Consider the following 72,089-nt stretch of genomic DNA (forward strand, 5'->3'; position numbering starts at 1 on the left):
ACTGGGGAAGGAACTGAGAAGAAAGTGTGATGGATGGTGATGTACACACCAAGAACCTGCCATGTTTAAAATGGCACTGTTGGAAAGCAATGAAATAAATAAATTAAATAAACATGTAATCATGTCAAACAATTATGCAGTGTGACTCTAGTTTATAATTTCTACCATAATTCTTGGAATATTTTTTTTTTACATTTTTTTGTTTAAGGTATAATGATGAACATAGTACAATATTAATAAAAAAGATAAAAATATATCCAAATATAAAAATAGTCACCTAAAACAACATATTTACTGTGCATGAAATAACTGCTGTTTTTTTAATATAAATATATGATTTGCAATTTTAAAGCAGCAGTTTTGTATGTTATTAATGCATATTCATGCATTATTATAATCTTAAATAGAGTAACAGTAAGAGTAAGTCTAAGCAGAATAAGTGTCAATTAGGTTGTAGAAGCTCTCAGTATTAAAGTAGGGTGGTGGGTGCCTTGGCTTCTCCAAAGGGAGGCGGAGTGATCTTAGCCAGCCACCCCGCTTAAATAAAAGGCTCTCTTTGCAACCAAGGAGGACCCCAAACATTTCAGTAGCACCAAAACTGACAGCTGCCTACACGTCCACACAGACAGCAAAAGAACCAACACCCCACTTTTGTTTTGCTTCTTTATTGCGCAGGCCCAAAGGCAAAGAAAGAAGAAAGAAGATGATAACCATAATTGCTTCGGCGTTAGTCTGCCTGAGCCTTTTCAACAATGTACATACAGCAGGTATGGGAAATCTGTGTTTTTCTGTGACTTAATGAGTGTGCATGTGTCATTGTGTGTATTTGTGTGTGCAATGTGTGTAATAAAACTAAACAGTGGAAAATTGCTTGTGACACAAAGCAGCACTGTGTAAAACTGACTGGACTAAGAATTTAGAATATTAATGAGTCATTCTTAGGACCACCAATGAATGAATGAACGTCAACTAAAACAATGTAAATGGTTTTTTTTTTTCTATTTGGATTCAAATTTACTATGTTTCTTTCATTCTGGAGCATCTAATAACACTAACAAAGACACAGTGGTTCAAAGAAGGGGTGTGGGGGATGGTGGCAAGCCAAAAAGAAAAATAATGTGACCCTCATATGAATATACATAAATGACAATGAATAAATAACAATATTGTGAATACTGTGATGAGACCAATAAAATCATTGCAAAGTATAAATGTATAATATTTAAATATATAATACTTAATTTTATAAAAGCATAAATTGTTGCCAGATTAAGTATGAGATATTTTCAAGGGTCAACTATATCCAAAATATTAGATATAAATGATTAGAAATAGAATATTTATGCATGATCATTATGCTCTATTTGCTGGCATTGTAATTTCAACAGTATTGTGTGTGGTTCATTGGCACAAGCAGTTATTAATATTTCCCACAATATCCCGCTGTAGGAAATGATTTTTCAATAGTTCTGCTGTAACTAATTGGTTCTTCTATATATACTAATGCTCACTCAGCATTCAACTCCTTACATCAGAGATTTGTGCATGCCATATATCCTTCTGTACAGTCTCAGTGCAGAGACATAAGGCCAGATGCTGAATTTTCACCCACACCCTTTTGTACAACTGCTGTGTGTGTGTGTGTGTGTGTGTGTGTGTGGGGGGTTGGGGGTTGACAGGCTGGAAGAGCCTGCATTTCAAGCCCCTTACTGAACTCTGTCCAAATGCCTCTCCCTTTCCTTCTGAGGTAATGGTGTGTTAAGTAAGCAGTCTGAATGGGCTCAGATTTGGTCTGGACTGTGGCCTGGTGAGCAAAGAAAAAGAGAAAAGAAGAGATGAGAGGAGGGAGGGAGGGAGGGAGGGAGGGAGGGAGGGAATAGAGCTATTATTGCCTTAATGGACAGTGTGGGACAGGCATGATTTATATAGGAGAAAGTCATTAGACAGTCATGGGTCAATAGGAGCATGTGAATGTATCTATGAGAGAAAGAAAGTGAGCAAATATAAAACATTTGAAATCATTTATTAAGAGAATATAACCCTGAAAACTTACAGAAACTGTTGACAGGTTCATTCTTTTATTCCTTACTACTGTAACTGTCATTTTTTTGCATTAGAGACCTTGTATCGACTAAATAATAAATAATACTTACTGAATTCTTTTTTTTTTTTATGTAAACCAAAAGGGTTTATTTTGTTTAGGTTGTAGCACATTGCTAATTTACTGTTAATGTGATATATCAGTGGTCCCCAATCTCCGAAAGAATACATAACTTACATTATTTCTGTTTTATTTATTATCTGATTCTGAACAATGTCTTTTTTTTAATTACCGGATTCTTTCCACATCTGTCTATGAATCACTCTTGATGCATGTCATGATGCCTCAGTCACATTTCTTACCTACATCCGCTACCTTCTTGAAGGGGCTGCTCCGGCCGCTAACACATAATACATAACCGCTAAATTGAAACCCCCAAGCAAACAAAATAAACAACAAACAACAACACAGTGGATTCACGTTTATTATTAAATTTAGAAAATACCAGTTTTTATGCCGGTCGTGTCATTTTATTTTGTTGTATTTATCCGTCACACCTTAAAGGCCGGTCCGTGAAAATATTGTCCGACATTAATCTGGTTCATGGCGCAAAAAAATGCTGGAGCCCACTGTAATATATAATAATATAAGTTATAGGAGTTAATGTATAAATGTTTATGATTATCTCTCCAAAGATATGCAAAATTATAACTGAAATTATTATAATAATTTTTGAGGGATTGTTAATATGAACATGTGCAAATATGCATCCACAACTGCATGCTATAACTGTAGTTCCTATGAATCCATAAAAAAACCTTTATTTTAAAGATCCTCCTCTGAGTGTCCTGATTATATCCAATCTGCAAAAATTCTGCAGACAGATGCAGAACAAATTGCCATACTGAATCCATCACTTCCTCTTTCATAACTCAAAGAGACAGCTGGTTCTAGTCCTTCTGTTGTGTAATTTTGTTTGGCAAATGTTTTGTGTTGTAAATGTCTTAGCAGCCCTGTATTTGATCACTATCAATGCCTTGCCTTTTTAATTTGGTTTTAATTTACTTTGATTTTGCTTGAAAATTACTCATCAGACCTTAAGCCAACAAACACCCCTGTATAAATAAACTACTCTGGGATACATGAGAACTATACACTAGAGGAATACACACACATACATATACACACACGCAGTGCCAAACAATTAATTACCATCACTTGCGGATATTAAGTGCTTTATTGTAGCTGTGAGAGGAGGCCATGTCAGAACACACTGAATGTCTGCATTCTTACAGCTTCCAAACTGTAGTCAAGGAATGACCAGAGTCTATATATAAGTCAGAAATGGGCAACTGTCCAGCACTGAACTAAAATAAAACTAACAAAATGATTATTAGAAGGTTAAATATCTATTTAAAAACTGATCATAATGGTTTAACTTCAGTACTAAGTCTCCTTAGCCAGCGTTAGGGTCTTTTTGGCTGTTTTTAATAGGATTTCTATTGTGTAAGCCAGGGCCTGTAAATTATCCCTACATCATCTATTCTGACAGACAATTGTAAATCGGAATATATAGGTTGAAATTTCGCTGTCATGCTCAACAGAGATTGTGCCTAGCCATTAGACTTAATTTATGTCAGATCCCTAACTTCTGAATGGACCGGCTTCACCCCACTGTACTCTGAATTCCAGTTTATTAGGCTTTTGACAAAGTACAGTAACTGCCTCATTAGTTTGCCAGGCACAGAAGTGTTGCTACTCATTATTTGCTAATTGCTTGTGTGTCCAACCTGTTGAACTAATGAATCGCTAAGGGTATAGGATCCTGCTTTATCAAAAAAAGATGTTTTGTTGAAAAGGACAAAAGCAAGCACTGATTTTTGATATTCACTGTAGCACATGTGGACAAGATTTTACCTTAATATCTAATGTTTTATTGTGGAATAGAAAGTCTGTAGATAATAATTTATCATATGTGAAAGTTCAAATAAATAGAAAAATAGCAAAAGCTGTCAAACATGCCATAAGTCATTATTGGGTGAAGAAAGATATGATATAAATATTAAAATCATTTAAAACATTATTTGGTTTAAATGATGTAAGACGGTCATGAGGTATTGCACACACATTCAACACAGCTCTCATCCGGATCACTTTTGCACTACACTCTAGTAATATCAATTCCTTAATAGAAATTTGGTGCATTTTTAATTGGAAAATATCAACTTGATCATTACGAAGTCATATGTAGATATTTAGTTGTCTTTGTTAAACATGGTGGGAATAATTTATTTGTCTCTTTTCAGAGGGTCGCACTATAATCCTTGCCAGACCAGGTGATGATGTTAACCTGCCCTGCCGACTGAAACCTTCCGATGATGCTGTTTTTGGTGGGCTTGGAAACAGGATCAGCTGGACCAAGGTGGAGAATGATGTGGAAGTAGATGTACTGCTTTCTATGGGTGTTCACCAGGTCGAATATGAACGATTTGAAAAACATGTTAAGCTCCTGAAGGCTGATGAAAATGATGCGACTCTGGTTATTAGAAACCTCAGACTGGATGACTTTGGCATATACAAGTGTGAAGTCGTGGAAGGCATGGATGACATTGTTAATGAAGTGGAGATTAAAATGCATGGTAATTATATTGATCAATTATTAAGTATGAATAAATAAATGAATATTTATGAATATTACAAATAATTTTACCAATGGTCATCCATCTATCTATCTATCTATCTATCTATCTATCTATCTATCTATCTATCTATCTATCTATCTATCTATCTATCTATCTTTCATCCCTTTCTCTTCATCACTCTCTTTATCTCTCCAGCTGTAGGTTAAGTAATGTTTAACTTTAAGCTTCTTTAGTATCATGAATATTTCACATTAACACTACACATGGTAAATTAATGGGGAGAAAATGATGTTAAACATTGAAGATTTAAATATGATAAATGCAAACACATCTGATTTAAATCGAGTTGAACCTTTCATTAGGGGAAGCATGACTCTCTTTTTCAGGGGTTGTTTTTCCATACCAACCAAACTTGCGCCGTTACATCCTGAACTTCCATGATGCTGAGGTGGCCTGTTCAGAGCAGGATGCTGTGTTGGCATCATTCGAACAGCTCTACCAGGCCTGGAAAGGTGGGCTGGACTGGTGCAATGCTGGCTGGCTGAGTGACGGAACTGTACAGTACCCCATCAACAAACCCAGGGTGCCATGCGGGGGCAAAGTACCTCCTGGAGTCAGGAGTTATGGCCGGCGCAACAAAACCAGCCGCTTTGATGCTTTCTGCTACACTGCTGGATACAATGGTGCCTTCATAAAACTTTATTTATACCGAATATGATTTATATTAGACAATTGAATATTCACATTTACCATGTAAATAATTCATGTTTATGTTTATTCTTTTTTTGTGCCAGTTAAGTACAAATATTGCAATAATCACTATTTATTCGTGAAGTAAAACAAAATTCATGATATGAATAATATTAACTAATTTCTAAAATAAAATGTAAAAAAATTCTGCATATTATAAATATGTATATCATTTATGAAGAAAATAATGCTATTTATGGGAACTTTGCTAAAGTATATGTTTTGTTTACTGTTTTTTTTTTTTCTATTTGCCTTCAAATTCATTCTTACTTCCGTGGTATTATTTCTAACCACTATAAAATTGTTATTTTCTGAAAGTATCATTATTACTAGTGTATATGTAATCTATAATTATATACCATTTTCTGGTCTTTAGGAGAAGTGTTCTTCGTGGATCAGAAACTGAACTTCACCGAGGCTGTGCAGGTCTGTGAGAATAAGGGAGCAGAGTTGGCAAAGGTAGGGCACATGTTTGCTGCCTGGAAGCTGAATGGTTACGACCGTTGTGATGCTGGATGGCTGGCTGATGGTAGTGTGAGGTACCCCATCTCCAGGCCCAGGATGAAGTGCAGCCCCACAGAAGCAGCCGTCCGTCATGTTGGATTCCCTGACAAAAAGCATAAGCTCTGTGGTGCCTACTGTTACATGGTTCACCAGTAATTTGCTGCAAATGACTTAAGCTCACACACCAACCAAAGAGCTGTAACACACAAGCATTAAAATATAAAACCTGCAGAGTCAGTTATCATGAGCGAGCATTAAATCTGCAAGCTTGTTTTTTTACATACAGAAATTTTCGTGCTATACATTTCCAAACATATACTGCAATTAGTAAACCAATTATTCATTATAAACTTTTAAAACTTTTTTTTTTATTAATTTTGCATATTTTTCAGTCATGCCATTTACATCATTGTTTTCAAGCAACACCCTATTTTATAATACCTAATTCATTAATGAATTAATTAATTATGGAATATTATGGAATTCCAAATAAAAAAAATACAACTTTGACACATCTGAAGTATCTTGTCCGAGCACTGACCACTGTTTTATGTTTTTTTTTAAACCTAAAAGTTTACTTTTAAAAAAAACATTTGTATTTATTTCTATTCGCATTAGTTGTGGAAAGGCAAGGATTTTCTTAAATTGCATCAAAATCTTTTCTGGAGATGAAATGCATTTTTGGTCTTTACAGAAAGCTGCAAATTCAATTACACTGGACCCAGACGCAATGAAATCTTTAAAAGGACCCAGTTGCTTACTAGCAACTGCACTTTCAATGTCTGAGCCTTTGCATTACTGTAAGTGCCAACAAAACATTGTAACATGGATTAGGTAAATTTTTATCACCAATTTCTATGGACTACAATGAGAATTAATTTACAATGATGTGCCACCAAATACATAGTCCATATTTGGTATTTCTACAGACATGGATTTGTTTATGTGATTGTGAAGAAAACTCCACCTATTTTCCTTTCTGTACTATAAATCCACAGTATAGATTCACAAACCTTTTTTTCTATATGTATACAATATATATTTTTTTCTTTACTAAAATGCAGTTTGTTGTTTTTAAGTTTTCAAATGGAAAATAAAACCTTTAAAAAATTGTATTGGCTTTTGAATTTTTATTTCAAATAGATTTATTTGAGTATTATTTAGCTATAATTAGTTTTATAGTTTTATTTTCTCCATTAGTAATTTTGCATGTATCTATATGCGTTGTGCAGCACAGCATTTATTAAGTATTGCCATTAATAAGTATGGCAGAGGTGTTCAGGAGTACTACATACTTGATACAATTGACTTCATTCTGTCTAACACAATGTAGTTCCTGTTTAATTCCAATTTCCATTTTGTTTTAATTAAATGTTTCACATATTTTAATTCCATGCAAGTGTAATGTAAATGCATGTATGGGTTTAAAGGTTTAGATTCAATGACCCACCAAACCGGGAGCACAGTAAAACAGTCACTAGTCTTTTTCATTTAACAAATTCACCATGTTTTATAAGCAAGGCATAAATCCACAACATGGCCCTCTGTGGTTTCAGTATTAAAATGAACTCTGGAACAAAAACAAGCCTATAAGTTACACCAGGCAGAGACTTCATGCTTTTACTTTCTTGTGTTAAAAATTAAATGATGAAAGCTTTCTTCGGACTCATAAATGGAGCTGAGGTTCCATGGCTTTTTCATCTGATCCCTTAATGCACCAATTTTCCAAAAGTAATTGAAAACTGGATTATAACCTTTTTTTAATAGGGTTTATATTTTTCAACAGACCAACAGATCAGGGCTGTTAAAGTTATGTTCTATGGTCTTGGAGGAAATACAGTTTTAACATCCAAATATTTACTTGTTTAATTGCAACAATTTTACAACTGTTAATGGCATGGTTAAAAAAATCATCATTGTTAAATTAGAGAATAAATTCACAGACCAACCACAACATAAAAACCACTGAGAGGTGAAGTATAATAGTATCAATAATATTGATTACCTTGTTACATTGACATTTGTCAAGTGGTGGGATATACTGTATAAGGCAGCATGTTTAGCATGGAGCAAAGCAAGCCAAGTAAAGTGACTAATACAGTTTGTACAATACACAGTGAAATGAAACAATGTTCTTCCAGGACTAATTTGCTTCATAAGATCACATAATTACACAAGACAACACAGAACTTAGACTACACAGATCTACAAACCGGAAAAAATAAAGTGTGCATGTGCAAATGTGTTTAAACAATTTAACAGAGTTCAATACATGCAAAAATAAACACAAGTGTCTTACAGAGCAGTGCTGACCAGTACACAAATCTAATGTAGAGTTATGTGCAAAAGCATTGTCAATATAAAATCAAATACTGTATATGTAAACATTTTAATATCTTTAAAAACAGTTGTTTTGGAATCTGCAAAAGGTGGGATGAAATACAGTTATACAGTTTGGTCATGAAGGCAGGAGAGTGTAAAGTTCAATTATAGGGTGCATGGGGTCATCCACAATCTGTTGGCTTTGCAGATGCAGCATGTGCTGTAATTGTCTGTGATGGACAGAAGAGAGACCTTGAAGATTTTCTTAGCTGTCTTCAAAATCCACTGCAGGGTCTTGCGATTCAAAAACGGTACAATTCCAAAATTAGGCAGTGATTCAGCTGCTCAGGATATTCTCAATAATCTTTCTGTAGAACATGGTGAGCTTTCCACAGCCTTTTTCAGAATATACAAACACTGCTGACATTTCCTACTCATTGAGCTGGAGTTGATTGACCAAATGAGGTTCTGCAACAGTTAAACACCAAGAAATTGATGATCTCCATTGAGAAGCCATATTCATTGAAGAGTGGTCCAGTGAAATGGACCAAGCAAGTTGGCTGGTTACTGAACTGAATTACATTTCCTTTTACACAATGTGTAGGATCTGTTTATCCTTACACAATGTCTAAAAGGCACCAGAATACACAATGTCAAAAAAAGGAAAGGTGGCAGGGTCAATGTGATGTTCTGGGCAATGTTTCGCCTGGAAACCTGTGGATGTTACTTTGAGACATCCATAAAGCATTGTTGCAGGCTAAGTACATTCCTAAGAATTCTATTCTCTAATAGAAGACCCTCTTCCAAGAGGATAATGCACCCTGACACACTGAAAAAATTGTTCAATAATGGTTTGAGGAGCATTAAAAAAGAGTTTTGGTGAAAGATATCACAGAAGATTAAGAGGTCGTGTAGATGGATCAGAGCATGGTTAAACAACAGAGACCTTAAAATATAAGGCTGGTGGTTTTAATGCTATGGCTGATATATGCATATACTTTATTGTCCATATATAAGTAAAATAATGTACAAGCAGAATGTAGAATATCAAAACACAATCTCTCCTGATCTATACTCCCAAGAATAGATGACTTTGAATCTGCAGAAAGACTCTTTACAGCTGAAATGATCAATATCAAAGGTATCAATTTGGGATCAATAGCATTGCTATTCATGAAGGAACCCTGAGAGCAGGACACTACTATCCCATTGTTAAAAAAAGTATAAAGCGGTGAAAACTTTTCAATGATTCTGCATCACCTTTTTTGTTTCAACAAAGAGAGTCCATAGCCAGCACATTTGCTTTCTATTCTATACTAAGAACTTTACTTCTGGCTATTGTTTTTTTCCCCTATCTTTATAGAGAATACAAAGGAGTTCCCAGCTTGAGGTGTTCTGTCAGGAAAGTAGGAACTGAAAATAAGGGGGGACTTCTATAAGATATTGAAGATAGACATCAAGCTAGAAGAATTAAAGAGGCAGGATGAAACTGGAAGGAAGTATAAGTGTTTGATGTGAATGAAAGCTATGGCAATGAAAATGGAAAAGCAAGAAAAAAGAAAGCTCAAAGATATCAGAAGACAGGAAAGCACTCTAAAGCAAGAAATGATAGGGCAAAATAAGGCAATGAGGATGGTTATATGTCAAGAGAGACGGGAACTTTTCAGAGGGAAAAGGCTTGATCTAATAGGGAGAACGGGAAACAAAATGGGACAACAAATGGAACAGAAAATCGGAAAAAACATAACCTTTTCTCAAGGTACAAAAGTACAAAAAGGACTATTCCATCTAAGATTACAAAAAAGAAAAACTAAAAGCAGCATATTGCCAGGAACAACTTTCGCAAATATTATTCCTAGTTCTTGCAAAGTTACATAGAACATAGACAAGCTTGTCGAGTTTTGTGAGGAATGTACAAAAGGTTTGAAATTTTATTAAAAGTTGCTAAAAAAACAGCTGGCTAAAGGCAGCCTTGTTAACTCAATAGACATTAAGATTCAATTGCTAGAATAATTCAGCACACCAAATTTCAGCTTAATCATCCCTTTGCTCCTGAAGATGCCTTTCAAGTGATGTGGAACCATACAGGTAGTCCTCAGTTATAGGTGTTTTAGTAAATCAGGTTCTGCTTCTTTACACTGATTATCATATTGAGGCTAATTCCAAGAATTCCAAGAGTAGTTTGTACAAAGACTACTGATTTGTATTCATACATATACTTCATGCATTAGACTCCATAATTACCATTAATAAAAAATAACTGAAAATAAAAACTATTGTGACCAGTCTGTAACCTTAACACATTTAACAATTTCAACAAAATTCGCCTACATTTGATTTAATTTACTTATTGGTAATTCTCTATACAGGGAGTGCAGAATTATTAGGCAAGTTGTATTTTTGAGGATTAATTTTATTTGAGGATTTAATTTGAACAACAACCATGTTCTCAATGAACACAAAAAACTCATTAATATCAAAGCTGAATATTTTTGGAAGTAGTTTTTAGTTTTAGCTATTTTAGGGGGATATCTGTGTGTGCAGGTGACTATTACTGTGCATAATTATTAGGCAACAACAAAAACAAATTTATACCCATTTCAATTATTTATTTTTACCAGTGAAACCAATATAACATCTCAACATTCACAAATATACATTTCTGACATTCAAAACCAAACAAAAACAAATCAGTGACCAATATAGCCACCTTTCTTTGCAAGGACACTCAAAAGCCTGCCATCCATGGATTCTGTCAGTGTTTTGATCTGTTCACCATCAACATTGCGTGCAGCAGCAACCACAGCCTCCCAGACACTGTTCAGAGAGGTGTACTGTTTTCCTCCTTGTAAATCGCACATTTGATGATGGACCACAGGTTCTCAATGGGGTTCAGATCAGGTGAACAAGGAGGCCATATCATTAGATTTTCTTCTTTTATACCCTTTCTTGCCAGCCACGCTGTGGAGTACTTGGGCGTGTGTGATGGAGCATTGTCCTGCATGAAAATCATGTTTTTCTTGAAGGATGCAGACTTCTTCCTGTACCACTGCTTGAAGAAGGTGTCTTCCAGAAACTGGCAGTAGGACTGGGAGTTCAGCTTGACTCCATCCTCAACCCGAAAAGGCCCCACAAGCTCATCTTTGATGATACCAGCCCAAACCAGTACTCCACCTCCACCTTGCTGGCGTCTGAGTCGGACTGGAGCTCTCTGCCCTTTACCAATCCAGCCACGGGCCCATCCATCTGGCCCATCAAGACTCACTCTCATTTCATCAGTCCATAAAACCTTAGAAAAATCAGTCTTGAGATATTTCTTGGCCCAGTCTTGACGTTTCAGCTTGTGTGTCTTGTTCAGTGGTGGTCGACTTTCTGCCTTTCTTACCTTGGCCATGTCTCTGAGTATTGCACACCTTGTGCTTTTGGGCACTCAGTGATGTTGCAGCTCTGAAATATGGCCAAACTGGTGGCAAGTGGCATCTTGGCAGCTGCACGCTTGACTTTTCTCAGTTCACGGGCAGTTATTTTGCGCCTTGGTTTTTCCACACGCTTCTTGCGACCCTGTCGACTATTTTGAATGAAACGCTTGATTGTTCGATGATCACGCTTCAGAAGCTTGGCTATTTTAAGACTGCTGCATCCCTCTGCAATATATCTCACTATTTTTGACTTTTCTGAGCCTGTCAAGTCCTTCTTTTGACCCATTTTGCCAAAGGAAAGGAAGTTGCCTAATAATTATGCACACCTGATATAGGGTGTTGATGTCATTAGACCACACCCCTTCTCATTACAGAGATGCACATCACCTAATATGCTTAATTGGTAGTAGGCTTTCCAGCCTATACAGCTTGGAGTAAGACAACATGCATAACGAGGATGATGTGGTCAAAATACTCATTTGCCTAATAATTCTGCACTCCCTGTATTGTATAGTGCTTTATAAGTCAAAGCCTGGCCAACTTAAGGTGGGAAAGAATCACAAAAAAAAAATTCTCTCAGAAAACATTTCTATCCCGATCAGAAAATCTCTTCCAGTAGATGACTCTTTGCTACGATGACTCCACCCCCACCCACTGCAGTTTTGAATGGTTGGTAATGAAAATTATGCAAATCGTAAGCTATGGCCCTCGCAGTCAACAGATCTCGAACCAACCGAACATCTTTATTAGATTTGAAATTGACGTCAGATCTCTCCAACTTTTTTGAGGAAAAATCTTTTGCCAAAATAGTGTTCAGCCCTCCAGTCTAGTTCTAGAGCTTAGTACACTTTATGCTAATGTGCTTGGAAGATTTTTGGTTGCTTATATATATATATATGTGTATATATATATATATATATATATATATATATATATATATATACATATATATATATATATATGTATATATATATATATATATATATATATATATATATATATATATATATATATATATATATATATATATATAAATTATATATATTATTTATAGTGTGTGTAGGGTCAATTCAGTTTCAGTGTTTTGCCAAGCATGGTAAAGAATATTTCGGAATAAAATTACAGTGCAAACACAATATGGTGAAACCTAGATGATATTGTGGTTTTAGTATATTCTTGCATATATCAGCATAAGTGACTGCATTTGTATGGACTTTTAAAATGAAACAAATAAATAAATCCTTTAAGGCTGCATTTTCTTCGTCCTACTATTACCTATTCTTGCAGTGGTTGCTTGCTTGCCTGTTTCACAATCCCAACAGACTTTGCTGCTGCATATTTGTTGACTGGGCATATTTCATAGTAGCCCTTACCTTCTGATTTTAGCCTGCACCCTAGGAAAGTGGACAAAAGAAATAGCCACACAGTTCCTTCTGGGGCTTGTGTTCTGGTTCTTGCAGCCATTAAACAGAAGATAAACTGTCTTTCAGTCCACAGTTTATCATCTTTGGTGTTTATATTTATGGTTCGTCAGGGACATCACGTATCTCAGGTTTGTGCCCTTTTCGACCTAGGTCCATGTGGAGGTCCAGTGGGGAAACGTGTCTACAAAATCAGTCCATCTTTACAGACCTTGTTTGGACAGCTGACAAAGCAATTTGTCTGTGATAGAGAGCTAGGCTTCTGCAAACCTTATTTGACAGAACTAATAATTCCTAATTCTTGGACTTGAATCAACCTTTTATTGTCAGTTACTAAATGCTAATTTTATACTCATTTATGTCCTTGACTTGCTTGCTTATTTACTGTTTATCATTCATATTAAAACCATGTTTTAATTCAAATGAAATAGAAATTGTGAAATCGTTCCTTATTTAAGAATTGAGCTAATTTAAACATGCATGCCTTTGACACTTCATTGCCAAAAGTATCTGGACTGAAAAAACACCTAAATGTATTCCTTGAACTTCAAATTACAGCTGTATTTTCCCTTATGCTGTTATATAAACTCCAGACTTCTAGGAAGGCGTTCCACTACATTTTGTAGTATGACTATGGGGAAATGCTTCCATTTAGCTCATGTTGAGTGAAGAGGCCTGGGGTGCAGTCAATGTTCTTTCCCATCGCGCAAGGTGTTTAGTGGGATTGAACACATTCTACACCACTGTGTGATTTCAAGTTTGCAGAGACAAGTTTTGGAAAAGCCCACATATGCATGTGGTGGTCATGTGTCCACAATTTTGGTCATATATTGTATCTTCAGAAATGGAAAAAGTATAAAAATATTAATATTATTTAAAAAATGGATATGAAAAGAAGTAGGTTGAAGGGTTTAGTGTTAAGGATTATTATTTACGTGCTGTTTGTTGTTTAATAATGGAGCGTAATATGAAAAATATAAAACCGTGCATAATATGTTAAATAAGTATACAAGCTTAGTATTTGTGTGCTTGTAGCATAAATTTATCACTCCATCTTCTGGTCAAAATGTATTACTACTTTTTTGCATTATAACATTGAAATCAGCCATTATTTTCCTATAATTATAGTATCTTAATAATTATATTTATATTACAACTTATATTAAAAATTACTTTTATACCACTTCAATGTTATGACACAAGAAGACCAAACTAGGAAGGAATAAACTTTGTCTCTTTGGTGACACATTGCAAGTATAAAAAGTAACTTTTCTTGCAAGTCTTTTTTTTTTCCACACACAACCCAGACATTCACATTATACAATAAAAATGTTATACTTTAAATATAAAAAATGATATGTGCACTTTTGGATACAACACAACTGACAAAACAACAAAAATGCATTAAAAAATAAAAATAAAAACAATGCTTGGGATGAACAAATGGATGGATTGTTGAGTTGTATTGAGACATTCCATGTAGAAAGGTTTGATTTTGATAGATACTGGTCTTTGTTGACCCATTGAAACACCCCAAATGTCATATTATTTTGTTTCTCTTTGTTTAAATAGAAAATATCCTTAACAATTATAAGTGACACCTCATGGATCTGGTGGGCTCTAAAACAATGCATCTGTGCATGCAGGTCATATTACATCCAGTGTGTTGTATATTAGCTACAACCAGGAGAAGATTAGGAGCAGCTTGGAAAATAAATGACCTGCACGCTGTTAAATAAGCATGTGGTTCAAGTCATGTTGAGCAATTCACAAAGTACATTCTCTTAAAAGTAGTTTGACATTTTACCAAAGACAACATGAAAAGTTACAGATGAAAATTTAGGAATTTGAAAATTTAGGGATTAAACGAGATGTAGATACAGGAAGACCAAATACACAATATGGTTTCAGATTTCTCGCTTGTTTTTCAAACTAGGCACCTAATTGTTCTTTGGGATGCATTATTATAACAAATTCTTTTTTGGACAAATTATCGAAGCTCGCGCCACCTTTCCCTGTAGTTTCTGCACTATTATGTACAGAATACTCATCAATTATTGGATTGTCGTTGTTTCTTTTCCTCCTTCACTCTTTTGGATTTGTCTCAACTCCCATATGTTGTGCTTATTAGTAGCTCTTGTTCTTCAGAATTTCTGGAATCCCATGTAGAAATAGCTTCGACATACAGCATCCATATAAAAATGTCCAATAACATGTGCTGGAATATTTTGTGGCTCAAAGTCCATTAAATCCTACTGACTTTCTACCATCTTCTCAAGTTCTTTGTGTTGCAAAGTTACATTAGTATATACTGCTCAAAGAAGGCATTTTGTGATCTGAAAAAAGAAAACACAGATTTACTAACATATAATTGACTAGCAAAGATCAGTCAGTCATCCAGCAAAAACAGTAACAGTCCTTTTTTTCAGTGGCCAACTGAAAAGCACTTGAGAACACTCTTCGTTTAGTCGTGAAATACTGGAAAGGCACTGTGTTGATTCCAATATCTACTCAAGCTGCTTGTCTTTTATCCATTTTTGTCCATTTTCTATTTCCACACGTTTCTTAGTTTAAATCAGATGTCCTTTGCATGTTGTTAAAAAAGAAATCACAGTCAGTGAGACAGTATGATTGTAGGAAGGCCTATTGTTTGGTTTTGTTGTCCTTGAAGGCATGGTGATGGTGTTTCTGGGGGGAACTGGCAGGCTCCTCGGCAGACCTTTTCCGATGACTGCCATAATTTCTAAAGGGGCGGTACCTCTGGCTGTATTGTCTCTGGAAATTGGAGGCTAGAAAATAAATTGGGGAACATTTTAGTTCACAGTTTGTAAGAAAACGTTTGTAAGGTCATTAATAACATCATTGTGTGGAACTCTAAACTGAAACCTTTTTATAATCCAAACTAAATCAACTGCCTTATTACGTTTAGCTTGAAATGTGAGAAAAACATTAAAATAAATTGAAATGTAACAGATTCATACTGTGTATTGACAATAAATCATGCTAACTAACTAGTCCCTCTGGGGTCTATTCAAAACTGCAAAATTTAGCTTGGGAAGGTCGAGACATGAATGTCTGCCTATTATCAGGAGATCGCTAGTCCGAATACTGAAAATGTCACAGCTATTCACAGCTGTCTTTGGGGAGACATGAAAGTAGAAGGTATGTATCATCTGATATAAGGTATGGCTCGGTTTGGCAGTTGAAAAAAATAGTCAAGAAATGAAAAGATGCTGGCTTTTTGGATTATTTCTATTTTTCTGATAATCCTTTACTTTTCAGATGTATTGTCTTCAATATGTTGTACTTTATATTCTTCATCTTTTCAGCATTTTAATGAGACTTTTTAAAAGGTTTAGTACACAAGAAGACTTACGATTCATGCAAGAAATTTTGGGCAGATCCCAGGAGCCATCTCTTTTGCAGCGAATGGTGGGAAGGTGCCTCTGGATGAAGCCGTCCATACACTGGTATCTCACTAGTGAGTTGATTTCATAGTGAAGACGCATCTGCCCAAAGGTGCGAGCATTTGGCACCACAGGTGGCTGCCTGCATGACACTATTAGCAGGAAAAAGAGAAGGGAGAGAAACACCATTAACAGTGTTGCTGGTGGAATATTTTCGCCTGCTGTACTGTATTGTACTGGCCGGTGCTGCAGTGTGTTTACTGTCTCAGTGTCTCATGTTGTTCTTTGCAGAAAATGTCACACACGTGCACTTTATATAGTGTCCTAGTTTGTTTTCTGTAATTCTGTAAATCATGTTTTTGTTTTTTTCATTTATGTTGTCTTACATAGTACCTTGGTCCTGGTGGAGTGCTGTTTCATTTCACTGTGCACTGTACTGTATATGGTTGAAATAATAATAAAAGCTTACTTGACTTGCAAAAGAACATGTAGGACTAATCTGATGTTCCAAAATGAACCAAAACTGTAAGCTTCTTGTTAAAGTGTCAATATGTTGTTGTTTAGTATCCTGTCATAAGATGCTAAAAAATGCAAGCACCATGGAAACAGTGATTATTTATAAATCCAAAATCATTTTAGCATGACATTGGAAAAAATATTGCGAAATGAAAAAAGAGTACATGCATTTTTAGCACTCTCTCGTATATCAATGGATAAACAATTTGTCTATTTTGCAATCAAATGTAAAATGCCATGTGATAGGGATACTACCCATAACATGATACCATGAAAGCAAAATCCTTACCTGTGCCTTTCTTGCAGCTATAGGTGAGGTGGTAGTTACAAGGGACATCATTCCACTGTCCATCCTCATGCCAAATCATTACCACACAGTCCTCTCCATTAGAGAAGAAGCTATCTGGCTGGTTGGGTCTCCAGTTCTCATATTGCTACAGGAAAAGTAAAAGAGTACTGTGATTCTAAATATTATAATTGGTGAGTTCTTGCGAATATTTACATGTATTTATTACATATATTGCCCAAATAGAATGCTGACATTGTGCCCTCGTGTTAAAAAGGAAAAAAAATGAAGCAACTAGGTTTTATTATTATGCTTATACGGCAACAATAACTGCCTCAATACACATAGTGCTACTTGAGCCTGGTAAAGCAGTGAAAATACATTTATCATGTTAAAAAGCGTCAATTACGTCCCATTATCTCATATAAGTGAACAAGCCAAGTGTACTGTTCTGAAAACACCACTGAGAGTAAAACGATTATCATTACAGCAGTCGAGGACCGTTTCATTCTTGCATCATTTGAATTATATAGTGATACACTTAGTAATAGACTGCATGCTGACGTATTCATCTCTCTTATGGTTCATTAGCTGACACAGAGTATTAGGAAGGTTATGAATGACTAAAACTATAAACCGGGTATGGCACAAACAATAAGGCACAAAAACCCTGTAGTAGTATTACACAACAGAGACCACATGGTGGCGCTGTCTATCTCGCACTGTAACAAAACACAGACAAGGACTTTGAAAAAAAAGTAAAAAGCAATGTGCATTTGCAGACACAGACCTTATTTTAAAAGCATAAAACTATGCACAGTTCGAATTTTTAGAAATATGCGATATTTCAGAGACAATACTGGCAAAGAGTAAAGTGTGCTGGCAGCATAAATAAGCCAAATGCAAATTATAGGGCGCATGCAAAGGTTATTTAAGGTCCTGTACAGCACATGGATTTTAATAGGGACGAAAATATCATCAGAATATCCGTGAGATTGATTGAACTAATGTTAAAATGAGGGGAAAAAGAACAACAATTCTTAGCAAAGTCTATATACCATATGTAAAAGTACAGATCAAAGTCCTTATGGGGGCGCTGTGTACCTTCTTACTGCATAATTAATGCAATTTCTTTAAGAAAAAGAACAAGAAAGGGGTTTATTCAGATCCAGCTGAGGCGGTCTGGATTCAAAACTCATCACTGATCAACTGCTCTCTGTGTTCTTTCACAACCAGGTGGCCACAGTTAGCAGACGACAAACCACACACACAGCAACAGATACAAGATTATGAGTAGGATCAGGCAGTATTGCCTTGGACAGCTTTGAACTCTGCAAGCTTTAATCAGTTTCCTTGCTGTCATTGTTTCCCACAAATAGCTCACTGTCTAAAAATGATGGCACTGACTATGGTTCTCTAAAGACTGGAATAATTTAAACCAGCTAGAGAAGAAACAGGCAAAAAAGGACCGTATTATAATTTGATGTTCACCTCTTCCATAATAACTATGCAACTGTGCAATTCATGTCTATAAGTTATGGTGTCATAAATGTTTCTGGGAAAATATTTCAAATGGTTACTTACAGCTTATGCTAGTCAGTCAACAGAAACATACAAACTTTATGCACTTGGAAGTTCTCTGTCCACTTATCCAACAATAATAAACACTACGTAACCACTATGAGCCACTTGGCCTGAGCAGCTGAGCTGTGCTTTTCGTCAGTGTGTTTCAGCTAAACCATATGGAACGAGCCCCATCTGTGTGTGCTCTGCTCACGCCTGCCATCGTTCAGCAACATTCTGGATTACAACTAGCATTTCAAAGCAGCATGGACCAATTTTCCATGTGTCCTGTTATTAGCTTCGTCCAATTCCACAGGCTACCCACTGCTTCCTGCAGACATTTAGTAATGCAACAATCAAACCCTTAGGACAAGTTTAATGGCATCCTAATTCACACAATCAAATTGCCTATTCACTTCCCTTTCTCTTCTCATGTATATACAAGCACACCATACATGAGGACTACTTACAAACACATGCATGTTAGAGTACACCACTAACAGCATACAACCCCCATTACAACATATATTTACAGCACCCCTGGGCGGTGTCCTTCACTTATCTAGTCCCAGGTGCTACCCATCTGTATGGCTGGTTCCTCTCTATTTCCTGAGGAGAGTTGTTACCTGTCCACACCTGTCAGCATATGCCTCCCTGCTTCATTCACAGGTTTATTTTAATCTCTCAGCTGGGAGGGAATCTTTCTAGCGACGAGCAGACCACTTATCTCCAGCCCCCCAAGGCTTTCTCTCTTTTCTTCAGCTTCAGAATACATGCTGTATCTTTGAAGTGATTGTCCAATCAGCACTAAACAACCCTAACCAGCAATTAGCCACTTTCCTGTCTGCTGCACGAATACCACTGAAAGCAACAGAAGAGCTTTTTGCATCTCTGTATAAAAAAAGTCAAACTAAAATATATAGTTTTATTTGTGTTACAATTTTCAAGTTAAACTCCAGTTATCTGCAGTTATCATAACTCATTTTAGAACCAGATATCGATATCTCAAGGAAACTATCTAAATTCTCGAAGTGTATTTATTTATTTATATCATGGGATTGTTTGTAGACTTTATACTGCATGCCATCTGACAAGAAGAATGTATAAATTATTGCTGAAACACTTACCAAAAATCTGCCATCTGACCAACGGAAATCGTTTTCAAACATCTTATCGTTCAGTCCAATCCACTGGTAGTCATGGCCAAGGCCTGCAAGAAAAGAAAATACACATGCAGCTTTATTATTTTGGCCTGTTAGGCGTGCTTGGACAGTCTTTAAAAGTAAGGGCAATTTTTATTAGCCTAGACATCTAACTTCCTGTTTCTCAGGCCTAAGATTTCTATTCCTCACATATCCTGTTTACTAAAAAAGCGTGTGCTTTTTCTTGTTTATATAATCAAAAAATACCGTCTTAACTATGTAGTTGTAGATGATCACATTATTCACACTGCCTGGGCATTTATTTGCCACTTTGGATAAATGCTACAATTGAAATAGTAAAATGTAAATTGCCATTTAAAATGTATGATTGTATGTGCATTCCTTATTAGCTATTCTTTATTGACTGTGTAGAATCAATAATACTAATTTAGTAGTAATATTACATATGAACAATGCTAACAAGTTAGACCCTTCAAACTTACCATTTACAAACTGTTGTTCTTCATGGGACAGAATACTGGTAAGGTGACCACCCACAAGACGACATTCGCGCTCTGCCACATCCCACGTGCGTCTGTGAGGGAAATACTTGTAGCAATGGCCTTGAAACTTATGCCACCCATAACTGCATATTTCTGTGTCTGCGAAGACAAAATACAAATAATATACACAAACGTTTGGCTTAAGCAGTTAATTGTCCCTAACTTAAATGTATTTAAAAGAGAGTAGTAGTGAATGCTTACTATGTGAACCTGGCTATGTTTCATCTGCTAACATTTGGATCTTTATTGCTTTTCCTAAGGCCTTGTGATTTTATCTCTCTGTCATCCCAGTAGTACCCTCTACCCCACTACATTAAATGAGATCTGTAAAAGCAAGCTTAGCACTTGCACTTTAACTGTAGCTGGAAGAGATTTCTGTTCCAAATAAGTCTGTTCACACAGAATTGTTTTGCTAAAAATATGACTAGACACTGGAAAACAACTTATTGAACATTTCAAATGCCCGTGAGGCTATTTTGCTATCTTTGTATACAGAGTTTCTACAGAAACAGATGTTCAAAACATTGCACCAAGTGAGTCATGAATATAAACTGTGAACATGTCACTTTTTTCACATTTGCAAATGGGCCATAGGCAATAAATCACTGTGGATGTTTCTTGACCAGCCCTGTGCTGCACTGTTTCCTAACTTATTTGAAATGGCATGAATTTACCCTGGCAGAAACACTAATTACCTGCAGTTAATCATTGAAATGGCCTTTTAAGGAAAGACATTGAGGGAGAACCCATGAATTTTAATTGGGCAATGCTTGCAATAATATACAAGTATAATTATAACAAAATTAGTTTTAAAGGCATATTTAAGTTCTAATTAAAAAGAAAAACAATGTCGTTACAAAGGGCATTCTAATTATTTGCATTTATCTAATAATAATTATTTCTAGCCACACTGATTAGTCCACCTTGGCTTAAATTCTGTTTCATTTCTGGATAGGAAGAAGTCATAGAATCATGAGCAGCTGTATGTAAGCATTTAGACACCCAGAATGAATCACCTCTGTACAATTTCAGCACCCAGGGTGTGTTACATGGACTGTTAATATAACATTGTCTGAACCTAGACATTAGCATCTGCCTTATAACATTAGCATCTGCCTTATTAGGAATAATTGAATAAACTCTATGGAAAATAGATGGCCATCAACTGCATGTTATTAGTCACGTTTTCCTAAGTATGAATCATCCCCAAAAAAGTATATCTTTACCTTCCTCGCAGACAGATCCTCTGTAGCTTGGTAGGCATACACAAGAAAAACAGTTGATCCCATCCACACAGGTACCACCATTATGACAAGGGTTGGAATGGCACTCATCAATATCTAAATAATGAAAGGGCAAAAATGTACACTACTGTCATTCAGGAAAAATCCTTAAATAAGCCATTCTTATTAATGGTTTAAGTTAAAAAGAAAATCATTGTCTGTTTGTGGATACCTATTTCACATTGGTCACCAGTGTATCCGGGTAGGCAGCTGCAAATCTGGACATTACCCCTTTGTAAACATGATCCACCATTCTTACATTCATTATCAGAGCATGACTGGTTACCTGTCATTTAAAAAAGAGAAAATGCATATGATTAGGTTGTGAAATAGCAGCACATAAGCATGTGATCTGAGAACTACTGATAATTTGGGATTCAAATTAATGTCATACCTCCAATATCCAAAGACTCTTCCAAAATTGTGTATCCTGGATCGAGTCTAGGTGTATCTGGCATATCTGTAAGAGAAGCTGTTTTTGCAGTATGTGTTTGAATTTCGTCAGGTGATGATGTGTAGTCTGTACTCTGGGGAATTTCATTTGAAGATTCCCCAACTTGACCAACTGTGTCTTGTTCTTTTGACACCTCCTTATCTACAGATGCAACGACAGCAGCTACATCTTCTTTGCTGGTAAAGCTCTCTGTAGTGGACACAGTCTTACTCTCATATACTGGAGTGCTTTCAAGGGGAGTCTCGTTTTCAGCCTCATAATTAGTCCAATCTGGTTTGGATTCTACAAAAGGAGTTTCAGATGTATCATCTTCAATATACTTGTCGTTTTCTGATGTGGACATAGACATGATGGAAATAGTTGTTGTTAACAAATTTTCTGCTGCTGGGGTATCTTTAGTAGGCTGGGATGTAAGTGCCACTTCAAACACGGCTTCAGGTTGGAAACTTGCTGTTTTGAGTATCTGGGGTGCGTAGGTTGTACTATCAGGTTCTTTAGATCGTGCTTGAGTGGTGGAAAAATCTGTGTGATCTGTCAACATTATAAAAGTGGTAGCTGTAGAATCTTCAATCAGGATTTCAGAAATCACATCACCTGAGCTTTCCTCTGGTAATAATGGACTTGATATCTTTGTCTCTGGTGTTGTGTTATCTTTTACTTCATCTGTTTGTGTTTGAACTATTTCATATGCCCCAAATTTAGTGGATGGTTGTACTGTGCTGTCAAATTGTGTAGTAGTTCTAGCACTCGTATTACTCTCAAGATCCTTGTTTGTAGGTTCGGTAACCTCTATTTCAGGGGCAACAGTATAAACCAAATCTGGTTTGCTTTCTACAAGAGGATTGGTGCTGCTCTCATAATCTGACACTGCATCAATGGCTGAATGGGTAATAATGCCTGGAATCTTTGTGGTATCTGCTACTGATTCCAAGACAAGTGTGTCTGCTAGCTGTGGGCTTTGGGTTGTTGGAGATGACATCTTTGAAGAAATTACAGTTGAGACTTGCTCCTTTGCTGGAAGGTCTACAAGAGGTGCTATGGATGACTGGAGGAACTGTACAGTACTAGTAATTAATGAATCGGTAGTTGCTGCGGTAGTTACACTATGCTCTTCAAACCTATCACGTGCAATTATTGTTGTTGTTTCCTCATCAGTTGTTGTCTCAGTGAAATCTGATCCACTTGACACTATATGTTCTGATGTGAGACCTGAGCCTTCCTCTGTGCCACTTTCTCGGGTAAAAGAAATGAATCCTGATTGTTTAGAGTCTGTGCTCTTATCTGCATTATATCCAGGGGTTGCAAATACAGCTTCGCGTAAAGCAGAATCAACATCTACTGTTACAGTTTTCGTTACTGAGTCCTCTACAGAAACACTGTCACCTGAAAAATCATCAGTTGAAACAGCTGTCAAAATAGAATCTGATGATTGGGGCAGTGTATGTGTATGTGATGGGATAGAGGTCACATGTAAGCTAGTTTTAGGTTGACTTGTGGTTGTATGGATGGGTTTAGTGATGATGTGACTTTGCTGACTTGTGTAGACAGAACCAGTGGTGGTAAATGTAGGCTGATTTGTGCTATAGGTAATATGTGCGGTTGTGTCACTAGGATGAGATGTTCCAGTGTTGGTATACTGGGTTGTTTGAGCAGGTGTGGATGGGGTTTGAGCCGTAAATCTTTCATCAGGAATTTTTACAGACAATGTTGTTTTTGTTTCTGTTTCCTCTTCCTTTACTGAGCCACTTAAATCTATGTCTTTAGCTGTTGTCTCTTCCAAGAATGATTTAGTAGGCAGGTTTAGATCTAAAGATGGTAACACAGGAGTGTCTGTCCCAGAGCCTTCTGATTCTTCTGTTAGTATGCTGGAGGATTGTGGTGTCATGGTGACAGCTGTTATGCCAGCTGCTTCTTCTGTGATGATTGTGGAAGAAAATGGTGATGATGGTTCCAACTCTGGAACAGTATCTGCATCAATGATTATATTATCTTTAGTAATAAATTCTGTTTTGGTGCTATGGTCTCCCATGCTGTCTGTAACTGCTGAGAAAAGATCATCATCTTTTATTTCATCTATGAATGTGATAACAGGGCTTGTGATTGATTGGGTATCATAAAGCTTTGTGGCAATTTTGCTAGATATGATCTCACTGCCAGATGTTGTGACTTCTTTATCTTTACCATCTTGGTATATGACAGAGAGAACTGGAGTCTGTATATCTGTTCCTGTCACTGCTGACTCAGGTGAGGTTTGGACACTGACCTCATTCACAAGTGTAGTATATGAACTCTCTGTAGGCAAACTAGTGTTTGGGGAATCTTGTGTAGAAGTTTCTACATTGTGAGGCAATTGAACATTTGCTGCACTTTGGGTGGATGTTTGTATAGTTGTTTCTATAGTAACACTTTGCAATTCGTTACTGGTAGTAACTTGCATTTCATCCCCTGATCCTCCATCTTCTGTAAAAGATTTCAATGTCCCTGTTCCCAGCATCACTGGAAGAGTCGTTACAGTTGGCTGTTTGCCTAAACTATCTTCATTTGTTAAGGCAACTGAATCTTTGAAAGTTGAAGTGGTAACAACCAATGGTAGGTCTTTAATACCAAAGTCTATTAGAGTTTCTGGTTTTTCTGTTGTAATATCAGTTGATGGACCTTGTGAAGGAGCAGCAGATTCAATAAAAGCACCAGAACCCTCATCTTCAGTGCTTCCCTCTTCAGTGCCTTCCAATGTAGAATCCTCCATGTCGCCACTACCAGCATACAAAGATATAGAAATAGCTTCTTTTTGAATTGTGCTAGACATTGTTGAAGTTAATTCAGGGTTATATGATGCATACTGAGTAGATGTCTGAACACTTTGCTGATCTAGTGTGGTCTTATTCTCACTGGTTTCAGCCTCCTCTGTCTTCACAGAAAATTCAGTATTTACTTCAGTTGTTGCCGTATCTGATCCTTCAACATAACCTAGTGTCCCCTCAAATGGCATCCCTGCCACAGAAGTCGTCAGTACATGTTCTAGTGTAGGAGTGACAGAAGGTGGAAATGACTCAAGAAAAGTGGATACTAGATCACCAGACCCATCATCATCAACTCCTTCAGATTCAATAGTAGTGTCCTCTGTGTCACCACTACCAGACTCCAAAAAAGAAGACATTGTTTCTGTTTGTGCTGGGCTTGAAGAAATTTGTGAAGCAGATGCGGTTAACTTTGTGGAAAGTGTAGATGTTTCGACATCTGAGTAATCTAATGTGCTCTTTGCGTAGCTAATTTCTGCTTCCTCAGTTCTTATAGAATATTCTTTACTTGCTTCAGTTGTTTTTGATATATTGTCAGCAGATTCTTCAATTATGGACGGCTCTGTGCTTGAGGTTAAATATGTGGCATTGCGTGTACTCTCAACGTGAGATGGACTTGACGAGAAATGGTCAGCAATTACAGAACTGCTAGTTATGGTGTAGCTCTCACTAACTGCAGATGTTGTAACAGATGTTGGTGAGGTGACAGATACAGTGTAAAGGTGGTCTTCAATCTGGTCCCCAGAACCTTCACCAACAGTAAAGGCACTTGTCATTGTTGAGTGGGCAAGATCTGATGATACTTCCATAACAGTTGTGTGTTTTGGTATATCTGTTGTAAATACATCATTTGTAGATGATAGCTGTGAAGGTGGCATAGACTCAACAGCTGTATTAAAGAAATCACCAGAAACGCCATCTTCAAACTCTCCACTTTCTTCGCCAGAACCCTCTGACTGTGGTATTTTTTGGGTTGGAGCTAAACCAGTATGTGATTCTTTAGAATCTGTACTGAAAGGTGACTCTGTTTTATAATAACTAGTTTCAGCCATTGTGTCAGTTGTGCTTTGGTTGAATTTAACACTCTCTGGTGTCGTGCCTATATCAGCTGAGCTAGACTCTATTGAGATGGATTGGTCAACTGTAAAAGTTCTTGTGGTAGTAGTAAAAAAACTCTGTTTTGCTTCACTCTGCATTGTTGAACTCTCTGTTGAGGAGACTTTTTCAGAGGCAATACTGGTTGTAGTATGCAAAGGGGAAAATGTTGAAAATTCTGTAGTCGACAGCAAATTCGGCTGATCTCCAGAGCCATCAGCTTCAGAAAATTCAAAAGTTACAGATTGTGTACCAGATTGCACATCTTTAATTGTTTTCTCCTCAGTAGATACAGACATCTCGCCTGAACCTTCTTCTTCTTGTCTGGGAAATATTATTTCTGAGGAAGCATGCGATGGCGTTGCTAATATTGTTTCTTCTGTTTGGATCACCACGTTTTCTGGCATTGGTGCACTGTGTGGTGTTGTGGCATCAGCATCATTTGTCGAAGTAAGTTGTAATGTAGGTATTGTAATAATAAAATCATGGGTTTCAATACCTGATCCCTCTTCAACTGTAATTGAGGATTTTGTTGAAGTAATGCTTTTTGAGGCTGGGGAAGATGTAACCATAATTGGGCTTTTTGAAACAGATTGATTTTCAGTGGTGTCACTGGTCAACATATTATCTGTCTGGTGTGTGGCAGAAATAGGAGACTTTGTAGTAAAAGCATACACATTGATTCCAGAGAGTATACTTTTTGTTGGTTGCAAGGTTGTACTTTTCTGTGTCACTTGTACTACTTCAATGGTAGCCTTTTCCTGCCCAGACCCTTCTTCCAATGGAGGGGAGGTTTCCTCAGTTGTTTCTTCTGGCTTAGAAGGTAGAACATCTGAAATAGTTGCTGCAGTTGCATTTCCTGGAAGTTCAGATGGCTGAGGTGGTTTTGGTGAGAAGCTTCTTTCATCTGTAAAGCCTGTATATGGTATTATTCCCTCCTCCATGAGAACCTCTTCTTCAGGATCTTGGATTAGAGATGTCGGAGGAATGGACTCTACAAGGTTTTGATCTTTGTCTTGAAGATAAGTTGGCTCCATTGTGCTGAGGAAAATGGGCATTGGCTGGGTAATATCTTGGTTTGACTCAAGTGGCACATGTTGTGTTGCACCATTGTCTACTAATGAGTAATCAAAACTGGACACTGTCTCTATTTTTTCTTCTGTTTGTGTGAGGTTTTGAAGTGTAGAGGACACACTTTCAAACACATCTCCTCTTGCCTCTTTCTCTGCATAAGACTTCTCAGGCTCAATGCTCACCTCTTGTTTGCCATTTACGAAACTGAGTTCTACACTGCTGGTAGTCACAGGAGGGAAGTCAGAGGTAGATTCTTTGCTATCCCATATAGGCTCACCATCCACAGGGGAGGGAATTCGCTCATCGGGAACCTCAGGAATAATAGGAGACTGGGGTATCAGAGGGGCCAGCTCAGCTATAGAAAAAGAAATGTATATATTAAATCTTTAAATATCACTTATTTCCAGTATTTTGTAAACCAGCTAAGGAATATATAATCAAACACAATGATTCAACATAATCTGGTTTTTACACATTTTATGACAGATTTTATGAAATGACAAAAAAATGAACATCACTAATTATGGGTCTATCTTGGCTGTACAAATTCAATACTGATAAAAGTGTGATGCCTCCTTCTATACAGTAACACTGAGAATCTGCTGTTTCTGTGTGAAAATAATATATTAAATCTGCTTTTGTCTTTCTAAATAACCTAATCAAACACATTTCAAATATAAATATAATAAAATTACTTTTTACAGATGGTTTTTAGGCATTGTTTGCACAGTCACACTGTGTTTGTGTCACATATCCCTGTCCATGAAAGTTTAGCTTTCAGTGGTAGTAATTTATTCACATGGTGCCAATGAATATTTTAAGAATTTTGCTTTTTACTGAAAAAGCTCTCAAAAAAATACCAGCTATGTAGTTTACTTTAATTAAAAAATGTCTCTTCTGGTTATCTCCAACACAGCAAGCATCAGCATACTGGTTGGAAGGTTGTGACTTAAAATCCCAGAGTCACTAGTCAGGTACTGAGCAGGATTATCCCTTATGATTATCCGCATAGCTGTATCCTGTTTAAGTTTTACTCACTTTATACAAAGTCTGATGAGTAATATAAAAAAAATCGGTAATTAAAATTTTTCTTTCATTAATAATCTAAACTATAATTAAAACCAGAGCAAAAGTTACAGATATACAAATAGTTCAAAATTCTGTCTTCTTATCTAAACTATGACAGAAACAGCAATGATGTTTCTGTTGTTATCCAATCTGTATAGTAATTAATGTTATATTAAAAACTGGTGAAGCAATTGTGCAGTCACCTTTTAGGACCTAAATTAATTTTCTACCTCTTATGTTTAGAAATATTTATGCTTCTAACTAAGCAATAATCATATATATCGGAAAGAGCTATTTTGTTCAGTCAGCTGATGTGAAACCAGAAGCTTGAATAATATAAAGAGAAAATCCTCAGAGAAAAGTTTCAGAGTTACTGGCACCAACCCATTTATAACCACAACACTAAAATGGATTTAAGCATGTAATAAAATGATGCGCAGGATGTGACAACATTTTCCCCTGGTGTTTATACAACAAAAAATCTTGTGAACTGATTACAATGTCACAGGCACACCCAGCCATCACCAATAAATAGCATTAAACACATTTCCTCACAAGCTTACTGTTCATCTGACTGCGACTTAGTGACATCAGCCTTGTTGTGGCGGCCAGTCTTCACTTTTCTAATAGACATATGTGCTTATGCAGATAGTGTGGCAAGTTTTTTTTTCTCTGCCAAGTCTCTACAAACCAGCAAGAACCTGTTGTGTGCTGTCTCTTCCAATCTTGGTCAGCATGAGCTTTGCAAAATCTGGCAATTCACAGCTGGCAACTAGAGGTGTTAGGTTTTCTAAAACTATTAGTGTAGCTATATAGACGTAAAACCTGTCTAAATGATCAGTAACCTAAAAATATTTTTCATATCATATGACGTTTTAATAACCATCTCAGGCATTGGTCTTACATCTGAGTGGAAAAAACAACACTGTCTTCTTTTAAGTTTAAAAGTTTCTTATTTTTTGCTATAGTTCATCACACTGATAGCATTTGCCTCTCTGTACAAAAAGGTACATTTATAATACAAAATTGAAGTTATTATTCAAAGAATATAAAAACTATTTACATAGAAACCATTTATAGGCTGTAAAAATTAAGCTCCCTAATCATTACTAAAAAATCAGATGTACGTACACATTAACCAAAGGCTCATACATCCAAGCAAACCAACTTTGTGGCAGGGTTTAAAAGTAGCTGAATGTGGTTTCACACTAAGTGTGAACAGACGGGTGCCATGTCTAAAGAACACTTTGATTTATCTTAGAATAGCTGGAACGAAGCACACTTATAAAATAATCCTGTGGCAAAACCTCATCAAATCCTCACATAAAATCCAATGAGGCCTCATTAAATCAGCGTGTTTACATGGCAGTGAATTTTAAAATACCTGCCCCCATTTTACCAGCCCTCATTACAGGATTGATGAGTACAATAAATGCCTTCCTAAATTTATTTTCTTATTTCCTAGATATTTGATTTAATATTAGTTCATTAAGGTGAATGAGCATGGCTCTGTAAAATGTAAGTGAAATACAGTTGAGGTGTCATATTACTGCAGTACATTGAAGTAGAAGACAGAAAAACTTCTAAACTCTGTTATATATTTAAGCATATTTAGAGATAGAGTTTAATTGAAAGTTTTACATCAATTTTTACAAAAAAGGAAGATTATGACTATTTTCTGGGCTCCACATTCAGATTATTGAAATCACCTACTGGTGCTTTTTTACACAGAGTTTTTTTCTTTCTTTTTCTTTTTTATTATTTTTTTGCATTGAAGCCAAACACTTTTTTGTTGCTTTTGACAGAAAAGCAACAAAAAAGTGTTTGGCCTAAAATGCAAAAAAACGATTAAAATATACAAATTGTCCTTACATGATATTTGAACAAGAATTTGGCAAAACACGCACCTAAATAACCATCACTCTTAGAGAGATGATTATTTCAGTGCTTTGTCAATTTCTTGTTCAAATATCATGTAAGGACAATTTGTATAGTTGAATCTTTTGGTGTATAGTCTAGTACATTGCTGAATGAACAGATAACTGAAATTATGCTGCAACAGTATGACTTCCACACTTTATTATAATTACACACGTTATTCAGCAGCTTATAAAAAATAGCACTTAGTATTTTGCTGTAATGTTGCATTTTATTTTTATATCACATAACAGCTAATCGTAATCACAACATAATGAATCCACTTGATTTAAAATTAATGTCATGAAATCATAATGTGTGAGAGCGTTAGAATCTGTTTTATCATGCGGTTAATTTTGTATTTAATTTGTTAAATTAATGAAACAATGGCAGTATTTTGGTTAAAATGATGTGCTTTTTGTTAAAAGAAAAGAAAAGAAAAGATAAGAAAAGAAAAGAAAATGCCCATCGTTTATAGGATATGAATGAGGACTCAGGAGCTACATGTCATTTAAAAATAATTCAGAACTATATGCATTTTTTTTTTTTTAAATCAGGCCGCAAATAATAAGCAATGTATCAGTTTCCTTCAATGTCCTCTGTAAAAAAAAACATAATAAAAAATAATATTAATAATTATTTTATAAAATCATTATTTTTGATATATGCAAAGTCAGAATCGGGTAAAACTGAGACAAGCCTTTTTAAGTCACCTTATGACTCGAATACTTAAATAGCACCTCTGTAAGTCAATTTCACTTAAATTCGTTTTGGAAGAAAATTCCGATATTCAGTGCCTTATCATAATATGCAGATCAACTGTTCGGCTTTTTTCAGCAGTTTCTGAATCTCTAATTTGTGTGATTAAAACATACTAACCACTGAAAGCAAACTAGACACTAATTTAAAACTGTGTAGAGTTGATTGGAAAAAAGCATAATATCAGTTTTCCTGGCAACAAATTAAATGTAAATACATATATTGGTAACAAAGAAAAAATAGGAAGAGACATACCTGATTCATTTTGCTGAACGGTAATGATGATCACATGGACAGACGACAGATCAGTACAATTTTTGGTGCTTCTTTCAGGAGAATGTGTCGATGAGATGTGTTCTGTGTCCTTGATGTTTGTCACACCTTCAACTGTGGGTTTTGGGGTACCCGAAACTGATTTGGTTGATATAACTGAATCAGTTAGGATTTCATTGAGCACAGTAGTTGCTAGCTTCATCGGTATGGATGATTTGGATGACTCCGGTGTGGTATCATCAAAATGTGTTGTAGATTGTTGTACTGTATAAGTCGTGAATGTTAAACTTGCATCAGTACTAACTGCCATGGAAAGTCCATCTGTGGCAGTTGTTTGTATGGATGGAGGTTCAGCCATGACAAATTCAGAGCCTTGAGTTGATTGAGTTTCCTCTGTAGGGCTCGTCTCAGTTACGGTAGTGATGCTAGGCATAATTGAGTCATCTTTTGTGGTACTAGACTGTTTAACGGGAATGCTGATTAAGGTTGCGGGTTCCACTATTAGTATAGAAGGTGTATCTATTTTATCCTTTTCCAGAATAGATTCCTCTGTTTTCCCCAGTGCAAACATTGGCTCTGTGCTGCGAGCGGCTGAGAATAAAACATCAGGTGGATTTGTACCTATTTCAATTACTTCATTAACTTCTAATTTGTCCAATGGAATTTTAGGGACAGAAGGACCAGCTGTTGTTGATATTTCAAAATCTTGAGTTTGTAACATATTCTTGTCTACAGGAGAGGTTACTGAGTCATCGACTTCTAAATCCTCTGTTAAATGTTGGCTACTTGTTGAGTCAGAGCTGCTTGATGGGGCCATGCTGGTGGAAAACATGAAAGGAGAATCTGTTGGGGGCTGGTTCTCAGAGTCATCTATGGTGGTCTGTGAGTAAATGGATTTCTTTGGCTCCAGGAAGGACTCAGAGAAAGCAGTCTGGGCTGTGGTTGAAGAGGCTAGAGAGGGTGATGTTGTGCTGACGACATCAAATTTAACATCCACCCAAGTTGTGTGTTCATAACCTAAAGTTAAACACATAAAAATATTTTCTGATATGCTGTAAATGTCACAAAAACTTAGAACTGTTAATAGATTTGTTCCTCTGTTATATAATTGTTATGAAATTTTACTGTGCATTTTTATTATTCATCACTGTATGTGCCCCAGGACTGATGACTAATGAGTAAGGAAGACAACAACATGGGATGTTCTAATCTAAAACAGGGTTGTATGTTACCACCCCAAAGTGGATAATTTTTTTCCTATAACAGCATATCCTCTGTCATAAGGACCTTCCCAGGAAGCTTTTAATACGTAGTTACAGCTTTAAAAACAGCTAACACGATTTCTCAATCCATCCAAAATGAGCTGCGGTTTTGGAGATACTTAAGACCCAGTCGTCTTGGCCTCACAATTTGGCTCTTGTCAAACTTGCACTAATCCTTACACTTACCCATTTTTCCTGCTTTTAACACATCAACTTTGAGGACAAAATGTTCACTTGCTGCTTAATATATCACATCCACTAACAGTTTCCATGATGTTATAATGTCATAATGTTATAATGTCATATTATGCTTGGTCGCTGTATATTTAGGCTTTGATCACAAAGTACAGTGGAACCCGGTTATGTCGATGTCCTAGGGGGTCGCCAAAAAGCATCGAGGTAACCGATGATCGAGATAAACGAAAATCAAAATGGCGGCAATATATTAACGTGCTTGAAATTTCTTTATGTACATGATGTGCGTTAATAAATGACAATGTGCATGCACGTGTTTTTGAAGGGTTTTTTACACAACAGCGTTGCCACGATTTGTTTGATGAAGGCATGCTATAAAAATACATACAGTACATGTTTATCTGTCAGGAATCCACCTTCCACGCCCCCTTCGGCCCCCTTCAGCGTGCCAGGTGCTTTCTCGGCCGCTTTCTCTGAAGCTCCCGGCTTCAATCGCGCACATATGGTGCTCGTTTAGCATCATCACCCGCTCCTATTTAAACTTCCACACTCTCACTGTCCGTTATTGTTGGTATATGTTGGTTCACGGCGGTCGTTGTTATCGAGCATGCGTATCCCGGTACGTGCCTTCCCACCGGCACTCTCTCAACGGCTGCTCTTTTCTTCCCAAAGCGCACCGCGGATCCCCCCCGATCCTGGTTCATTCTATGCTTTTGCTGCTCATCCCACGCCCGCCGCTGCGCTGCCGCCTCCGCTCATCGCATAACATTTAACAACAAAAGGCATATGTGCACTAACTAACAGCAGAGATTCACCAGTATACAATACAACACCTGTAGCATCTGTAAGGCTTGATTTTTCCGCCACCTCCGTGAGTTATTCTGCGGCTGCACCGAGATAACCGACGTTAAATGGCAAATTTTTCCCCCCTTGTGCTCAAGATATTCGGCGACATAAAAGAATCGACATAACCGATAAAAAATGCTGAGACAAAGCGAGAATTTGGCGGTTCCACTTCAAAAACGTCGACTTAATAGGGTTGTCCAGATAACCGAGGGCGAGATAAGCGGGTTCCACTGTATTTGTCAAACAACTAAAACAATAAAATATTAAAAGTGCAATTTATTCAAACCTATGAATTGGTACAGCTGTATTCCATACACTGTGGTATAAAACAGCCTACTGATTAAAAGAATTTTAGTTCTATAATGTCATCATTCAAAGTAGTTGATAAGTTGCATGTGTGGATTTGGGCCCTCTGTAATGTTTTAAAACTTAAATAATAGAAAAAGTGAACTCTAGTAAAGTGTTATACAACTGAAGGTTTGGTGTTGTTTAGATACTTTGCTCAAAATGTTATCTTCCTTACATAATTCTTGCTTAAATTTACCTCATTGGAATATGTGCTACAATCCCCAAGAAACCCCAATTTTCCCAAATTCAATACTGCTTACAGTGCCTTCTGTCATCCAACCCTTCTGTCATCCTCTGTCACACTTCCATGCAGCTCATTTACTAATAACCTCTTCAGCCTGAAATACCTCCAAGTTGAGTTAGCTAATTTTTCCTCACCACCCATGCAAAACCTTTTTACCTGAATTTCTGTACTTTACTTGTTGTAGCTCTGATATCTGTTAAAAGTATAATTATTAGCATGTTTCCCCATATTAACTTCTAATTATATTATATAATTTAAATAGACAAACTGCAAATGAGGCTTCTTAGAATTCTTAGTCCATAATGCTTTAAATATAAATTACTTAGATAGAATAGAAAATACTCCAAATGCTCTAATTCCATGCCAGTTGGTATAATGCTGTTATGTTTGCTGATGATATTTTTAGTGTTTGCAATCTGCAAGTAGGAGCAAAGTCAGGTGTAGCAACTTGAGACCAATTAACACCAAAAAGGTTTAGTGTTAGTCACTCTCAAGGCTCTATTTTTTAACCTAAAGGTTTCAACTCAGGTTTTTTTTTTACTTGTTTTAAACTAAAGCCATTTTTACTAAAAAACTTGCAACAGTAAGAAAAAAAAATTCTGCATTCTGAAATCCATCCAAACTCATTTTTAAATTCCATAATTAAAACAAGCACATTTTTTTATAATGTATCAGTATCGTTCTGAATCAGGCTTGTACTTCAGACAAGGTCATATATTTCATACAAGCCTTTCCCAGGCTCTGCTCCACTTTCATTTTCTCTCCCTCATGATGCTTTATGCTTTTGCCAACTTATCTTTGAAACATTCAGACAAACCTGCATAATCCAACATGTATGAAATTAGAGGGTTTTTAGTATTGAAGATGGTGTGAAACTGATTACTATGTTAATGGTTTTGGATAAGGGGCTTTAACAACTCACCTAACCACACTTTTGAATAATGTATTCACTCAAACCAAAACCCATATTTGTCTTCACCACATTACCACTTGTGGCAAGGCATGTGAAAAGACCAAAAATATACAATGCTGGCATCTTATGGCATGTTTAAAATTATGAGAATAAAATGCATTTTTTAAATATAAAATTTTTTTGACAGATTCGAATAAGACATACTTGGTCCCTATTTTTAGCTATTTAACTTTTCTTCCTCTGCTACTTAAAACGACTGACCACATTTGACTGAACATGAAATTACATGAAATACAAGATCTTGTAATGTTTTCAAATAATCACTTGTACATCTTCTCCAATGTTTATGCATATGGAAGTCTCGCTGCTGTAATATGACATGGCTTGTAGCCAACACTCCAGCTGTTATGTATTAAGTACAGTACCTTCCCCCTTTCTCTCTAGTTATATCTGATGTAAGGTGCTAGGCATTCTGATCCTTTCCAAAAAATAAAAATGCCAGACATCGGTCTGTTCCAGTTAAAGAGTATTTAAGCTTTCAGCACTCTTTTTTGGGAAAAAATAAGTTGTTATGGCATCATAATGAATAAGAAAATTCACTAGCCACTATGTAAATTCAGAACAGGATTTCAAACCAAATGGACCTGTGAGTGACCTAAAATAGACCAAACAAGCAAGCAGGTCACAATGTCCTGTTTTAGGGTGACCCCTGGGGACCAATACTTATCACAGCAGGCTGTCATTCTGGATGAGCGCCTTGCCTAGCAGGAGACGAGTAATCTAAATTAGCCTCTGTTGAAAAGATAGAGCCCCCACACAAGGGCAGAGGTCAGCAAGCCCTGTTAATTTGGGAGCCATAGTGGCAGTTCTATCCATTATCTCCAAGTCTGTTCTGATAACCGTGAGTATGACTGACAAACAGAAGTAAATCTAGTTGAGGAAATGAAAGGTGGACAGAAGAATAAAGGGTGAAGAGTGATAATAAAGCACTTTCTCATGCTGTTTAAATAGGGCTTCTCTGTGTGACCTCCAGTGAAAGTGACTTAGGTAGGTTTGTAAAACAATGACCTATTTAAAAATCCTGCTGAACTGAAACTCAACTAAAAAAATAGAATATCGACTTTTGTGGAAACCTTTTCTAAGAATATTCATCACTGAAGAATTCGCATTAGTCCTAAATGAATTATTTAGTAAGATAGTCACAATACAGTGATACATGGCTGAAGACATTAATCTAAATAGAAATGAGTTAAGTTTTCTGTTAACCAAGCCCAATTTGGTTTCCCTAGAAACAAGTGAAAGCCCAATGTGAAATGGAGTGAGGTCAAGTAACCATTGCACACACAGTCTATTAAAACTTGTATAAACTTTTCCAGTTCCTTCTAGTCGCTTATTTTAACAAACAATGTGCTTTGATGCACATACACACAGTTCAAGCTTGAGTCTGGATTTAATGTCACTGGTGTGGGAAAGGAGAACGTTATTGACTAAGTGAAATGAACGCCAACATGTGTGTGTGTGTGTGTGTGTGTGTGTGTGTGTGTGTGTGTGTGTGTGTGTGTGTGTGTGTGTGGGAGTGTGAGTACTTGTAAGGGTGGGGAAGAGATTACGTACACGCTGAAAAATGACATTAAGAAAATCTAGGGCTCTGGTTAAACAATTGTCCTCTGTTTCCTATAAATTCTTTAGGTACTTCACGCACTACTTCATACACTTATTAGATATTAGCACCTCAGTGGCACAACCATTGCTCTATCGTCACAAATCTTGATGCCACATTGCTCATCAAGAGAGTGAAAGGATTGGCCTCTTAGACTGGTTGCGCAATAGGAATGATTCAGCTAGCAGATGTGAATTGGCTGATTAAACTGTGAGAAGAAACCACCTAAAAAGAACAGTGAATATTCTAGAATGTAAAGTTTGATACCTATGTAGCAGTAGGCTCCCAGTTTCATGGTGGGGTCCGGAAAGCCTGTCTGGTTGCGGAACTGGTACATAGTGCGAACTCCAAGCAAACCTCCACCACATTGAGTTCTGGCTATGGAGACAGGGTGACGAGCACTTCCATCAGACAGCCAGCCATAGTCACAGCGGTCCAGACCATTCCTCCAGGCAGAATGGAGCTGACCAGGTGAGGCCAAGACGGCATTATTTCTCTCACACTCGGACTTTGCTTCCTCAAATGTCATCTTATTTGATTCAGTTGTAAAGAATACATCACCTGTAAAAATAAATATATGAAATAAGTGTATAAGTGTACCTACCGCACATTAAATAGATAAAACCTTCCTGTTTCATCATTTACAATGAGTTTAAACAGTGTTATAGATATTATCAAATCTAATTAAATAAATACTAATCCCCCATTCAGGCATCATAAGAATAATCTGAATATTTTGCTGGAAGGATAATGCCCTCCATATGTGAAACCTATGGCAAATTAAATACAAACAGAAAGTAGAGTGAAAGTAGCATTAGAATTATTATGTTCTGTTGAAGTATGGCAGGCACTAGAGCTAGGTGTTTGGGCATTTGAACATTGGTGCCTGTTGTTGCAAAACCTTTACCTACACGAGTTTACATTTACATCTACGGCATTTGGTAGATTCCCTTATCCAAAGCGACTTACAACTGAGCAGGGGAGGGTTAAGGGCCCTGCTCAAGGGCCCAGCAGTGGCAGATTGGTGGTGGCAGGATGTGAACATGTGACCATCTGTTTCAAAGTTCAATGCCTTTACCACTGAACTACAATCTCCCAACCTTTCATGATAACCCCTGCTTCACATACAAAAGTCATCCCCTTGCCCAGTTATCTTTTCTGTATTCAATATTTGAAACCACATACAGAAACTAATTCACCAATGTGAAACTTAAAGTAACATTGCAAAACACCGATTGGCTAAATGTTTCTGCCTCAAACTAAGACACTGCTGTTGATTCAACAATCAGGCGGTAATGGACCAGTAATCAATACAAAAACGGACTCCACTGTTGTAGTGCCAGAAAAAACAAAAATCTGGAAATAATTCTAGACAAATTTGTTTAGTTTCCTGTAACTGTACATAATTAAGTGATTTGTTAGAGCCACACTCATTCTGTCAGTAATGTGCTAAAGAACAACAAACAACTGCTTTGGCTGAACTCACACTATTAGTGTTTTTACCAGCAGTAATAATCCTTATTAGAACACATAACCACATTCAGATGACTTCTAGCATATTGTAGGTTTAAGACCTAGCTGGAATTCATTTCCTCTAATCAATTGATTACATAATCGAAAGCTAAATTGACTGGGAAGGTTGATGGCTTTTGCATAGAGTAAATTATTAGTCCAATGATAATTAGTTCTAAGATTATGGAGAGTACACCTTTCTCCACTGTTCTCTTACCCTTAAGCTTATCTGCATAACAGTACACATCATACATCTCATTGGGCATTCGATTGCCATATGACCTGACACCAGGTTTTCCAGGCAGGTTCCCAGAGCAGCCAGGCCTTGGGTTAGTGATGGGGTATCTGCATTTCAAAACAGAGCAAAAAAATTGCATGGCAAAGGATGTCTGAAAGCACAACATAGCATCGGGCCATTTTCCACTGCTTGGATTAGCACAATATATGTCATGTATTGTGCCATATGATGTTTCTTCAAGAAGCAATATGAAATAACAACGTTAATGGTAGTAATAGTCAATGAACTACATCTTACCTCACTGTTTGATCTGCTATCCATCCTGCATCACACTGATCAAACCCATCCTCATAAGCCGCTTTTAGCTGCTCTGCTGTGGCGATGGTAGCCCCGACATTTTCACACGTCTCTACAGCTTTTTCGTAAGTCAAAGTGTATCTATCGCTCTTAGGCCGATAATGAAAAACAACACCTAGGTAAGAGAAAAAAAAAAAAAAAAGCAAAATGGTAAAGATGCTTGGACTAAAACAAATACCATAAATAAAGACAGCTTGCTTACTCCACAGAAGATCTAAATAACTAAATTTCTTATTATATAATTTTAAAGACAGCTGGTAAAGAATTAAAGCCATAGTTAAGAAAGAAGTTGACATGAGCTAATATAAAAAAAAATTGTGAAGTATTTCTATGACTATAACTGTAACTATGACACCAGTTATTGGATAAAGGGACTTTCCATCCACCCTGAATTTTGCTTTATAAACACACCAATTAAATGAGTAATAGTGAAATAAAAAGTTCTAGCCTATCCCACCCTTTCAGGTGACCCCAGAATAAATAATTTTCCTCACATATATGTCCTTCAGAAACCTTTGCAACATAATAGAAAAGTCAATTCATTAACTAAAGCCTATTAGTACAAAGGTCAACAGGACCCATTAGTGAATGAGTTTCTGAGGTGAATATTTTGTAGAACAACAATTTAAGATGACAATTTTAATTTCAATGTCTAACTTATTTAGTTTTAAGCCAAACAGTGACCTTTCAAACTTAGAGTTAAGGATGAGTAACCCCCTAACCCCTTGCCATTTGGGAAATTTTAACTTAAAACATTATTGAGTAACAAACATGTTATTCATTATCTACTGTGAAACTAACATGAATGATATGTAATTTCATGAATTATTCATGTACATCTGGACCCACTAATGGGTCCTGAGATTTTTAAAGTCTACACTTAAATAAACAAAAAAGATTCAATTGGAATACATGAATGAAAATAATGTAATACCCACAATAATTAGATTTAAAAAATGCATGTTTAAAAAGCCAGCTGTCAAAGCATCCACTTGTAGGTAATGTCTTCATTATGTAAATTAAGATTATAAGTGATAGTTACACTTAACGTGTACATTTTAGAAAATAGAATCAATGTAGCACTGTACTCCTCAGGGTCTTTTCTCTTTGCTTCGTGCTATCACTGTTAAAATGCAGTGCTTCTAGTTTGAAAATCATGCAATTTTTCAGCATTTAATGGCAAGATTCAAGTAGCCTAAGGCTTACAATATAAATGAGTTTCAAAAGGTGTGGTAAAGGGTAAATGGGTTTGTTGTAACATATAACTGATATAAAGTATTTACGGAATAAAAACCAAATCGTCACCCACCACTGACATCCAGGTTGACCATGTCTTGAGTGTCTTCAATGCCATACATAACCTCACAGCGGTAAGTTCCGGCATCACTAGCCCGCAATTTCACAACAGTCAATGAGGCGTCCCCAATATTCTGTGGATGACTCGGCACAGATACGCGACCTTTGTAGCTTGGCCCAACTTTCGTGACACCAAATTGAGCAACGATTACTGTGAACTCTGAATCACCATCTATCTTGGTCCATTTAATGCGCAGATGGTCTGTTCCAGTGGTTGTAGCATTGCTGGGGCTTGCTGTAGGGAGGATGGAGAAGTGGCATGGGAGCACTACCTTTCCCGAAAGAGATCCACTGACTGGCGGCGCCACTAATATTGTGCCTGAAACTAAAAGCATGAAAAATACGCTGGATTAGGCATATATTTAAAGCTGAACAAAGCAAATCACACTATTTGTGTTATTTTATTTTCTGCAGAATGAGGTCATTGTGGATACAAAGCACATTGGCATGCATAAGACAACAGCAGAAAGATGCAGAGCATATGAGCATACTGTTCACAAAGCCAAACATTGTATTTCCTAATTAAAATTGGGATAGAATGCAGAAATGAGAACAACAGATATGAAGAAAAAAGATGGGATGACTATTCTCAATTCCTAAATAACCCATTACATTGCAACTTTCGGATATCGATTAATCTTGAGTCATGACCTTCTCTATCTCCATGAAAACTTGCACCCTAGTGGTGCAAGGTCTTGTTTTTAAAGCATATTATCAGAATTCAGCAAAGTGCGCATGCTGGGCAATGTCAAAATAATTGTTGTTTTTTTACAATGTATTTGGGCTGGAAATGTTGCTGAGACCTGGCAAACTTTCCTCTGAGAGAAACAGTGTGGAATGCTTGGGACAGGTGGGATAACCCTGAGGGCATACACTACATTATGCGCAGGGCTTTTTCTATGTTATGAGGTGAACCCATCTGTTTTCACCAGACAGTTTCCTAATTAAAAGGTGCTGGGTCCTGGGAAGGCCACTCTAGCAGCACATTAAGATTTTAAAGAAGACGGAAACAATGTCAGCTTTGTGGGAAACCAGATGCATTAAACGATTTTCATGTGAATAGATGTAAGCTACTTAGAAAGCAAAAAATCGTAACTTACCCAGTCCAAGCGATGTGCAGCAAAGGCAGAGTAACCACAGAATATGTTTTATATCCAGAAGCATCTTCCCTCTAGAGGACAGATAGGAAACAGAACATGAAGAACAAAAACCACACTTTCCTTAAGTTCTTAACAAGGAACTTAAGTTCCTTCCCATTTCTTGACTGCTGTTAAAACCCAACCTATTTAACAATAAAGAATATTCAGCCTGGCCATGGTGGTGGCATTTTATTGTTTAAACAATTTGTGGCCGTGGTCAAACGAGAGTCACTTCCTTGCTCAATGTGGGTGGTAAAATTGAGGTTTGTGTTGTCGTAACCCCCTACGGGGACATGGGCAAATTTGTGCTCTGACAGAGAAACAATCCCTGGAGGTCCAATTTCAGTGCCATTAGCATTCAGCCTGTGAATTAAAGTCACTTATCCAAGACATGGCCTTAATATTGCAATATATAGTCCATGTATATGTTTTATGAGAAAATGTTTTTTACTTGGTTTTTCAATATGTTAAATAAATTGGCATAGTGACCAATTAAATAAAGACGTTTAACTAGATATTAAAGCCGGTTGGTGAAATGCATGTTCAATACAGGAAACTTCTTAGTGGATAAGTGATGCACTATTTAAGCAGATGTGAAACATTTATAGAGGACATAAGGGACATTTGTAGCACAGCCACACGGTCTTTACTTTGTATGGTGTTGTAAGTTTCCTGAACATCCCAAGATCTCTCTCTCTCTCTCTCTCTCTCTCTCTCTCTCTTTACAAGCACACACACACACACGCACACGCGCACGCGCGCGCGCCGTTTTAACAAAAAAAAAAAAAGCTGTGTAGAGATATACAAAAGCATCACCATTATTTCAGTATAAAACTATCTTCTTTAATGATATGTGGCTTATTTCGAGTGGATCGGATTATTTCCAACACCTGTCCAATGTATCTGAGAATCAGACTCGTTTTCGCTATTCTTACACATTTTAAAGCTGTGCATTGTGCAATGAATGAAAAAAAAAACGTGGTCGGGGTAGAGGGGTGTTCTGTATAGAGCTGTCATTAATGCAATGGTAAGCGATTGGAAATCTGAAACACAACGAAAAAAAAAGACTCATTTGACCTACCTTTTTTTGTTTGTTAATAAAACGTTTATTAAATCCAAAAGGGATTCGAGATCCTTAAAATTCCAGTATGAAGACCACGATATGTCCAGAGTCCATATGAAGCAGTGGCGACGAGCGCGTCCTCTTTTCTCCTTTCTGCTCCTCGAGTTGAAAGACTGCTTCTCCTCCCTACGCCTCTCTTTTTCCTCCTCCGAGTGGGCGACTGCGATCCTTACAAGAAGATCAGAAGATGAAGTTCCACTTCTTCTGTACACCCACAATTACGTCGGCGGGGATGGAGAGGAGGGGCGCACTGATCACCCGAAAAGTGAGTGGACATGTGGGAGGACGCCTGAGACACACGAGACGACTGGCACGTTTTTACATTAACGATGCTCTGAGCGTGCGCGCGCGCGCGCGTGCGAGTGTGTGTGTGTGGCACAGCATCCTTTCTTCCTTTGTATTGCTGTTATTAATGGCTGTGCCACGTGTTCTTAGTAGACAACGTGGCCTATATATAAATACAATGAATAAAAATGTAAATACCCAAAATGTAACCAAAATGCATACAATGCATAAAACTGGTGTGCTCAGCAACACATTGCACCTATAGAAACTTTACAAGAAATATCAATAGAGTGGTGTTTTGTATAAATGCATAGCAGAAATTCCCAACAAATAGAATATTACCTTTAAAAAATATCCTTCAATGAGGATCTCAATGCCATTTTAGGTGTTGGTACAGTAGTAGTAGTAGGCTCAGGAAGACTGTGTGTAAAATCCCAGCACTTCATTTACACCTTTGTATAGTTGGACGCCTTGAAACATTGCAAGATTGAATCCGAATCTGTAGGCGTTAATTTTGACGCTGAGGATTGTGGTGGTGGTGGTGTTGGTGGGGATGGTGGGATTTTCACATTGGCTGTGCACCAGGTTTTCTCACCCATGTGTAATAACTTGAGAGAAAACCGCGCGTGCTGGGGTGTTAATGCAATACATTTCATAAAGCACACGATTAACTGGCAGGGTTGGTTGTTTCATTGAAAAACAAAGCATAGAAAAGCATGTGCATATTATGATTTAGAATGTGTCACTAGGATTTTACTTACAATTCAATATGCAATATGTAAAGAACAGACCAAAGTCTCTATATACAGATTTTTTCATCGTATTAATGCCCTTTTTCCTCGAGTGGGAGTTGATTTACTCTTTCTTGCCTGGTTTTTCCACACGAGGGAGTGTCCGACCACTGATAAGGAAAATCCCCGGCACAATAACACTAACTGAACTACAAGAATACGCACCATACGCTTATCCCATTTTTTACATATTAATGATCTGGATTTTTGAAGCTTTTTTGCTTCAGTTTTATAGTGGGGCAAGGGGGAGTGTATTTATTAATGAGAATGCACATAAAAATACAAATCACATAAAAACTGTTCTATGAAGTAAACTATTATTTTCTGGAATGTCGAGGTTTACAAGAGCATGACATTTGAATATATATTTTGTCAAGTATATTATTCAAAAACAATGGTTTATTCATTCATTTATGCATCCATCAATGTATTCATTCATTCAATCATTCATTTATAAAGATTAGGACAGGTCCTGGGAGTTAGAATGTGTAATTTGTAACTTTAAATACAATAAATATAATATCATATACAATTCAACTTTGATCACTTTTTTACTTCAGGTATTGCATCACCTGTAGGTACACTAGTCATCTAAATGACATGTTATACACAACCATTAAGATACAGTCGGGAAACGATTTCTTCAAACCCCCAACCAACGCTCTGTCCTCAGGGCACCTGTAAAAAATTCATCCATTCCTTTATGGACTGTAATCAGCATTGTCCACCACTCACTAAGAGTACTGCTTCTTTGGAGCTGTTTTGATGGTGGTATGAAGAGAGATGGAGGGAGTGAAAGGGGGTTGACACGGCTGGCAATACGTGTTCCGACAATGTACCGATATTGTTGAGGAAACCTGTCACTTTCTCTGGAGTTCTCTATCTTTCAAGACCAGACTCGTCACCATGTCCACATGGTTATTCACTGGGTGAAATGTCCCTTAGCAAAGAAAAAAATGAAGCTCAGAGTAGTTTATCTTTAGATGACTGGAGAGGATGGCTGAAAAACCTAGAGGATGTAATATATAATGCTGGAAGATATTTAGACATATATGTTAATTACAACTGTTTAGGTCTCCTCCTCTTGCACAGCTTGCATGTTCTAAGAGGAATCCCAATGGTCATCCGCTAATTACTAGCATTTTTTTGGCATCTGTCTTATAAGTCCAGAGATCATCATCTGTCATCTGAATCCAGAGATCATTATCCTCAGCTTATTTAAGTCTAAAATAATTGACTTTCAACTGACCCAGAATGTAGCTGCCCAGCATGTCATTTATCATCCAAAGTCTATCTAGGGCACTCACCTTCTCTTCTCTTCTTCATGAACATATTAATTATCTGTCATGTATTTGTATAATAGCACTGATTCTCCTTCTGGCATTGTTTTAGTCTGTTGATATCTTTAGACTCTGGGCCATCTGCACTAGCATGTTTTCCAGATAGATATGCAAGCAAGAAGGAAATTAAATGCAAACTTGTTCGTTGTTGTTCGTTGTCGGTGTGTGGATTCATTGACAATGTATTATTTAAAAAAACATTTATTAAGCAAATAGGAATGTATTTGCTCTCATCCTGGAATCATCTCCATTTACGAAGTGCATAAAACATAATTGAAAGGAGTCAGACGAAAAGAAGAATTCCAGACGTATCCAGCTGTCTAAAGGAACGTGGAAGCAGGACACAGCTGTCCCACATGTCCACAAGAGCTGTCAGTCAAGGGAGAGGTAGTTATCTTAGTTTAAAGTAAGTATGTATGTATTTACACAAGGTGTGAAAAGGATGGCTAAATTATAGACTGCCACTTGTCACCAAGGCCCCATGACTGCAGTCAGAAAGATATTCACATGACATTTATAGTCTCTCAGATCTTATAGTTTAGTTGAAAAAAATCAACAGTTTGTTTATTCCTTGTATATCAAAAGTATTGTTTCAGAGTTAACATTTAATTATCTACCTTGTAATAGTAGCTCCTTTTATAAATAACCTCCCATTTGAAACAATCCCATGCAATCACACAAAGTTTTGCTTGTTTTTTGTCACTGAATTTATAATACATACATTTGTTGCATCTGTAAGTACAGATCAATTACATGTTGAACTTCATAAACAATGTTTTGGTTTGCTGGGGGTTATTAGAACATTTCCCGTCAACCACCCACTCACCCCCTTTTACTTTTTCATTAAATCCTTTTTAATTTAATTAAAGTTTAATTTATAAAGTCTTCCAGCTGATACATTTCCATAAAAGAAGCTGTTACATGCATTACAAAATCTCTCAGAGTGATTCACTAAAATAAGAAGATATGATATTTATCACAGAATATTTAAGACAAAAGGCCAGATTTTAGCCCCAAACTTGTTGAAATATTCATTTAGATGTCTAGCACCAAGATAACAAGAGTTGAAACATTCTGCATTTCCCATATTCCAGTATAACCCATTCCCAACCCTATTAGACATTACAGGAAATGTCCAGTGCTGTTATTCACTCCAGGAGAAGATAAATTATAACAACAAATATTAGTTGGTGTAGTTAAAATATATAGGAGATTTAAATCAAATGCAAATAATCTGATAAAATGCACAAACTATGAATCATTATTGTGTTCACATAAAATTATACAGCATCCTCATATACACATATATATGAAGAATGTGCATGTTTTTTCTGTTTCAAACAGCAATTTTAATTATAAAAGCATGTCTTAAAAGTGCCCAAGTATGTCTCATGCTGGTAGTGAAAAAGACGAGGAAAGCCATCAGTTTGGAGCAGAAAATGAAAATTATAAATCAGCATGAACAGGAAAGACTGTCACAGTGAAAGTACCATCTTCGACTTACAATATTTTTGATTTAAGAGGTGGTCGTCGTAACGTATCTCCATCGTAAGTGGAGGACTACCTGTATGTGTGTGTGTGTGTGTGTGTGTGTGTGTGTGTGTGTGTGTGTGTGTGTATATATATATATATATATATATATATATATATATATATATATATATATATATATATATATATATATATATATATATATATAAGACAAATATTTTACTCATTGTACAACTGTAGCTGAGGTCAACCTTTAAAACAACAACTCAACTGTAGTTCTCCTGCTAACCCAGCAGAGCTTTGTAATGATAATGTGTATTGAAACAATGTTTCCAAACCATCCTTTGTGACTCTCAGATGTTTCACAGTATACCATGTATTCAGCATAATGGATGGTTTGTTTAAGCTGTGTTTGGAGAGCATAGTTTAGAAAAGTCTGTCTTATAAGATGCCAGCTTAGATAAGGTCAGTCCCAAATATGTACTCATGATGAGAATGAGTGAGAGCTTGAAAAAGGACAGTTTAGTTCAGGACCAACAAAAAGGAAGCAGTCTTTGTAAGCTTCTTTTTTGATTTACCAGAGCATGGTGGTAAATATACAATTAACTATCGATTCCAGCAAAGGCAAATGTACTACTTGTTGTCATCTGGTCACATCATGCTAGTGTATTCTTTTCTGAAGTTTATACCACAACCATTGTTTATCTTAACAAGTTTTCTTGAATCCATTCAACAGCTGAAATATTCTTGAGGCATGCTGGGAACTTCTGTTGTGACGCTACCAAGTACATCTGCGTTTCCGTACCGGGCAGACACACTTTGATGACACATAGTAACAAAAGACCATTTTTCTGGCTAAAGTAAGCACTAGAGGTTTGGATAGCATGCACTCATTTATATGAATCCAAAATATTTGCCTTGATAGAACTCTTGTGAATGCTAAATATCACATTTGGACCTCAGGGTGAGAGATGGCAGCAATATACCCGTAAAAATTTAGCGTAAAATTAAATTGTAGGGCATTTGTTTAACTCTCTTGGTTATATACAATGGAATAACTTACAGAATGCCAAAAAAGCATCTGAACAGATATATTTGTCTAATTGCTTGTGGTCAAAAATGGAAAATGTGCATATATAAAAATGGTTATGATTGTCATACAAGCTCAAATAAAAGTTGACACGTTAAGCATTGTTTTATTTAAATCAAAGTGTGGTACATACAAACAAGGCAACAAAATTGTCTAATTACATGCACACTGCAGGCACCAGTGTGTAAACAATAGCAGTTCAGTTAACAATCTACAATAGTGTACATTATATATAAATTTGTTGTTATATTATATATAAATTCCCACTATAAATTTTAATGTAACAATGCCTACTTTAGATAATTACTCCCTTACTGTAAACTAGACAAAATTAGGAACAGATGGTTGACAAAAGCCGTCACTGGCCTCCAGTCAACTGATTGTGGCCTTCTCATTTTCCCAAATAAGGCAAGTCAGTAGAATAGTGCCTTGAGTGAGACAAAATAATTCTTCAGTGAATTACTTTGATGCATTGAATGCTTGGCCGACGTATATAATAGATAAAATGAATGCATGAAATGTTTTTTTTATTTTGCATGTTGAGGAAACATCATGCCAGAGTGTGAGATGTTGCTTGCCATTGCTGTAGATAAAGTGTTGTGCAAATGAATTAACTTGCTGCTCACATGTAACTACAGAATAATGATTTAAACGAGACTATTTGTAATGATATTCAGATTTTTACCACTGACCATATCTTCAAAATCATCTATATTACATTAAGTACCGAATATAGATATCTAAGTGTTATCTATCTTTATTAAATATTCTCACAAGTGCCTACGATATGCTGATGTAATCGTAAGCACTTATTCACACTTATTCACAATATGCTCATACTGAATATTTTAGCACAATGTTGCTGCGTTTTACGCAAACCAAAAAGAAGAAGAATTATTCAGGTTTCGAGAAGCATAATGTAATGGATCATCAGCCTGTAACAATGCTCATGATTTTTGCTATCTAATTTGAGGTATTTTCTTCATTATGGTCATATTATTCCAAATTTCAACAAAATAATTTTCCCAAATCAGACATAAAGGGCTGTGAATAAATAAGCTCCTAGTTCTCTGTATTAGCTACCTTAATTTATGAGTTCTAATGCATTCATTTACAGGAATTCCAGTAAAAACAGTGTCTGCCTTCTCCTCTCATTCATTTAAAGAGGCCCCTGAATCTGAGTCATAAATATGTGGAAGGTGGTGGGAATTTCATAAAGACAGTGTAACAGAAGTACAAGAACATTTGTTTTTTTCAGGCTGACCTACTTAAATAAGTTTCAGGATTTTATAAATTGTCATTGCCAAAGTAAAGCTGAAATTAAAACTTGCCCTGTATGTCTGACTATAAAATGAATGTAAGAAACAAGAGTTATGATGTAATAAAAATGTAGTTACTGAGCACCAACTGAGTTGGCTGTTTGCTGAGTCTGTTTTACATTTCAACATTTCTATCCACTGACCCTTGTGAGGTTCATGCACTCGTCACATTTTCTTAATTATCAGTGCCACTCATGGAAAAGTTAAACAATTTATAATTGTACACTGGGCAACATTGCTATGCTACGTTAAACATAAGCATCTCTGTTTATCATTTATTTTATTTTATATATTGTTATATTTACAGTATCCCACAAAAGAAAGTACACCCCTTATATTTCAGCAACCATTTTAGTATATCTTCATAAGAAACAATATTATAGAAATGACACTTGGATATATTTTAGAGTAGTCAATCATACAGCCATTATTGTCAAAATTGTCAATAATTTGTGTGAGCACAAATGTTATCCAGCACTGCTTTAATCCTCCTGGGTATGGAATTCACCAGAGATGCACAGGTTGTTGCTGGGAACCTCCTCCACTCCTTCATAATGACATTTACAGAGCTGCTGCATATTAGACACATGGTGATTTCCCTTGAGAATGCCCCATAGGTGCTCAATAGGGTTCAGGTCTGGAGACATACTTCACCAAGAAAACAACTGCATTGCTGAAGGTGGGCACCTTGAGAACTCAACTTCTTTGATTGACTTGAGGCCTGTTCTGAGTGGAACCTGTATTGGAAAACCTCTGTATGACCCTGGCCACTGTACTGTAACTCAGTTTCAGGGTTTTACCGATTTTCTTTTAGCCTAGGTCATCTTTGTGGAGAGCAACAATTCTAATTCTCAAACCCTCATAGAGTTCTTTGCAATGAGCACCAAATCTTATCTGCTCTAATACAAGATATTCAAATTTGTATGGTCCTGTCAAGCAGACAAAAACATCATCATGATGAATGTGGCTTTCTATGGTTACATGATATACAGCTGTTATCACTTAGGGTGTACTCACTTTTGTTACCAGTTATTTAAACAATCCTGGCTATAAGTTGAGTTATTTTTAAAAGACAGTAAATCTGTACTGCTATACAAGCTTCACATTCGCAACTCTAGAATATATCCAAGTTTCATTTCTATAGCATTGTCCCTTGAGAAGATCTACTAAAATGGTTGCTGAAATGAGAGCGGTGTACTTACTTTTGTAAAATACTGTATATTTTACTAATGTAATACTCAGTAAACTGTGCAGTAACTGTGGTTTTTCTGCTGGTCATCCCAAAACTTACTACAATGCTGGTCAGAGGCGGTAAGAAAAAAAAGACTTGTCAGTTCAAAGAGGGGTGACAGGAAATCTCACCACTGCATGTATTCAATTTTTATAATGGCCAGACTGCTGCTTTATTGTCATACATCGACCCCCTACAGCATGAAAAGTCCGACACTTTTTAGGATCATGTTTCGTTTTCAGTAAAAATAAAAAAAACCTGTAGAGTTCAGTGAGGATGGATGTAATATTATACATGTCAAAGACTAATTCAAAAAAGCTGGATTTATAAGAGTTAAACATTATGAATTTAAAAGATGTACTGTGCTAAAATACTATACCATAATATGATCCTTTTGACTAAAGAAAACCGTGAAAATTAGTTAAACTGCAAAATGTAAATGTAACCTTAAAACAGAAATGCAAATATTATGCACCATGTATGCACCATTTAAAGAGCTAGTGTATAAGATAGTGTTTGATAAGCTATTGAAAAAAATATGTCCGATGCTTAAAATAAGAATGGTATAAGATATGAAGTGCCTATTAACGGAAATTAACAGAGGCACAACCCAATTTCTTAAAATGTTTTGATGCTAGGTAAAATATTACTAAAAACAGTATGTAATGATGATGCAAATGATCTCTGAAAACATTGACATTTTCCTGCTTAAATTCTGAGGTAACTATTGGATTCAAGTCACTTGACTTACCTCACTAGCTCTGAACACAGCCCTTTGCTTTTGCTTTTTAATTAAAGTTCTTAATCTGCTTCTGAATAATTTTGAAAAAAATACTAGTACTGCCATGAATTGATCAAATTTTTTGTCCTTTATATTAAACAAAAGCTAAAATGGATCAGCACTAATCATACAGCCAGTGTTAAACTTGTTGAGTCACTAGTCTTCAACATCTTCAAGAGCTAATGAGCTAAATTAAGTGAAGCACTCAAGAGCTAAATCAATTATGCTTGGGAAGAAAAAAACAAATACCACATCACAGCAATTCCATCCAAAGCACCAATATAGTGGTGAAATATACATACAAAAGTCTAACTCCATTAATGTTACTACTTCACTGAGGACTAGATATTGGTGCAATGTAGCATTTCCCAGATTTGTGGCACAATACCAAACCACTGTAAAACATCATCATAGCTATTGCTACAGTTACAGCGAGATTGGTGCAGAAACATTTTACATACTGCAAAATAATGTACAGTCACAGTTTTAGAGCTGGCAAGTAGGTAACATTTCTTTGGCACCATCTACACTTTAGTTTTATATTCCCTGCAGTCTATGTGATTGAATAATCTAAGACATATGGCCAAATGCAATATATTACCAAAAATGCTAATTTGTGCTAACATTCATAAAATCATGCCTGTTTATTTTCACAGTTTATTCCAGAAATATGTGTTATTGATTTAATGCAGAGGTGCCTACAGTAAGTTAAGGAAAGGACTGTGATTACTCCTTGTTACAATACACCCAAATCACCAATGTCATCATATTCCAGAGCTGAATTAAATGTTGTATAAGGAAAAGATGAGTGGTCTTAGTGTTAAGTCCGAGCGTGTATTCGGGTGTCTCAGAGAAAAAGTCAACCTTTAAACCTCACTCCACACATTTCAATAACCCTCTCATAATATCCTTCTCACACTCTTCTCACTCTCACAGTAGGTCATTTCAGTTAATCACAAAGCAGTGAAGCAAATTGTGTTTACAAAGCAAACATATTTTTTTACCTATTGCCTGATAAGCCTGAATAAACTGACATGGTTCTACTGACCAGAATGCCAACAGTGTTGGGAAGTTGTGCTGTAATGAAAATGCAGTTGTTTGACTTTCTGTTCAGCTCTAATGAGAATGCATTGGTCACCATTGGAGTGTAGGGATGAGGTTTTTCTTATACTGTATGCCTATTAACCTTTCAGGGTCATATTGGATACAAAACATACAAAAAAAATCTCAAGACCACTGGGTGTGAGGTAATACGTAGCTTCTCCAATTCATTGCTCTTGCACTCGCATTCATGCCTAGCAGCAATATAGAGTAGTCAGCCCATCCAGTAGCATGTTTCTGGTAGGTTGGAAAAAACTGTGGAACACAGAGGAACCCATGCCAGTATGGGAAGAACATGTGCTGTTTGCTGTCTATATAGAGTATTATATACAGAACACACAAGACAGAACCAGAGGGCCCAGTAGTTGTAAAGTGGCAATAGTACCTCCATCACAAAATATACAAATAATGACTATTTAGAGTACCATGATTAGCTTGAAATGGAATTTGAGAGTGATTTCAGGGTTGAGGGGGATTTGTAATCAGACAGCGTAATGACTGCATGTCTAGAGTGTTTTTAATGATGCAGAGGCACTAAAGGGTTTGGACTGGATGATACAAAGAAGCATTGAATTTTGGTCTGTTTGTCTGAAAGCAAGGTTGGAGGCAAGGTCCAAATCTTGGCTTAAAGAAAGAAAATGAAGGGGTCTGTAGAAGGGGTGTATTTCTGAGTTTGCAAACCAGCAATAGCCAGATGGCCCTGCGTCCCTCTGCGGGAAGGCATTTTTCTCTCAACTGTCAACCAGAGCAACAGTAGCCTATCGCATGTATCTGTTACATTATGGCTACCAAAGGATTTCATTCATATACATTTAGCTGCCCTATGATATGAGTAGAAGGTTGAAATGATGCAACAGCTGGCTTTATGTATTTATCATGATAATTAGTAATTGCACTATTGCTATACTCCTAACAAATGAGGAGCTAAGACTAGACCTACAGTATTGTATATATTTTGGTTTATTCAAGCCACGAATGTGCTTTTTTTAAGTGCAAATTCTAACAATATTGAGACTTGACTAAATTCTAGAAATTTAAAAAATAAATGTTTTAAACGAATACTGAAATATTAAATCGTCACTATTTGTTGTGCCCTCTCTACACAGTGCTGTGTAATCACCCCACTGTGATTTCCCTCTGGCTCTCTGTGTACCGGTGATGCAATACGTTACACCCATTTGCCAGGCACAAACGCACAAATCCCAGGAAAAAGACGTTGGAAAGATGGGAAGGAGTGCATCTGGCATGATAAAGAGAGCCAAAGCTTACTGTAAGTGAGCAGATGCCTGGGGCCAAGCTAAAGTAAGTGGAAAGAAAATGTGTAGTAAAGAAAGAGGTTATTGTTCTAAGCCTACTGTCCTGAAAAGCCTTACAAGCCATAAACAAATAGATGAGGTCTTAATGCAAATGCTGTACAGACCTGTGTACACACTTGCATGGTGCCAAGCTCATATTATTCCAATTAGCATATAAAAAAAACACAGAATTGTTTTCTTCAGTCAGCTGGTGTACATTTGCTGCACGGTTGTATGGCTAACTTGTCACCACTTTCTCTGCCATGTTTACGAGCAACCCAGCACACATGAGAACACACACCTTTACATGGAGTACTGTAGACCCATGCTTGGCTCCAAGTGCTTTGAAAACTTGTCTTTCCAAGAGTTTGCATAGCGATTCTTTCCTCGTGTTGCCTAGAGAGCACTGCTGTTTGCAATTTCCACGAATAATGAGGGGTCTCATACAGAGATGAGTAATGGGTTAGTAGCTCTCCTCTGTGACTCATTCCCACCCGTTCTCCCATGCTAAAACACACACAGACACAGACACACACACACAGACACACACAAACACTCAAGCTTGTACAAAAGACCACATGACACTAAACCAGCTTGTCAAAACTTCATGCTGCTGTGAATTATTCTTTCACTATTGAAATCATTTTCACACTTGAATTATTGGAAAGCATGCATATACACACACAAGGACAAATTTGACAGTGAGGTTTAGCAGAAAGTGACTCCTGACCTATTTAAGTTTAACACCATAAAGCCACAGCTTTTTCAGTCAGATATGTTTTAAGCACATGATTCAGTAATTACAATGAATGGGCCAGTGAATACAATGAAACCAACAGGAAGGGTACACTATATGACCAAATAGTTTGCAGACTCCTGAATAACACATCCATATGTGGGCCCTCGCTATACAGTTACCACTGGAATTAGGAGACCTAAACATGTTCCAGCATGACAGTGACCCTGTGCACAAATCAAGCTCCAGGAATACATGGTTTGCCAAGGTTGAAGTGGAAGTTCTTAAATGTCCTGCATAATGTCTCTTCTCACTAATGCTCTAATGGCAGAATGGGCACGAATGACAGTGCTGCAAAGTTTAAACAAACACATTTTAATACTTTACTTTGTTAACATTACAAACAGTTTATTAACTAATGGCATGAATAAAGTTTATTAAGTGAACCTATAAGTGAATCTGTTCTAGGTGTACCATGACCACTCACACATTGGTCATGTACACTTAATTATATCCTGGACTCTTCACTGTCAGGCAAAACCATTACCAGATTGCTTTATTATTCAAAGAAAAGGCTTCACTCTCTGTCTGGCAAACACTCGCCTCCTCAGATGAGTCAAGGAAGTACACAATAGAGCTTCATTTGTTTTTGCCCATCTGTTTCATAAGCTCTTTTCATTCCCGCCAGCATGCCAAGTACACAATTGAGTTGTCATCAGCTCTTGTTTACTCTTAGCAAATTGCATGGAAAGAAGACTTAGTTCCTTAATTTCACAGCAGCAGAGAAATCGCATTACTGATTAAAACAGGACTGTTTTCTGCATCTATATGGTACAAAAAGAGGGAGTGGTGGCATTAATGTCTGTAGGAAACATTTTTTTTTAAAGTAGTTAAACTAGCACCTCGCCCAACGCTAGACATGATTGTGTGTTCCTTCAGAGGAGTAATTCAGTCACTCGATTATACTGAGCATTAATAAAGCTCAGTGACATTTCTATACAGTTCTATCCAAGAAGTTCTCAGCTAAAGTTTGAGGAAAAGTTGCTGCAAGTGCCATGGGTGCTTAATGATTGTCATTTGGGAGGCCAGCTGGAGAGAAAGCTGTGAGAAAGAAAGAAAAAGAAGGTAGAAAGTATCAAATGCTGGGAGTTTACTAGCAAACACAAAAGGTGCACACTTTCACTCATATTAACTGTAGCTGTATAGATTATGTTTACCTTTTTTCTTACTAGTTTACTAGCTTACTAGTTTTTACTTGTTTTTAACATTTTAAAGATATTAAATGAAATACAAACAAGCCAGATTAAAGATGCTGGTATGATGGAGAAACCCTGAGAGGAACCCATCCTCATCTGGGGGGCAAAAAATGTCTATTTATTACGGTTCACTGTTGTTGAGGTGTGCAGTGATAGATGATTTATTGCTACTTGTGGTCCTGAGCATTGTAGCAGACTATTGACATTAAGTATAGTCAACATCCATCCTCAAAGCTAGTACCTCAGGAGCATGTTTAACGAGACAGAGAGAGAGAGAGAGAGAGAGAGAGAGAGAGAGAGAGAAGGGGGGTGACAAGGAGATAGAAGCATGGATTATTAAGTATCCTTTTTTTCTATGAATTTTAAAGACACAACTCTACCATGTGCAATTTCAGCAAGGTAAATTATATGGTTTTAGCTGTATACTGAAAACATGCTTTGTTCAAGAACAATAGATGAATATGAATTAGTTCATTTTGAAGCTGAGAAAAGCAGGAAAATCCGTCAGAGCCATAACACAAGCATTGGGCATAGCCAATACAACATTTTAAAATAACCTGAAAAAGAATGAAACCACTACTATACTACCAATCAGACATTGAACAGGTCAGCCAAGGAAAACAACAGCAGTTGATGTCATAAATATTGTAAGAGCTGTGAAGAAAAATCCAAAAATAACCATCAGTGACATCACCAAAAACCTCTACAGGACAGGAGTGAAGGTATCAAATTCAACCTTAGAGAGCGAAAATAAAGAGGCCATACCACAAAATCAGCAGCAAGAATCCGAAGGCTGGTTTGGAATTTACAAAGAAAACAGATATGAGCCACAAATCTATTGATGATTTAACTCATGATGGTGAAAGTAGAATCAATTTCCCATTAACATTCTGTCTACCAAGGTACATTCACTCTAATTGGAATTAACTTAAAATTACATGAAGGCTACATAACAATGAACTTCATTGGGGGAAAAGTGGAATGTTTTAGACCGACCAAGTCAGGCATTGATTTCTTCCCCTGAAAAGGTGACTAAAGGGAGAAACCCCCAAAACAAACAACAACTGATAGAAGCCTGAAAAAGCATCTCAAAATAAGAATGCAGTTTAGTGACACCAGTTGTTTGCTGGTTTGACCCAGTTATTCTTTTAGAACTACCTGGTACTTTTGCTCACCTAAGTATTTTTGACAGATCTAGAAATTAAATATAAGGTGCAATTCTCATCTATTATCTCATATTCAGTGTAGAAAAAAAAGTATTAGCTTTACTTTTTCTGATACTTTTCTAAAGTAATTTTGTATTCATTAATGTAATTAAATTTCTATTTAATTTGTAGACATTAGATGAAAAGTGTGAAATGTTCTGTTTCCACTGTCTTTTGTCACAATTATGTTAAATTAGCAGATTTTGAACATGTCAGTATTCATTCTAAAACTTCTGATTGGTCAAAAATCACAAATCGTAAACTCAACTTTATTCACACCTTAGCGGTCTCTGACTATTCAATATAAAGAAATCTACTGACCAGGTTACTTTGGTGACGACATTCTTATGGACTTCAGACTATTATAAACCTCCTTTGATATGTAATAGAATAGGTTATTGAGATATGTCTCTGGTAAAATCCAGAGGTGGTCTTAATTTTAACAAAAGTATAGGAATGCCAGTGGTAATACTGAGTTACAGTGTGTCAGAGTAGCACAAGGCTTTATAAAACCTTTGTTCTATTGCCACGTCTGCTGACATCATCTCTTGGCAACATGGTCCTTCATCTGCCTTAAACAGCCTAGTCTTAGCAGCAGCAATTTTCAGCAGGTAATTGTACTTTAAGTTCTGTGTTTTGCCAGCCCGAATGGCAAAAAAATGGTTTCTTTAAAACAGGATGTAACAAAATCTGAAAATGGTAGTTCAAGGATGAAGAAACAGTAATACACCAAGTAAAACTCAGGCATATAAAGTCAAGTCTTTACCTTAATTTGTCTGGATAGCTTAGCTACATGGATCACTGGTTAACTGTGAATTATAATAAAGTAATTTAATGCTTGTTTGGGAAATATATATATATATATATATATATATATATATATATATATATATATATATATATATATATATATATGGGTACATAATATACATTTGCCTGTACATAATATACATTATATACCTGTAACATTAGCATAAAGCTATTTTTAATATGTACTTTCAATTACATGGGCTTGGAATAAACTCAGGTTGAATTTCCTAATAGCATTGTCGCACAAACATTACTTTTAAATACAAGCTTGAGAATTGCTATGAGAACATTCTGTACTAGTTAAGATCTAAGATTTGCAATACTATTGGGAAACTTTCACAGCAAATCATTAACAAAAGTCTGAAAAAGTCTGGCTAGACTGACCAGACACATCTGTAATGCTCCATTGTTGGGCCAGTTTGCTGACACTGATACTAAAAAAAAAATGTCCTTTGATTCTGGTCTGCCTTTCATTCGCTGTGATTTTTTTCTTAGCACATCTTATATATGAATACAACTGTCATCTTCTATCATAGCACTACTATTCTATGCTTCCACATGTCCCTGTAGAGGGAAGTGACATTGACAAAAATAAATTAAAGGACGAATTTTTCATTCCAGATGGGATTGGTCTTTTCCATGATGACCATGCCCCCCACACACAACATGGGGGCCCACTGAGTGGTTTGATCATGATGAAAATTATGTAAAACATATGCTTTGGACTTCACAGGCATCAGAATCCAGTTGAACACATATGGAGGATTTTGGAGAAACATATTGAATCTCTCCACCAACATCATCATCAAAACACAAACTAAGGTGAATATTTAAGTACAATATTGTTCATCTATCCAGTACAGTTTCAAGCATTAATATAAGTTATGCCAAGGTGCACAAAAAATGTTGGTGATCCAACACTTTTCAACATGTTCTACTTTAATAACCCACCTGTAGATTGTTCCGTACAACAAATTTGTTTGAATGTTTTTTAAATATCAGAGCATAAAAATTTGCAATTAAAATTTACGTTGGAAATTCAGGTTACAACTACAAACGCTTCAGAGTAAAGCAGGGTGAGTGTAACTGAAATTGATCCAAAGAACCTTCTTCCTTCTACAAATAACTTATCATTGTACAGATGTGCATTGTTACTAATTATTGTTCAATTAATACAAATAATTTAAACTCTAAATCTATTTTTTAATAACAATGAACTTTTGTGTGTCCATGTCTAGTAACTGATGCCCAAGACCATGGCTGCAATCTATCACTTGGTCATTTTTGACATGTCTATTTATTTCGGGTCCTTCGGTCACGGATTCAGCTATTCCACTTCATGCTCGAGAACAGCAGTGAAATGCTAATGACAGCCCAGAAAAACAGAAGGTGATGTGGTGCTAAATCTTCAGTGGATCTCACACAAGGTCACAGTCCCACAGTAATAAAGGTTCACCTTCAAACCAATCATTATAGACCTTTCATTTTTATCTGTGGATGTCGGTATTGTGGCAGGCTTTACACCTGGTTTCCCCTCTTCATACCTTCAGTGGTATTTGGAATGCTGTTATCTAAACACTGTTTGCCTTAGTCATTTGTCTAACCTATATTGCCAGTGTAGAAATTAAAAATAGGAAACATAAAGCTGAAAAATTGAATGTGTATGCTTCACACCCATATCAACACACCGCTGACACTCTACACACACTCAGCAAACGACTGAGTAATAGGCAACTCTGTGTCATCTGTGTTTAAACAGAGTGAGATGTGTTTGTGACAGCATGTCTCCTCTTCTTGAGCACAGCCAGCCATCTTGACAGAATATACTGACTCGACTCTCAGACTTGAGAGGATGACCACTGCCAAGAGCCATACAAACGCACACACACGGATACACATACCCACCCACCCACACTAAAATGAGATAGTAGTAATCAGACATTTATCCTCACACTTGCTCTTCTGTGACTTGAAGTATATCTAGCCCAAGTGTGCACTCTTGTAAATGCCAACCCCTACTTCATCCACCCACATGATGTTGCCAAGCCACAGAGCACAGCCAAGAAAAAATACAACTCCCATTTCCAAAAAAAAAACATTTAGAACATAAAATGCTTTTCATGGCTTTTACAAAATTGCCTGAGAATCAATCTTTCAACATATTCACTTTGTTTTTCCATCTAATTGACACCTCTTGGCTGGCAGGTACTGTATGTGCAGTATATATTGTCCTTAAGTCATTTGAACATTTTTATTGCATCACCTGTGAAATCTTGCATATTGAATTTGCAGTGAGAGAATTATTATAAAATTGTAGAGTAGTGAAGTCTGTCGGATTTCATTTAAATGCATGCATGTCATAATAGTGTAGAAATCACTGTATGTTTTCTAAGCACCAAGTAAGAAATAAAGCATGACTGAGCAAACCAGGAAAAAATGTACAAAAACGATTTTGCTTTACCCCCAAAGTCAATTATCTTTCAATAATTGCATGTCCCAAGTATTTTATTCCTCTTACACTAAAGTGATTCAAAAATATGAGCATAATTTTTTAGTTATCAAATATCAAGAAGTCCTACATTTAATATTGCAGAACATTCACAAAACCGGAAAAATCAGTCATTCCTACACCAGTCACATTTTATTTTTCTCTCTTAAAGTTAATAAGACCACAGAAACAGCAAAGAGCAAAACCTTATGTCTGAATTCTTTACTGTGTCATAAAACTTGAAGGAACAGCTTTACCACTGACTGTTACAAAGAAGTCCCACTGGAGGCTCATTCCAAAAAATGCTAAATGTTTCTGTCTCCTTACAGAAACAACTACACACTTTTTATCTGTTTATCTATATGTAGAGCTTTAAAACCAAATGAAATGATAATATATTAGAATAAGTGTATTAATAAAAACCATTACTAAAGTTTATAAATTATAAACTATAAATTAACAATTAATAAAAGCCTGAAATAATGAATATCAGAATTTAGGTAAATTAATTATGGAACTGAATGGGAAAGGTAAAATAAGATGCATTTGAGATTATTATATTGTAATCTAACCTGTAATAGTATATTAATATATACATAATATTTAATACATAAACATAATACATAAAAGCTGACCTAAAGAAATCAAATATAGAAAGTTTCTGACATATTTTATGCTTAACAATGTTAACTATATCTTCTGTATATATATATATATATATATATATATATATATATATATATATATATATATATATATATATATATATACAGAAGATATAGTTAACATTGTATTATCTTTTCTAAAAGTATTACCAGCACTTTACTTTTTCCAAAATTTGGTTACAGCCTTAAAATGGATTAAATTCATTATTTTCCTCAAAATTCTACAAACAATACCCCATAATGACGTAAAAGAAGTGTGTTTGAAACCTTTGCAAATTGATTAAAAACGAAAAAATTAACATGTACATATGTTTTCACAGTCTTGTTATGGCTGAGCTCAGGTTTCCACTGATCATCCTTAAGATGTTTCTACAACTTGATTGGAGTCCACCTGTGTTAAATTCAGTTGATTGGACATGATTTGAAAGGCACACACCTGTCTATATGAGGTCCCACAATTAAGATTTCATGTCAGAGCACAAACCAAGACATGAAGTCCAAGGTAGACCTCCGAGACAGGATTGTATCGAGGCACAGATCTGGGAAACGGTACAGAAAAACTTCAGCAGCATTTAAGGTCCCAATGAGCACAGTGGCCTCCTTCATCCGTATATGGAAGAAGTTTGGCAAGGAATCTTCCTAATGCAGGCCGCCCGGCCAAACAAAGCAATCGGGGAAGAAGGGCCTTTGTCAGGGAGGTTACCAAGAGCTTGATGGTGCCAGCATCCACCAGAGAGGAGAATTTTCCAGAAGAAAAAAACAGGCACCTCTCATTAACTGGTCAAAATCATCCCTACAGTGAAGCATGATGGTTTTTCAGCTCCAGGAACTGGGAGACTAGTCAGGATCAAGGTAAAGATGAATGCAGCAATGTACAGAGACATCCTTGATGAAAACCTGCTCCAGAGCGCTGTGGAGCTCAGACTGGGGCAACTGTTCATATTCCAACAGGACAACGACCCCAAGAACACAGCCAAGACAATAAAGGAGTGGCTACTTGACCACTCTGTAAATGTCCTTGAGTGGCCCAGCCAGAACACAGACATGACCTGCCAGAACCCAGAACTCGATTGAACATCTCTAAAGAGATCTGAAAATGGCTGTGTATCGACGCTCCCAATCCAACCTGATGGATCTTGAGAGGTTCTGCAAAGAAGAATAAGAGAAACTGCCCAAAAATATTTGTGCCAAGTTTGTAGCATCATACTGAAAATGACTTGAGGCAGTAATTGGTGCCAAAGGTGCTTCAACAAAGCAAAGGCTGTGAATACTTATGTATACTTGTGATTTACCATTTTATATTTTTAATCAAAGATTTCAAACACACTTCTTTTACAGTGTCATTATGGGGTATTGATGGAGAATTTTAAGGAAAATAATGAATTTAATTTAATTAATTTTGAAATAAGGCTGTAACATAACATAATGTGGAAAAAGTGAAGTGCTGTGAATACTTTTTGGATGCACTATAAATATATATAATTTTATTATTGAGTAAGAAATAGCAATTAATTTCCTCCATACAATCAAATAATAAATTAGGTAAAACCATAAAGCATTAATGTGTGAATTGGATTGCAGCATTAGAAACAAGTGTTATTAGTGGTCATAATATACATTAATCAGTAACAAACATTGTGATTTACTAATTGCCCATTACAAGCAATGCAAAAGTGGGATGATTTTGTCTGTTCACTATGTTTACTGCATAATATTTTACTTTTTACTCCACTACATTCCAGAAGAACCACTATTTCTCAATATGTTGAAGTGAATACATAAATTGTGGTGAATGATAAACTGTCACAATATCATGACTGTAACCACATGGTTTTTGTGAGAGTTTCCATGGAGTGAGTACTCTCAACAAAAACTATATCTACCAAATCAAGGGAATGGTACTTGTCCCACCACTTCTCATTCATCATCAATGTTAATGCAAAATTTGACAAAATATCAAAAACAAGTATTTTGTTCATAAATATTAAAGACAATAATAGCATTGATTTCTTTGACAATATGAAGTCATTTTAAGCTCTCAAGAAGCAAGGTCCAATGAAAATATACACAATATCCTTACATCTTGCCAAAGCACTAAATTGTCTAGACTTACTAGAAAAAGGGCAGTTCTGCCTTGAGGATTGGACAAAATCCAGACCCATGGCATACAGGAGATGAACTAAGCCTGAGGGCTTAGAGGAGATGTGCTGGAAGCCTCTGTGGAAGGTTTTGTCAGGTGCTTAAATAAATTCCACTGACACGTTTATGCTTTTAAATGTATGCATATGTTTGCATGTTTGCAGGAAAAAGAGCTACTACATATTCTAACAGACGAATGTCACACTTACGAAGAATGACTGCAGCTACGTATTTTAATTATTTACAATTCTTTAGAAGGAGGTCTCTAGTGTCAGTCAGACTTTAAGCTGTAACTTCACATTTACCAAAGTAGAATAGATGAATTTGAATTTTCTCTGAAACATTTATGTTCGCCCTATAAACTCATAAAGAGAGGCTAATGAGGCTGAATGACTATTATAATGTATTGACAAGGAATTGTTTTGCTAAATTATATTCTTCACTGTATCCAATCTGTGTACTTTAATTACTGTGGTATAAGGAGAATAGAATAGAATTAACTTTGGACAGCAACAAACAATCCTATGGTTAATCATAATCTACAACAGCAATCACCTTCCAGTTCCAGCTTCAATTTTCTAAGGGCCAAAAAATCTTAACAAACTAAAACTCACTTCTGACTTTGACACAACTGCTTATAGTGAGAACAATAATAAGCTGAAGTATATTAGGAATTGTAGAATCCTGTGCTTTTATGCCTGCCACTATTTTTGATATTCATAAAATCAATACAAAGCAACTAAAATGGCTCCACATTGAAATATTTTTGCATCTATAAACAAATCAACAAAATAGTAAAACTGAAATGGTGACTGGTAAAAACTATTAAATTGACCTCCAAGCAAACATATCACATGCTGTTTTTTATGACTATACATTGTCACTCTAGTGTAATAAAGAAACAAAGATTGCCACGAGGCGGCCATCACCATTTTCCATTTTCAACAGAATCCTCACAGTTCCTCTAAAAGCAGGCATGTAAGATGACCTTTATCAGAATAAGGGTAGGAGGTGGTATTAGGTCAGGCTGAGAGTGGCCTGACAAAATGTAGGTGTAGAAGGAAGGAAAACTGGCTCCGGCAAAAATGTGACCATGGGTTGCTGTGGGAGCTGAAGGAAAGAATTCACAGCATAAATTCTCTGGGGTGTGTTACAGTCATCCTTGTTAGGCAATAAAAATGGGTGTATTGTTTTTTTTTGTCTTTATTTTTGAACATTTTGTATTCTTTACTCCAAACAATAATGGCACAACCAGTTAATGGGCAAAAACATCCAGTTTTAAGCATAGTCTTGGGATGAAGAAATGATTCACATGATATAAGCAGAGGTGGAAAAAGAAATAAAAGATTCCACTCAAGTAAAAGTATGTTACTTCAATGAAATTTTACTTATGTAGAAGTAGAGTTACCAGTCTAAAAAAGTAAAAAGTATCTCTTTTAAAATGTATTCAGAGTAAATCTTTTTAACAGCAGGTTGGGGTGGGGGATTTTAGTGTAGTTCATAAAGGACACGGAAATATAAATCTTAAACTAGTTGTTTTTGAATTAAATGAAACATGACTTAAGTCTAATGTAAATTATGCACTTTTGCACAAAAAAACACCTCCTATTATAAGGTCATTTATGATAATGAGAGAACTTCAGACAGTGAGTGCACGCATATTGAACAACTTTCGTTTTGACAGGCTTTTGCTTTCAGCGTGGTCGGCATCACTGCCATCCATCTTGCCCGTCTTAATCTTTCTTTCTTGTGAGTTTAGCACGTTTCTTCTCCGCCCATCAGTTTCCGTGGACATATTTTTTGCCTTGCATTATTTTTATTTATTTTTTTTTTTTTACTTAGCAACAGATATGATTTAAAATGTAGGTAAGTACAATAATTCAACCATACATACTTAGGTATAAGTAAAGATACAGATTTTAAAAACTTCTATAAAAAGTTACTACCACTTCTGAATATAAGGCAATAAATATTCAACTTTTAAAACAAGAAGCATGTAAAAAAGCAAATTGCTCATCCCTATGTAAAAAAATGTATATGAAAATGAATATACTCTCAGTGATAATATAATTCATAGCCTTGCTTAGTTGCACCAATTTTAGCATGGGAAAAGTTGCTTTAATTGGAGTTCTTAAGTGAATGTTGTTGTGTTATTAAAATTACATTTTCCTTTACTAGAGGTGTCCTAGATAGGGTTTTTCAACAGGGTTAATACCAGCCTCTTTTAACAAATACTTGTTTTTAAACCTGAAAAATATCAGGGGTTAGAAAATACTGACCTGATTTGTCATGTCAAATTTAACTTTACAGTAACATTAAAAACAACTATGAGGTGATGATATATGATGAATGATATATATGAAAGTGATGTGCCAATATATGATGGAGAATGTGCCAAACATTGTAGCTGTCTATTATACACAGTGTAGGCAATATACTGCTGTATGAAATAATTAGTTAAATTAATTAACAATTAGTTGTAATTATCATATTAATGCAAACTGCATGCTTGGGTAAAAAAAGCACATGCTTGGATGAGCATTTTTTTGTTCCTTTAGGCAAACTCTATCCTACAAATATATAAAATATTAAATCTGAATATCATTGCATGATTTTGCATTAACATCCTACTAAACAAATGTCTTGGAAACTTTGCCATCAAATATCTTAACTATACTCCCATTTTCCTATGTTCTACAACCACACAATTAAAAAGTACATCCTATCTAATGCTACTTTTTTGAACAGTGAGATTAAGACTTATCGTTTATCTGAACATCAGATGTATCAATCACACTGGATTACTCCAGGCTAAATTTGTATGGGAATGTGGGGGCCTTGTTTCCTCATGCTGAAAATAGGCTGATATCTAAAAGAGACAAGAGGTTAAGTTAGTATGTGTGAGGGTGGATGTGGAGTGTGGCATTGCAAGGAGTTGGCTTTTGGGAATCAGGGAGCTAAACTGAAAGCATTTCCTCTCATTCAACGTCCCCAAAATGCAGATAAAGAATGGAAATTTGTAGTGCAGATGTTGTTTTACTTTCCATAAAGGCATAACAGTTATACTTCTGTTACATTTCTATTCTGTTAGCTGCACGTTGTACTTTTAAACTGCATTTCTTTAGTGCATTGCAACTGGAACTGTGGATCACAGATCTAAGCAAAACCACACAACTGCATTTTTGTGCTCTTAAATAATTAGCTCTAGGTTAGAAATACAAAATGTGAATTTGTTCAAGGCACACTATTTAATATTAAAGGTATATTTTAATAGTTATAAGTCATATGCACAGCAGTGATCTATGTTATTATTTTAACATCTACCTTTTTATATGAATTTGCTAAATTCAAATAAATACTTGTATTTTTTAGGCTTTTTAAACCTTTTGTATCTTTTACATTTGAGCTACTCTGACTCTGTTCACTGATTACTTATAACTCCTCCTTCTTAAATACTCCTCCTATGACTGAAAATATAATATTCGGCAGCTAATTGTTTCTAAATATTTCTACTGCAATAAACTTGGACACATTGGCTTTATGAGCTCAATTAAATTGTCTTTGAATAGTTTAAATGGAAGGCATAAAACATAATGGCGTGTGCTGTTATAGCAAAATAATAGAAGGATTCAATGTAGAACAAAGTGAAGCCATGTTATGTTTTTATTTTGTAAATATTTAATGTTGTCGAATATCAGTGACAAAGTTAGATCCTGTTACGGCAAGTGGAAAGCATCGATGTATCTGTCCTAAACTTTATTATAATCAGTTTATATTTAAATTTAGATTATTTGGAACATCTACCATACAACAATTAACTCCTATTGTATAAGTATTAGAATGAACATCAATATAAACCTAGGACTTGAATTACAATATGTAATAGTGACAGAGTTAAAAATGATTTAATACACAACACCTTCTGCACTAGTATTTGAATAAATTTAACATGTTTTATACATTTAAAATGTTTCGGTCCTGGTCGTCATCTAGTCTGTCATCACACAAGGAAGATGCATGAATTACTTCAAAACAGGTGAAGTAAGGTGGAGCTTGGATCTCCTGGGTGTCTTTTGCTGTTTTCATAGCCTTCATCAGCTGTTTCTCAACAGTGTTGTTCTTGACACACCAGAGACAGTGCCGCCATTTGAACTAGCTAAAATCGCAGCAGAAAGAGCCTTTAAATAAACACATCTGAAATTCCTCAAAGGATTTGCATACACTGTTTGTATTGGACACTTATATGACTAAATATGTATGAAGACACAAGTAAGCAATATGTTAAATATTAGCGAATTTGGCTTTCCTTTACGATATTTTAACAAACTACTTTGGATGGCATGATTTAAAAACAAAGTGTACGTATATATATATATATATATATATATATATATATATATATATATATATATATATATATATATATATATATATATATATATATATATATATATATATATATATATATATATATATACCAGTACTTAACTAACTGTTTGCATGAAGCTGTCATTACTTTAATAGATTATACACTTTTACACAAGAAATACCAGAATGTATAAATTAGTGCAGCATACAGGATGCAGCTGTCAGTATCTTACACTTTTCAATTTTAACACACCTAATGAGTACATCTTATATATCCAATTCACAAAAGACAGCTCTTCCTTTCACCATACACACTAATTCAATTAATCTCTTGACTTTTTGCCTTCTCACACACACATGGACACACACACACACACACACACACACACACACACATCTGTGGCAACATACCAAGTGGCCTGGGGTTTGTGGATTCTCTGGTTAAGGCCCTGCTGTGTCACAAGACTGGGTTTGTTTGACAGAGCTCAATTTGTCAAATCCCCCCCAAAAAACTGGTGGTCCCCATCTCTTGCACACTCAAGGCCAGGGTGGTCTGCTCTCCCTGGTTGCCTTTGGTGAGCTTTGTGGAAGTAAATAAAGCCTCCTGCTAGCGCTCATTTCCTTTTATCAGGTAATCTGGTAACCATGTCACAGAAAGAATGTACTTTAAAAGTGCGATTATAAATAGGAAATGATGATATGCAAACCTTTAATTGATGAAAGTAAATTTCTTGAGGTCAAGATGTCATATCTGTTTCAAAAGCATCATGGTTGTTGATAGATGGCCCATGACAGCAAAAATTGCTTGGGCTGTCTGATATGGGTAAAAGTAACCATGTTAGAAACAGATCTTACAAACAGCTACAAGCACTTATCTTTTGAATTTAAGTTTGCATATAGTTGGCTCTAAATCTATGATTGTATGGGGGATCATGAGAACAGACAGTAAAGGAAAGAGGTGCACTCTGAGTTTGTGTTTGTTTTAGGAGCAGTCTTGTCACTTGGATCAAGGGACATTTGGGGTGGGGCTCCATGGGTGGCCTTGTCATCACATTCACTCCCACACAGATTCTCTCTCGCTCTCTTTTACAAACAGACAGACACATGCACCCGGACAATTAGCTCTATCAGTGACATGCGTAAAACCAGCTATTTTTATGGGCCTACAGTTCTACTATCAGGTCACTGTTTTGATGGCTACCATCTGCAATAGTTGTAACAGTAACAGATAACACCACGGGACAAAGGAAAAGCTCCTCACACAGTGTTTAAGGAACACTGGTAAAGGGTATGTGGTTTGTTACGGTGGAGAAAACAGGCACAATACTAAAGCTGATGCTTTAGAGTAGCACTATAAGTAACGTCGGTTGGCCAACACATAAAATATCTATGACAGAACAATTCAGTGTTTCAACATGTGTAACATTTTGTTCTTGTCCACCAGGTGGGCTGGAGCTCTCATCAGATTTATAACCATCATCATAGGTTACTATTCATCAGGGACATCTGGTCTTCAAACAGACAAGTGACTTTTTGTGAATCTAGCTTTTAAGAAGCCATAGTGTGTGTGTGTGTGTGTGTGTGTGTGTGTGTGTGTGTGTGTGTGTGTGTGTGTGTGTGTGTGTGTGTGTGTGTTGGTGTGGACCTAATGTCTGACAGGAATCTCTAACAAGAATCTGTGACAATATTTGACCTTGTGGGGACATTTGGCTTATCCTCACAAGGTTGTTACTGCAGTTGCTTTAACAAAACTACAGGTATTATTTAAAGGATGGAAATAACAAAAAAAAAATCTGTTAGATGTTAAAGTAAATGTTATGGTTAGACTTGTATAATCAGCTGCAATAACAGTTTTAACTAGTGAAGGTCCTCACATGGATAGTAAGACAAATGAATTTGTGTAAGTAATGGGTGTATGTCGAATAATAGCACAATTTTAAAATTATACCCATTGAACTCCAACAGTAATTTCTTAGCTTGAGACAGATATGAGAATTTTTTTTACCAAAAGACCAACAGTATAAAAAGCAGTAATAAATCCCCATAAAACACAAATCCCATCTCTGTAAGTTTGAATTCCTCAACCTTTATCATAAAAAAAAAAGTTTTCTGTTTATACTCAATATGCCATGATGTGTTGGTTTTACAGTCAATATTTACTGTAAATGCACTAATGTTGCAGATAAAAGGGGAAAAAATGCTAAACTGTTCCTTCAGGTAATGATTTTGACATCTGATCCACAGCCCATTATATTCCAATCTTAAATTACTGAACATAAAAGTTTCTTATTTCAAACAGTCCAAAGTCCATTACTACTCTACAGATCATAGGAGATATTTCATGTCATGCATTTATGTCATTTTAAATAATGACACAACCATACATTTCTTTGTATCTTTACAACTCCTATGCCAGTACCCAGATATTATCTGTCGAAAAACATAAACATTTATCTTGTCTGAAAAGGATATGAAAAGGGTTGAAAGCAGTAAATGTGTAAAGCTGTGGATATTTAAAAAGAGTATTCCTACAATATAGACACAATACATTTGAGCAGACCATAATCAACACATTGTGTTCTTAAATCCCTTTAAGTTCTTTATGTACACCAGTTTTCAGATATTTTACAAGCTCATGTTCATTGGTACTGTCAAAAAATGTTCAAAAACCAAGCAGACAAGATGACAGGTATGCCAAAAACAAACAAAAAGACATTGTAGAAATTAAATAATCTGCACTTACTCACTACAGCATATGATCATACCTCAGGTAATACACTCATCATAATAGATAATGGTAAATGAATGCACTTCATAGTACATTCATGATACTAGCTGAATCATGTAGTTAAAATCTGAAAATCAATATAGTTACATACCAAAACAATTTTTATTAATGTACTTCATACTGTATATGTCATAATATAAAAAAACTGCTAACTGATCAAGTTAATGTATGTGCCAGTCTAATTTTCATTCATTATTTTATACCTCATAACACCTCTAACAAAAAAATTATCTCTAAGTGGTAAGGGTGCTTTCCTCTTGCAAAACATACAACTGAATATCAGTTAATAATAAGAGATAATACGAGTCTTTATCCCATTAGTAAACCGCTGCTGATTATCTGTGTTAAAGCATGTTAAGCCTGCAGGATGGAGGGGGGTGGATGAGGTTACAGGAGTTTACCGTGGACGGCATCAGCTGCTCCCCAGCTGTTATCAAAGGCTCTGTAAAAGGAGAGTCCCAATTATCCCAGCCCAGAGGCATACATAGGGCTACACATCCGCCCAAGCACAGATCTGTCACCAGGCTTTGCAGTCTTTCATCTGGCCAATAAGAGAACAGGAGGAGGAAAGCCCAGGTGTCCTCTGTCCAGGGTTAAGCTGCAAGCAAAAAGACTATCGTATTGTACCTTTACCTGTAGATATATATATAAACCTGAACACAAAGTTCATATGCACCTGGTTGGTAGTTATGAAAGCACACACTTAACGTTTTGTTATTAAGTATACACTGCTACAGTGCATACACACCTGCAAACTGAGACAAAGTCAGTTCTTCTTCTAGAAGTTCCTCAATTTGGTTTTACATAATTAAAAAATAAATTATATATATATATATATATATATATATATATATATATATATATATATATATATATATATATATATATATATATATATATATATAGCATTTATTGACCCAAGAGAGTTTCATCATGGAACTTATTGCATTTTTGATCAATATTCATGATCATATGGGTCATGCAAAGTTGTTAAAATGGTATGCAACTGCTATATATTTAGTTATGGATGAAGTACACTATTCTTTTACTTGAGCAAAAGTATAAATACTCTACTCAAAAATAAAGTAGTAAAAAAATAAAAAATTCTCCTTGTTCATTTCTACTTGACTTTTCTTGACTTGCATTTCAAAAGTAATATAAAAGAAACAGTAGAAGTAATGAGCCATGAGAACTGCATTTTAATCATTTGTGCAGTTCAATGTTTCATTTTCCAAAATGCATTTTTTCCTTTCTATTGAGAGAGTTTCCTATTGTTATAGGCACACAGTGAGAGTACCTTTACTCAGAGGAAACTCTCATGAGGCAAGGCAACTTGCCTTCTCATGACAAGTTATCATTTAAACCAATTTTATATATTCACTTTAAAGTAAAAAGGAATTGCATGTTTTCCTGAAATGTATTGGATTAAAAAAAACATGATATTATGCTTTAAAACATGTGACACACCAATAATTAAGAAAATATTATTCGGGGCATACAAAAAGAAACTGTAACACTGTGTCTGTTACTTTATACATTAACAATGTTGTAATGTTTTAAAGTTATTTATTATTAAATTAATTGTTAAAAATGTATTGTTCACATCAAATTAGTCAGGTTTTTTCTCTTAAATTCACAGCTTTAGACTTTAGTCAAACCTGAACACTCATTAATAGTTCCTAAATAACATGCTTATAAGGGCAATTGTTGCATGTAGAGTGATATTCACACAGAATCATCTATGAGTAAATTATATGCAAAGACCATTTGGTAAATAGCTGATAATATAGCTGTTTTTTGTGATAACTGTGCAAAGTTTATAAGCTGTGTAGTTTTGATTACTGATACCAGTTCTGTTTCCTCAGCCTGCTTTTACAACAGCTAGGAGCTGCTGGGGCATTGTGGTTGGTCACATGTGGTCTGACACGAGTTGCATAAGGTTTTAAATCTTTGGTCTATATTATTTTACCAATGAGGTTCTCATTAACGTCTCTGAGGGGAAAATAACAGGTCAGGACTTTACCAACGCAAAAATCGTGGGGGGGGTTAAAGCCACAGGGCAGCTCCACCAGGTTCAGTCGTAGGTGTTATGCTACCATCAGTACATTAAATTAGAATTCGAATAAGCCTTTGAAGAATCTGGAAAAGAGTCAAGCTTTGCTCAGCATGGAGCCTGCTGGAGAACATTAACACTATTACGATAATAGCATAATGCCTGAGGTTCATGCAGCAATTTCAGAAAACAAAACTTGATAATGGTTATCCTCAGGAAAGCGTCTTCATTATGACCTACATGTGGCTACCTGAATGAAACATATGGCCTTTTTTAAGCAAAACGCAGCTCCAGCAGTTTAAGTCAGAAAGCGGAAATTTCCAGCTAGCCCGCTTACGCACAAACATATAGAATGTGCTCTTTCTAA

At 36.1% G+C, this 72,089-nt stretch overlaps 2 protein-coding genes across 2 annotated transcripts; one reads left to right on the plus strand and one right to left on the minus strand.

Moving 5' to 3' along the window:
* Positions 1 to 559: 559 nt before the first annotated feature.
* On the plus strand, positions 560 to 7,050 carry hapln1a (hyaluronan and proteoglycan link protein 1a). The gene is made up of 4 exons (XM_046841790.1): positions 560 to 767; positions 4,348 to 4,680; positions 5,070 to 5,366; positions 5,810 to 7,050. Exons 1-4 carry the CDS (start codon positions 704 to 706, stop codon positions 6,091 to 6,093), a joined length of 978 nt encoding a protein of 325 aa, XP_046697746.1. The 5' UTR covers positions 560 to 703; the 3' UTR covers positions 6,094 to 7,050.
* A 7,262-nt stretch (positions 7,051 to 14,312) lies between these two features.
* vcana (versican a) lies at positions 14,313 to 42,850 on the minus strand. The gene is made up of 15 exons (XM_046841802.1): positions 42,449 to 42,850; positions 41,329 to 41,399; positions 40,182 to 40,553; positions 38,813 to 38,987; positions 38,495 to 38,622; positions 37,033 to 37,326; positions 31,280 to 32,314; positions 22,254 to 27,635; positions 22,032 to 22,145; positions 21,803 to 21,916; positions 20,517 to 20,675; positions 19,999 to 20,081; positions 17,312 to 17,456; positions 16,476 to 16,658; positions 14,313 to 15,888 (listed from the first exon to the last, which is right to left on the minus strand). The coding sequence occupies exons 2-15, from the start codon at positions 41,390 to 41,392 to the stop codon at positions 15,743 to 15,745; spliced, it is 8,394 nt and encodes a 2,797-aa protein (XP_046697758.1). The 5' UTR covers positions 41,393 to 41,399; positions 42,449 to 42,850; the 3' UTR covers positions 14,313 to 15,742.
* Positions 42,851 to 72,089: the final 29,239 nt, after the last annotated feature.

The sequence above is a fragment of the Silurus meridionalis genome, chromosome 27 (genome assembly GCF_014805685.1).
Source record: "Silurus meridionalis isolate SWU-2019-XX chromosome 27, ASM1480568v1, whole genome shotgun sequence".
Taxonomy (NCBI): Eukaryota; Metazoa; Chordata; class Actinopteri; order Siluriformes; family Siluridae; genus Silurus; species Silurus meridionalis.

Excerpts from the sequence above, each read along its gene's own strand:
- vcana (XM_046841802.1), bottom strand. The coding sequence starts at position 41,392 with ATGCTTCTGGATATAAAACATATTCTGTGGTTACTCTGCCTTTGCTGC. Across the intron at positions 38,988-40,181 it reads GGTCAACCTGGATGTCAGTG|GTGTTGTTTTTCATTATCGG; the intron begins GTGGGTGACGAT and ends TCTCTTACCTAG. Across the intron at positions 38,623-38,812 it reads ATAGCAGATCAAACAGTGAG|ATACCCCATCACTAACCCAA; the intron begins GTAAGATGTAGT and ends TTTGAAATGCAG.
- hapln1a (XM_046841790.1), top strand. The coding sequence starts at position 704 with ATGATAACCATAATTGCTTCGGCGTTAGTCTGCCTGAGCCTTTTCAAC. Across the intron at positions 4,681-5,069 it reads AGTGGAGATTAAAATGCATG|GGGTTGTTTTTCCATACCAA; the intron begins GTAATTATATTG and ends TCTCTTTTTCAG. Across the intron at positions 5,367-5,809 it reads CTACACTGCTGGATACAATG|GAGAAGTGTTCTTCGTGGAT; the intron begins GTGCCTTCATAA and ends TCTGGTCTTTAG.